We start from the raw sequence: 65,440 nt of genomic DNA, 5'->3' as shown, positions 1-65,440 counted from the left end.
GGACAGTGGTGCTAAGAGGAGAGATCTGATCCCTGCTTTTAGCATACTTTCCATCTGTGTGAGTATTTCCAGCAAGTTGGAGTAGAGCCAGGGCAGAGGTGAAACAAATCATGTAATGAAAAATGTAATGGAGAACTGCTGGGTATAGCTTCTACTGATGCTGTAGTTTGGCTCAGGCAGAGCACTGCCTCTAGGAACTAATACCTGCAAACTTGCACATTCATACTTAATTTGATATGAAAATTTCTGGACATCCTGGTGCCTTCCTGAGATTTAGGGTAGGAATAATGGTGATTCCTTAGCTGAGAGACTGAACAGAAATCAATGTTGATACTTACAGGTGGTTAATAAATGTCACAAAGTAATAAAATCAAGTAATCAAGCTCTTTCATTAAAAGTGTGTTTGTTTGACTTTGGTATGGAAAATGAAGTTAAAATTTATGAATGAGTCAAGAAATGCAGTCTTACATGTGTATATATTAGCTGTATTCATACCAACAGGGAAAACTGTGGGTTAGCCCAAGCAGTTATAGAACGTGTTTCATTGTCTCTGGTCAGCAATTCTCACCAGTCTTAATTTTCTTTAACCTTTGCAATCCTCATGGAAATTTGGTGCTCTTCTGAGCTGTGTGTTTGTGTGGGATTGAAACAGTGCAGAAGTGCAAAATTTAGGAATACCTATTATATATCTTGTCTTGTGGTAAAGCTGAGTCCTTAAAATGGAAATGTTTGTGAATTGAGCCCAGGCCCCCACCTCAGAGCTAAATGATTATTCACCTAAAGGAGTGAAGTCTTGAATAAGGACTATGCATCGCATACAGTCCCCTTAAGCAGTGTCTTGATGACTAAAATGAAGCATAAAATGTACATTGGCCTTAGGAAGCAACATAATTACTGCTGTAATTCAAATGAGTCACCACAGTCTTCCAAGCAATTAAGTGGGTACACATTGGTGAAGATGAAAGCTTTGTCTACTCTGGAATGTGAATGTAATAAGAGGAGGGGAAAAAACAGAGCAATACTAAAAGACATTTTGAAAGAAAAAAAAAAAAAAAAATTTGATCAATTTGGTGGATTTTGCATGCCAAAGCACCGATCATTAAATAATTTAATACATGATATATGTCTCTGGTCTGCAGGCAGTCTGGAACATGGTATAAAAGCCTATACGACGCAAGACTCTTCCATCCACTTCTCTTGCTTTATTCGCCCAGGTGAACAGGTAAGTCTGAATCTACCCAGTGTCTTTTTAAATGCTAAAATGTTACTTTGATGACTGCTTTTTTTTTTTTTTTTTTTTTTTTTTTTTTTTTGGTTATTCTTAGTTCTTATAAATATTGCTAGCTTTTTTCCCTTTGGGAAGGAAAATTCGAAAAGCTTACTTCTATCAAAAAGAAAGGCTTTATTTACTTGTGAAGCAGTGTGTAACGTGACAGGACTTAGAGGATGCTGTCAATACTGTCTCTCAGAACAAGCTGCTGCATGCTCCATTTTAGAGACCTATGCTAAAGGAGTAACTAGTCAATGAAATTGGCTGGAAATAACAGATCTTCTTAAGTCTCATCTTAAGAAACTAGGACTGTCAAAAAAAAAAAAAAAAAAATGTGCTGCGCTCCAGGTTCTATCCCCAACTCCTTATTTTCACAGGCAGAAGAGCAGGTATCCCAGCACACTCAAATACATTGAATTCAAATCAAGGCAGAAACCTCTGATGCAGAAAATAATCCTTCTTTGCACTCCAATTTTGTCTGTTTTGGTCATATGACACTTGAAAACAAAGGGTGTTTGTCAAACACTTTTCTATAGTTCTGCAAATGCTGCTTGCTGGGCTATTAGTGACTAAGTTGTAGCATTAAGGCACTAAACCCAATTCTGTGTCAATGTTCAGCTCAGGGCCACTTTCCATGTATGATGACAGCTCCAGCTTTTCTTCATCTCCTGGTACAGTCACATTTGTACCTTATTCAGAGAGACAGTACAAGGGACACTACCAAAGAATGGGAAATGCTTTTGCTCCTAAGGGTTAGGGTAAATGTTACCATGACTCGCACCAAAGTTCAGAGGCCAGCTGCGGAGAGGAGACATCCTCCAGCAGCTTTATAAAACTAAGAGAAACCTTTATGACATTTTCAGACTGCCTTCTGTGGATTTTGATCTAATATGTGATTACTTCTCTCACCACCTTCTCTAGGCACTTTCACATGTTATCCTCTTACCTGATTATTATGAATTTAATGCAACTTTTATATCGCATTTACTTTCTTCCTTGGATTTCAGCCTACCATCTGTCCCGCAGCCATGTCTTGCTACGACCTGTGTCCTCCCACCCCCTGTGGCCCAACCCCGCTGGCAAATAGCTGCAACGAGCCCTGCGTCAGGCAGTGCCAGGAATCAACATACGTGATCCAGCCCTCTCCCGTGGTGGTGACCCTGCCCGGCCCCATCCTCAGCTCCTTCCCCCAGAACACCGCCGTGGGATCCTCAGCATCCGCAGACGTGGGCAGCACCCTCAGCTCCGAGGGTGTGCCCATCTCCTCCGGCAACTCCTCAGGATTTGGGAGCTTTGGCTATTCAGGCAGTGGGTACAGCCGGCCCTACCGTCGCTACAACACCTACCGCAGTGACTTTACTGAGCCGTGCTAAAGCGTGAGGAGCAAGCAGGAAGATGACCAGGAATGCTGAAGCACGACCCGACGCAGGACTGAGCTCATGGCCATGGATTTCAGAAGTGATGTTAGACACCCACAACTCCACCTGAAGTTAATGGAGCTGTGGGAGCCTGTCATCTCCTAAAATCAGGCCTTTGCTTGTCTTATTCTTTGAATACTTCATACTTCTGATGAATTTTTTTTTTCTATTGCTGTAGATGGGACTTTATTGTCTCAGTTCACAGCAGCACTGAGAAAAGAAATCCAAGTTGAAAAGACATATTAGCTGTTGTCTTACTGAATCCTAGAAATATATAATTATACTTTGTACTTTTTTATTCCACTTTTTGCTCTCATTAAAGTTATGCTGCATCACAATTCAAGTGTCATTGTGTTTGTTTGAAAAACTTTTATCAGCTCACTTTTTGTAACATTTCTTACTGTTCCTCTGTTTTATTAATTGAAAGCTATTTTTTCACGCTGACTAGAAATAAGGATTTCGGTTGATGACCTCTATGCCAAGTAATCTTTTTACAGCCAGGAACCTTTGGGAACATTGTATATACAAAGTAGATATTTTTTAACAAAGTAGAGGCTTTTTTGTGAAAATAAATTAGATACACTGTAGCAAAGGAGATCCTAGATACAGAGTAGACACTTTGTCTACAAGTACTATAGATTTGCCACTTTTCCTTCCCCAACTCTGCCTTTCAGCAGCCGGGTAAAACCATACGCTTAAACCGCTTGTTACGAAATTCCTCTTGTTCATCAGAAAGCATTTCTGATGGCCATGGTCTGAGCAAAGTGGGACCCCAAAGAGAAAAGACCATAGGGATTTTGAGGGGAATGCTCTAAGAGGACACCTGTGCCCCTGTAAATTATATTGAGTATTTTTTGTAATTAATGCCGATCTGAGGCTACTTAAATGTAGATTTGTAACTCATGTTGTAGCCAAGTTCCTGGTGCCTCTGTGTGGGTCTTCACGAGCTGGTGCTGAAGTAGTTGGGTTTGACAGAGGTACTTGTGTACACTGACCGGTTGCAGGCAACTGTGGAGTTAAATGACAGGCTGGATTTTTACCCCATGGAAAAGTCTGTAATTTCAAAGTTTATTTTGAGTATGAAACCCCTTCTCTTCTTAACCTGGGATGGAAAGGCTTTATATGAATGCGTGTTAGTCCTGGGTCTCCAGCTTCGAATGAGTAGGCTGTAATCTTTTATTTCCTCAGTAAATAATGGAAGTAAATGTAAAATCAGGGTCTTGGCATGTAATTGCAATAAAATGCATGTGAGTGATATCTCATGTAATCCTTGGCAGAAAGAAAAGATTCCTTGTGAGAAGGGTTTATACCAATGATTATAGGCAATCTCTTGCTCTGAGGTGATGGATTAGAAGTACACATTCATTGGTCCTGGTGGCACCAAGACATTGTTCTGCAAGGAAGGTGGATCTGACACAGTAAGGCCATGGGTACAGAACTAGTATTTGTACACTTGCAATTTGAAATATAATTAAAATCTGCATTTGAAAAATTATTCAAAGACATTTGAAAAGCAACTAAAGCCCACCCATTTTGGGTGTGGTGTTTTGCAAAGGTTCTGGAGAGTAAATAACTTCCTCCCTTCAGCACAAATTAATTTTTGTTGTTTTTTTCTTGTACAGTTCCCCATCGAATTATAGCAGAACAACCACACTATACCTGGCTTTTTGCAGAAATACTCCACAGATCTGTATGTAGTAGTTACACTTTTTTTTTTTTTTTTTTTTTCCCCAAAAGGGAAACTTTAACATAAATTATTTAAGATTATTAGACCATAGTAAGATGAAAAAACAGACCTCAACCTTTAATCATTTTAAAGTTCTTCATAACAGTATTTGAACAGCATTAACTATTAAAATAGCTATGTTCAGGTATGAACTTTGAGGACTACATATCTACCTATATTTGAACACCTTTGCCTTCAGGGGAGCTACTTAAGCAGCAGAAACTGAAGTTGTGAAGCAAGAGTTGCAGGCACTGCCTACATTGAAAGGCAGCTGCCTGGGCCAAACAACAAATTACAGAAAATTATGAGTGGTGGGTTGCAACAGAAAGAGCAATGCCATGCAGAGGCATCCAGCTTGACTGAACTAAACGACCTTAAGCTATAGCTACACCTTCTGTTTTAAGCAATAAACCATAAATTGCTAATACCATGAGGCTTTAGCAGAGTTCACTCTTAGTGGCCTGGAACCAGGTGCCGTAGATCATTGTGTGAACTTAAGCCGGCCATGGAGCATACGCAAGCTGTTGCTAATGGTGTCAATAAGCATCTATATTAGTACAATTAGCTAAGAACGAGGGCTGAGATAAAAGCAAGAACTCTCAGAGCTGTTGTGAATGGTAAGAGAAGGGAATAGCACAGGAGAGTTCTGAGTTGCAATAATTTTCATGGATTTGTTCAACTGCTCAAAGCCTCTGAGGCATCCATTTCTTTACAATGAGCTAATTAATTACGATTCAAAATTTATTGCAGATGGCACTCTTCTTGCCAGGGAAACTCCCATTTTCTCTGCATCTGTTTCTCCATGCACAGATTCTGGGGTCACTTTTGTGTCTGGAGCCATTATGTGAGGATTACTGTGAGTAAGCTTCCAGTTCCATTTTGATTAAGAATTTTTTTTTTTTTTTCCAGGCATTTAGTCACTCACAGGTGTCTCAGGAGGATGTTCTCACATTACGCAAGAAGTTTTAATTAGAATCTGAATATGTAGGCTTGTCCTTGATTATACAGAAAAAGCTGTGAACTTCTGCTTCGCTCACTTTAATTCATCTCAAAGATCAGGCAATTAAGTCATTCTGACTGCACAATAAAGTGGCTGGAGTTAGAACAATAATGATTGTAATTATTTTCAAGGAAGTCTATAGATATCTCTGAAAAAGTTGTTAGATATATTTTTTTTTTAAACTCATAGTTTGATTTTTAAATTAGTTTGTGTTTTCCAAGCAGAGCTCGGATGAAGGAAGAATAAAAAACAAAACAAAACAAAACAAATCTATGGATACTGTTATGCAAATTAATTCCTCAAATAGTTTCTAGATGCCAGCTGTTGGAGAGGATGTGTTCTGAAAAAGCCTGTTAATTCCTTAGAATATAGAGAATTACTGAGGAATGGACAGGGTTGGTGAAGTTTATTTGAGAATCTCCTTGAAATATGAGATGGCTTAAACCAAACCTTGAGCTATTTTTAAATTAAAAATAAAATAGCTGTAATTCCTGCAGCCAGGAACAATGACACAAATTTTAGAACCAATGACTGACCTACACTTCTAAATCTTAATAATGTATTATTACAGAAGGGATATGTGAATTCAAATATGGGTCACATATCTTAAATTTGCACATAATATGATACTTTGCATGCCTAGAACTTTAATAATAGCTTCTGATAAACTTTTAAGTTCTCAGGAACCTATGACCAAGCCAAACAAGTTTCTGTTCCCAGGGGATCTTCACAAAGTCCCTCATAATTTAGAGATGATTTACATGCCTCAGTAGTTAAAGTGCTAGGAGAGCAAAAACCTGACTACTAATCTCTGTGTCTAGGATTGCTTATGTATTTTATCCCTTTACCTTTATCCCTTTATCCTGCAACTCCCCACCCCCGCTATAGAAGAGGTTGAATTTCATTGTGCAATCCAAAGGCTGCTGTAAAGTGACAGAAAAAATGACTGCAAGTGAAGAAATTATTAACACTTTATATACTTTTGACACTTCTCCAATGGGCTACCATGGGTCTACAACGCATCTGTGCCAGACACTGCAGGGACAGCTGGAGAAATGAATGCTGCAATAACAAAGGGAGAATTCTTGTATGTGACTTCTGCCTCCACAGCTGAGTTTTGCAAAGCCTTATCTTTTGCAGAAGTCTTCCTTGAGAACAAACATCACCAAGCAATGCAGCATATTTATGCATGTGGAAGTTAACCTAAAAACAGTTGCTGCTCTTTTGAGGTCTGAGATAAGAATAAAAGTGGATCTGTGGATTCTTTAGATAAAGGACTCCTAAGAGATCAGACCCTGGAATAGAGACAGCCTTCCACAGGAGTGCTATCATTTGATATTTTGTTGTTAGACTAGAATTCTAATATTCTTTTTTGTTTCTTCTTCCATGTCAAAGAAGCAGTCTATTATATGTTATTCTAGCTGTAACTCAGCCTTTGTATGCAGCCATAACACTGTTCAGTTATTCCTGACTTTCACAGGGTTCTTTGTTGTCATTCCCTCTTAACAGTATTTGTGCTTCTTCTCTCATTTGGGGGCTGGAGTTGGGTAAAAATTGTGTGTGTATTCCTGATCATTTTCTAAAAAAAAAAAAAATAAAATAAAATATCAGTGTCCTGTCTTTTTTCCTTAAAAGCAGCTTGAATCTCCAAACTATAAGTGCTCATGGGTAACTTCCAAAAGCTGAAATTCCTAATGATTTCCAACAGTATTTACCTTGCAGAGAAGGGTTCGAGGGACTCCATTATGTAAATTATGCTAATCTCCTTTAATGACACCAAGCAGATCCAAAAGCGTTTTGAAGGCAGAATAAATTCTTCTGAATTAATCATTCTAGTGTTCCCAGAAATTAACTTAGCTCAGAATATTTTAAGATGAAAGAAACTTGTGGTCAGATATGCATGCCACAAGATAAGGAAGTGAAGCAGTAATAAACACAAATACTGAGGAAAAAAAACATGTAATCAGTAGTGGCTCATAAATAACTTCATGCACAAAGAATGTCCCAAGTTGTTGGGCAACCTGGGACTCAGTATAAAAACCTGAGCAACTCAAGGCTCTTCCATCCATTTCTCTTACCTTCTTTGCCTTGGTGAATAAGGTAAGTCTGAACCCATTTATTCTCTCCTTATATGTTGACCTGTTACCTTGATGATTTTGTAGCTTTTCCTCACTAATGTTTGTAGTACATTCAGCTTTTTTTTCTCTGAGAGAAGAAGAGGTTTTCATATGAATGAGGGATGCTTTCTGTTGATAGTCAGTTATAAAAATCATTGAATGGGAAGTTTTCAGGTCCTACAGCTGAATGTAAAATATCTGTAGTGAATTCTTGGGTCTCTTCAGTGTAGTGTGTTGGTCAATGAAAAATTCAGCTATGGCCAGAAGATCAGAAGAACATGGGGAAATCAGCCAGTACTGGCACTCCTGGGTCACCAGATCTCCACATAGAAAGCAATTGTGAGTCTATGCCTGCCTTTGAAACTCAATTCATAGTTCTTCTGCAGGCAAGGAGTAACCTTTAACCAGTTGCTTCTCCAACTTCGAAACAACTGTGGGCAGATTTGCGCTGTACCTTCTGAGATCTGATGCTGCTTTTAATATTAACAGCAATACACAAAAATAGAAGTGTTCCTGAATTCAGCTGCCTGTCCATCCACTTCTTACTGAACAAATTTGAGTGCTTAAGCTTCCATTTTCCCCTTTCCAAAACTGGGAAAAGGGACCTCCAAGAGGGAACACAGATGAGAGGACACCACAGAAATGAAATGGGAAAAGTTATTTGCTGTATTAAGTAGGATGCTTGCCAACATTGGCTGCTTAACCAAAAAGGAGGCCTTGGATCAGGAATAACAAGCTGAGTCTTACCCATCCCAGCAGAGCACCTTCATCTGAAGGTTACAAAGGCTACAGAATCAACCTCCATTTCTCTAGGACACACAGACTTTTCCTGTGTGCAGCCATAGCTGTGAGGGGAAGTGTTGAAAGTGTCTTTTCCCAAGGGTAGTGTTATAACCATGTGGTTAGGGCACTCTGCAATGTGAACAAGGAGGTTTTCAGCACTAGCATGTACCCTGGTTCCTGGGTGAGTCAACTAACCATGGAGGCTTCAGGGTAAGTTACCAACTGAGGTACACCAGTGCTACCTTCCCTGTCAGTCTCCTTAAAGAAAATGCAAGCTCAACCCTGTTGTCAAAGTACTTCCTCTGGATCTGGTGAAAAATGTCATCTTTCTCCCCATGTATTCTCTTGGTAGTTTGTTATAAACTCCCCCTTTCAGAGAATTTCAGCTGTACAAATAAAGTTTTATTTAATTTTTTGTACTGTATTTCTTTTTTTTTTTTTTTGTGTTTCAGGTTTACCTCCACCTCACAGCTATGTCTTGCTACGACCTGTGTCCTCCCACCCCCTGTGGCCCAACCCCGCTTGCCAACAGCTGCAACGAGCCCTGTGTCAGGCAGTGCCAGGACTCGACAGTGGTGATCCAGCCCTCTCCCGTGGTGGTGACCCTGCCCGGCCCCATCCTCAGCTCCTTCCCCCAGAACACCGCTGTAGGATCTTCAGCATCCGCAGCCGTCGGGAGTGCTCTCAGTGCTGGAGGGGTCCCCATCTCCTCTGGCAGCTCCTTGGGATTTGGGAGCTTTGGCTATCCAGGTCTGGGCAGTGGATACAGCCGGCCCTACCGTCGCTACAACACCTACCGCAGTGGCTTCTATGGGCCGTGCTAAAGCGTGAGGAGCAAGCAGGAAGATGACCAGGAATGCTGAAGCACGACCTGATGCAGGACTGAGCTCATGGCCATGGTTTTCAGAAGTGATGTTAGACACCCACAACTCCACCTGAAGTTAATGGAGCTGTGGGAGTCTGTCATCTCTAAAATCAGGCCTTTGCTTGTCTTACTTTTGTTATGCTTTACTTTATATTTCTGATCAAATGTCTTGTTCTCTTATGCTTTTTTGTATTTGACAATGTCTAGGTAAAATATGTAATTATTAGAAATTGTTCTGCATGACTGAATTAGTACAGTCCACTTAATGAAGAAGGAAGATCTCATTTTGCTGAGTGTGTCACTGAGAGAGGGATGAGTGGGTACTGTCCTTAGTGGACCATGGAAACGTGTTCCTTACACTTTACATTGCTTCCTTCCATTCCTCAGCCTTATTAAATTTGTGCTGCATCAAACTTCGAGTCTGTCTGTACTTCTTTCTTCTCCCAGCCCCCTTTCCAGCTTGTCTGTGGTGAAACTGGTCCCTTTACAAGTCATTAGTTCCAGAAAAAACTGTGCAAATAACTTCATGACAGTTGCTAAAGGAGAATGGGTCAAATTTCAGTGGTGGAAAAAGTTTATCTTTGTCTTTACATGGTAAATCAAGCCTGTGAGGATTCCTCAAAGGCTACAAAGAGGTGATGTTCACCTGCAATAGGTGTCTCCCCTGTTGTCGCATAAGCATGAAATCTTGAAGTAAGGAAGCTGCTTCTGTTTATCCTTTAAAGATCTTTTAGTTATTGTACCATGGAGATGAAAAAAGGCCCCTTTGACTGTTTTAATATTGCTATTTTATGAGAAAATATTTGTTTTGAGATGGACATCTTTGAAGAGGGATTAGAATAGGTCAATAGGCTGATTTAAGAAGGGGAATTAGCTCCCCTTCAATGAGAAGTGGAATAGCCTAATTTCAGGGAAAAGCTCACCGAGGGGAATGCTGCTTCTTCTTATCCTTCCATAGGTGAATAGACAAGAGAATCTACATGGAAAAGGGGACAGGGAGATGAGGCAGGAAAATCTACAGGGGTATGAAGGAACAGTAGAAATTATTGGGATAAACCTTTTTTCTGAAGTGCTGCCTCCACTCATCTGTTCTCAGTTTACTGCACAAATAGGATATATGTGCTATTACCTGGGAGAAGGTTGTGGCTTTCTTTACCCTATCTGTGACATGTAGGAAGACCCCTTTAAATGAAGGGAGTGATGATGCTTTTCCTGAGCATATCTGAGCTTGATCAGGGCAGAGGTGGGGGGAGAGAGAGGCAGCAAGCTGGTGCAGCCCAGAGCTTTCTGATGGGTGCAGCACCCCTTGGCAGCTGAGATCAGGCCTTGGTGAGTCTCAGAGGGGAGGAAGGGAAGGCTATGTGATGTTTTTGCAATTGGCCTTTGAAATTTGCGGGCCTGGGAAGGATGTCTGGGAGAAAGAGATGAAAAGACTTTAAGTTCTAACTCTTTCTTAGTGTGTCCTTGTAAACTGACTCCTATCTGTTGTGTCTAGTAGATCTGAACTTTATTGGGCATTGCTTTGTTCTAGCTCGATCACCTGTGTTGTAACAAAGGCAGTGGTTAGAGACTGGGAGCTTTGGTCCCTAAAGGAAGAAGGTTTGAAAAGCTCTCTCTGAAGGCTCTGGATGATTCAATGTCCTGTCATCCTATATGACTCACAACCTGATATCTGTGAAATTTCTTGCTTGGAGTCTTTGTCTGTGTCTGTACAGACTGATGTTGAACTGTAATTAAAACCAGGGAAAAATGTTGACAAAGTTATGTTGACTATACTCATTAGTAGGGCTAAATTAAAGGAGGTACATCAGTTCCATGAAAGAATTAATAATTTTAAGGAGTAGGTTTTCTTAATAAACAACAGAAGGCTGGGAATGAGAAGTTAGCAGTTTGATATTATAATACAGCAGAAGGCTGGTCTGAATTAAATGTGTAATATATTTTTGCCATCTCAACTGGAGCTATTGCTTGATCAAAGAGGATGCATTCCAAAGAAGTCATCATTCATTTGCAGTTGTTGCAAAATAGCTTTCTCTTATGGAGGTCAACCTGTGTATCTAACACAGCAGAGAAGTGATGATTTCATAGTATTGATATGGCTGGAAAGTTATGGCTGGAAAGTTATGGCTGAGGATCTGCAGTGAAGGTGTCTTTAACATATTCAGGTGAACAAACAATGACATTTCTCATGACAAAGTATATTTTTCCTACTCTTGCAATCCCCTCCTGCAATTCTCTTTTAAGCTTTCTTCTAACCAACTGTACCAAATCTCTGCAGAGGTAGCCCCTGTGTATGTACACACTCCAGTTGGGGTCTTTCCTTCAAGTATTCAGAAACTGTAGCAGAAAGGTCTGGTATACATCTCGTGTCTTCAAAACAAAAAGCAAAAACAATCCTCAGGCATCATTTTCCCCCTTAATTCCTGTCCCAAACTGCTGTCTGTGGGTTAAAACTTATCATAGCCACAAGTATAGCACAGTCCCAAAGTAAAAGCTTTCTTTGTTTGGTTTTGTAATTAATCAGAAAGTGTTTTATTCACTGCTGCAGAATATGAGCTAGATTATCATGGTACAGAGAACATTTTATAGGCAAGACAAGTTCAGGAGTTGCCTTTCAAGTTGTTATTGTGTTTGCTTTGGAAATGTCATACCATGTTACACTGGGGTCTACATAATCATGCAGCATGTGAGCAATAATGCATAGTACTAGACAATGAAACAGCAGCATACAAAACACTGCATGATAGCGTACACATGCTCTGATCAAAAGAAATGTCTGTACCTTCTCTTTCTTGAATTATAAACTTGCATCTGTTAGTATCTATCACTGAATAGCTGAAACAAGTTGGTGCCATAGAAAAAAGAATAATGTGAGCTGTATTTGTGAGGTAAGTATTTGCTGCTGCTGTCAGTTAAAATATATTTCAATACCAGATTTTGTAAAGCTGAAACCAGAAATGTATTGCCTGCTGTGCATACAGGGATAAGGGATGAGGCAGGAAAGCTCTGACGAGCAAGAGCTTTTATAGCTTTCTCAGGCAGCCTGGAGGATCTGAGACATTCTTGCACATTTACTAACTAGTTCATGTGTAATTTATTAATTTATTTTTTGCATATGGCTGGGTTCCCACTAGTGAAATTGTTTTGTTTACTCTTTATGTTTATTGCCTGGACTTATCCTGGCATTGGATGAAAACCACAATCCATGGTGACTCTTTCATCTTTTTGGTTTGCATACACTGGCTCCATTATGCCGACTCCACCTTCCCAAAATGTGGATGAGTCAAAATTCGATTTGGTTAGGAAATTTGTCTGCTCTTTAGCATTTCGGTCACACTGGCCCATGGGATTACCACCTGCTGTCACATCAAGGGCTTCTAATTTAAGTCCTGAGTGTGCATTTTCATCCCTGATAAGTGACTGTGAGATTTAGGATCACTACTCTCTGTAATATTCCAAAGAACAATACCCCAAAGCTTTCAGATCCTGGGATGAGAAGATTGAGCCAGCCAGGCTAATTTGACATATGGCCACCTTCAGGAGAGGACTTGTGATTCTTCATCAGCATTGTACCTTTTGATGAGTTTGTTTTCAAAATGACATGCTTCTCTTATGGTCAATTTATAGTTATTGCGATAAAGGAATATGTTTTTTAACATTTTGATACACAGTAATATGTCTGTGTGCATGCATTGGTAAGAGCATTGAGGAAAGACTGGTAAATCTCAAGGGCTAGAAGAGCTTCAGTCAATAATGTCACTAATGGGGTTCATCAATTCGAGCAACTGATAAATGGAATGTAGGTTTTAATATGTGAATTTGTGCAAATACTTATTTGTATTTTAAGTAAAAAATGGAAGGACTCCAGCTGGTGACACCATATAATGTGAGGAAGTTTGTGAAATTCATTAGTAATCCTGGTCACAAGTTTTAAATGCTGATCACGTTCAGTGTTGCATACCTTCACATTTTCTGATAATGCACTATTTGCGTGTCTGAGCTGTTGAAGAAAATATGTTGTGAACATTGAAGAATTTTGTTCTTAAGAAGTGTACAGTCAGCATTTATTTCCCAGGAGATCTTCATGAAGATACTCACAGTTCAGAGAGAATTTGCATGTCTCTAGCTAAGTGATTTAAACATTAAGAAAGGAGAGATTAGAATACTGATCCCTGCCCTGAAGTCTGCTTATGCATTTTATGCAATTACTTTTTAATCTAGAAATTGTCTTTGAAAAAGAAATTGAATTGTTGTGCATTGCAATGTTCTTTAAGACCATGAAAATGAAGACAACATTATTTGCTTTCAAAAGAGGAAAAAAAGAACAAGAATATTATAAACTTCGGAAAGTAGCTACCATTAATTTGGAGTATAATTTTGTATAATAGTGCAAGACACAGTAAGGGAAACTAATAATTTAATGGCAAATGTAAAACTCTTTGGCGTCTTTAATGATCCCATAGCTAAGCTTGTGCAAGACTTTGAGTGTCAGTGTCTCTGACTAGCCTAAAATTCACATGCATCCTCAATCTGACCTGAATTGTTTTCCTGCAGTTTGATGTAAGAAGAAAGCTAGAACTGCAGACTCCTTAGATTAAGGACTTTGACAGTTCCCAAATTGAAGAGTTGTGTCTCAAATTCCTTCATGGAAGTGTAGTAGTTTAATATTAAATGAATAGATCAGACTGCTGATACTCTTTAATCCTGTCTCCTGAGTCAAGAAAGTAAAATAGTATGTTCTCTCAAATAATCTATTTCCTGATAAGTACCTTTGAGACTGGTAAAGTGTAATCAGCTCTGCTAAGTGCTTTCTGTAATAATTTTATTTTCTGAATTGGTGCAGCTGTCTGGTTGTTTGAGAGGAATTCAGCAAACCTACTGTTCAATTCAGTTAGAAATAGTAACTTCTGGCCTTTTCAGAGTGAGAAGTGTCAAAAATTTATGCTTTTCATGAAGACAGAAGGGGGATTTCACTGGGGAGTTCACATCGTCTTTCCTAATATATGTCTTAATCTCTGTCAAATGACGTAAATTGCATATATTGCCCTTAGGATGCAAAATAATTTCTTTAGTAACCCAGATGAATCAGTTAAGCTGACCAGGAATTAACTGGGCTCATAAGATTTTAAGTTAAAAGAAACCTCTATAGTGGAATGCATACATTATGGTGAGGAAATTAAATCAAGGTAATAAATACAAACAGTGGGGAAAAAATAAATCATCAGCTGGGAATATTTTGCATACAAGAAGTCTTTAGCAATTGGCTGGTAAATAGCTACACTCACAAAGTATGTCTCAGGTCCTCAGGCACTCTAGGACACAGTATAAAAGCCAGCACAGTGAGAGTTGCTGCCATCCACTTCTGCTTTATTCTCCTTGGTGAAAAGGGTAAGTCTGAATCTGCTTGCTATCTTTCAATGTCCTGAATTTTGTTGCCTTCTTCGTATTTTATTTTTACACTGTCTTGTCTACAGCAGTCTAAGCTTCATACTCTTTATCAGTGTGTGAAGGGGACTTGCAATTAGCTCTTTCTCTAAAAAAGGGTAGTTGTTCTTTGAAGGGTGACAATTGCTGGACACAGGACTTCAGACTAATTTTTTCATTTGTGTCACCGGATCATTCAGTTCCAAGATGTTTAAATTTCTGCATGTGAATTGCTCAGCAACTAGAAGTGGATGTGGAGAATCTGGACAGAGATTTTGGCTTTCTTGGATCTTTTCCTGTACATAAATAAATAAGTGGGCTCAAGTTTTCAAAACATGATGAACATTATCAAAAGTATATCATTTCTTGCACCAGGTACCATGAAAATAATCCTCTGCTCCTAAGAACTTTGGGACCAGAAATATTTGAACCATCTCCTAAAATGCTCTGAATACTTTGGCACTAGGTCTCCATTTCAGCACCTCAGTAACCTGTAACTGAAATATCAGTAGTAAAGCTTCTGCCTGTTCTATTTGCTTACTGAATGATTTTGGACACTGTCAACTGCTATTTCACCCCCCTTCAGAAAAAGACAAAGTTGCTTTCTCTGTAAGGCTGACGTAAGAGGAAATTAGCGCACAGAAAAAGGGATGATTAAATAAGTAGGCAGAATATTTGTTCTTTTGCTGTTTGAGACAAGCCCATCTGTGGGGAGGATAAATGCACCCTTCCAAAGGTGAGTGTCACATTATCATATTATGCTCAGCATCTTCTACTTGCCGAGGAATTTTTTTCTTCTTCCCTCTGTTGTGGGGGTGAAGTTTCTCCTAGCTGTATCATACAGAAGATCATAAGGCTTGTCCCACCTATCGCACTCCTGGAGGAGTGTTGTGGGAAATGAGCTATCAAAGAGCTCATCAACCAATGACCAGGTAGAGCTACTCCTTGAGCTGTCTTCTGTAGCATAAAAGAGTTTGGGTTTCACTGAACTCTCCTTTCAACCTAAGCCTAACACATTATTCCATTCTCCACACAATCTCTAGTTGGTTTCTTGCACTCTCCATTATCTTATTAGCTTAAGAACATGAGTATAATTACAACTCCTTTCTTGTATTTACTTCCTTCTCTGCGTTTCAGACTTAGTTCCATCTCGCAGTCATGTCTTGCTACGACCTGTGTCCTCCCACCACCTGTGGCCCAACCCCGCTTGCCAACAGCTGCAACGAGCCCTGTGTCAGGCAGTGCCAGGATTCCACATACGTGATCCAGCCCTCTCCCGTGGTGGTGACCCTGCCTGGACCCATCCTCAGCTCCTTCCCACAAAATACCACAGTGGGATCCTCAGCATCCGCAGCTGTAGGGGATGCTCTCAATGCTGGGGGGGTCCCTATCTCTTCTGGAAGCTCCTTGGGACTTGGGAGTCTTGGATATTCAGGTCTGGGTGGCCTTTATGGGAGGTCCTACCGTCGTTACAACCGGTGTGGGCCATGATAGAGCCTTGGGGAAGAACCACAAAAGAACAACTAGAAGCCTAAAAGCGTGATCCGGATGCAGGACTGAATTCATGACCATGGCCATATGCTTGCTGACCACCCTCAGCTTTTCCCTAAGCTAATGGGACTGCAGGAGCTTGGCATTTCTGATTTAATGCCTTTCTCTGTTATCAATGAGGTGAAAAATGTAACTTGTATTGTTGCATGTAGGAGCTGGGTGTCCAGCTGTAAAGCATTGCCTTCGAAATGGATGATTAGTTTTATCCATGTTCATCTCTACTGCTTTGTTACGCTGTACATTTTTTAAAATTCTACTTTTTGCTCATTAAATTTATGGTGCATCATAATATGTGTCTTGCAATGTTCTTCCTCTCTTTCTCTTTGGAGCCTTCTCTGGGGGAAATTTGCCTGTGCATAAATTGTCAGTACCAGACAGAACTTCGTTTAAATCACACCATACCAATTAATAAGGAGGTAATCATAGATAAATGTAAGCAATGAGTAATACCCTTTTTTTTGATAGGATGTATTTCCCCTTAGACTTCTTTACGTGCAATATGAAATAGTAATTCCTGGCTAACAATCCATGGCATGAAAGAGGATGGGAAAGCTAATGTTGTCTTACAGGCAATATATAATTTCATTGCTTGGTATTCCAATACCTTGAAGCTCAATAAAATCCCTGCAATCTCTGGTATTATTTTCATATTCACTTTTTAGATTTTGAAGAAGATTTTGCCATTAACAAAGAATGGCAGTAAATACCAGGAAGAAAATTTTTAAATCAAATTAAAGAAAATTTATGTATGATTCTTCCTTTGTTGCCTTGTTAGTTTAGGAATACTGCAATTATGTCTTAATTGGTTGCTAAATTATATGGTGATTGGGGGGCCTTTGGTGTGTCACCAGAAATCCTCACAGCAATAACAATTACCCTGCCTGTTCTGAACCTTGGGGAAGATAATGACTGTGAAATTGCTAAATAAACATTTATTAACACAATGTTGTTGATGCCTGAAGGATCCCAATTAAACTTTCATTCCACATTTTAAAGAGAGATTGAGCAGGACAGATTCTTTGATAACTTAACTAAGAACACCGGGGAGCTTTGCTCCAAGAGGAGACTAAAGGGCAAATGAAAACCAGAGAGGCTCTTGTGCAACACCACGGGGTTTTAAATGCGAAAGAGAAGCAGAGGCAGCCAGTTCCAGAAGAATGAAGGCAATACAAGGGGAAATGCGTGTTGGAGGTGTCCCACTCAGGTACCAGTGCCCTGCTCAGGACCCAGGGGCCAGCTGAGGTGATGGAGGGATGCAGGGGATGCCGAGGCCGAGCCACGAAGCCAGGGCACGTGGTGGCACAGGGTAGCAGGCTGCTGGGCATGCAAGGCCTCCTCCTGTCCCCTTGCCAGGGCAGCTGATGCGTGCTGCTGGTCCCCAGGGTTCTTGCTCCATGTCTTCATGCCGTGGTCCTTGTTTCAGGGCTGTTGCTGGTTCTGGGCACCATCCTGGGGGGTTTAGAAAGCCCCGCAGCTCCCGCGGTGGGACCTGCCCCACCTCCAGGTGCCAGGGAGGTAGTAGCCCGTGCCACAGGAGGAGAAGCCAGAGCTGTAGGATCTCCCACAATTGCCAAAGCCACTGGAGCCGCCTTGGCCCCCATAGCCCAGGGAGCCCCCGTAGCCCATGTCAGCTCCATAACCTAGGGCACGGCCATACGCGAGTGAGCCCCCAGAGCCTCCAGAGCCTCTCAAGCCCAGGGAGCCCCCGTAGCCCAGGGAGCCCCCGTAGCCCCCAGAACCAAAGGAGCTCCCATAGCCCCGGAAACCCCTATAACCAGAGGAGTCCCCCAAGCCCAGGGAGCTCCCATAGCCCCCCACACCAAAGGAGCCCCCAGAACTCTGCAACCTCCCATAGCCCAAGGAGCCCCCATAGCCCCCCAAGCCAAAGGAGCCCCCTGAGCCCTGGGAGCTTCGGGAACTGAAGGAACTCCCCAGCCAGGCTGGGCCTGATGATCCCACAACGCTCTCCTGAGGAAAAGAGCTGAGTATGGGGCCCGGGATTGTCACCACAGCCGGCGGGGGGAAGATCACTGCTCTGGAGTCAGGGCATTGCTGCACACACGGCTCATTGTAGCTCTCGGCAATCGGCTGAGGGCAGGTCACCTCGCGGGGTCTGCAGGACTCGCTGTAGCAGGACATCCTTCTTGTGATGGCTGCGAGTCTGCAATGCACGCCAGTAAGGAGCTTTAAGGTAAATGAACAAATACCAAAGCTTGTCTGGGAGGAGATGAACCAAGTTTGTTAAGCAATAACTCTGTTTCTGAAATATCAGAAGTTAACAGGGAAACATATAAATTTATCCATGTTAATAAATAAAACTCATTGTTGTATCAGCTCTCAACCTTTATCCTTTCTTTCATCTCTTCTTGATCACCTTTGTAAATACTTTGACGTGAAACAGAAATTCAGTACTGGATAATTTAGAAAGATCTGTCAGTAGTAGTTTGGATTAAGAAGAAAGGCTCTGACTATATGTATTAATTCAGACTTTGAGGTGTAAATCACCCCAGGTATTTCTATAGCTTGGAGATCTACTTCCTGTCCTCATGCAGTGACCCCTAATGCTGCATCTGGACAAAGACACATTTTCAGAAGGAGACAAAGCATATAAGTCTGTAAAAACACAAGCAGGGGTCATCTCGATGATAAGCAATGTTAAGGTCAATGCTAATAGTAGTAGGAAGAATGGGTGAAATCACACTTACCTTGTTCACTGTGGAGATTGAGACGGTGGAAGTGGATATGAGGACTGCGGGTGATACGAGCTTTTATATGCTTATTTAAGCCACCCTTTGTGCCTTTGGTCATAATTTGTTACAAAACAAATGCAATAGTGGGAGCTTTAATTTTGCCACCTCAGCACTGACCCTCCCAAATGTTAGTGTGGGTGTGATACAACTGCTGATGGCAATCAGTTATCTGTGACTGTCATTTTAGGGAATTTGGGCAATTTGCAGATGAAGGGTTGCCATATAATCATTGACTAAAAACCAGAACAAGAGTTGTGTGTCACATTAGTCCAATTTAAATGTTCAACGTAATACTTCCATTGTGTGGAGCCCTTTTTGGTGCCATATGCATGAATGAGGTCAAACATGAACTAGAAGTTTGGCTTTGAGAGGACATGAGTTCTCCTTACAGTTGGCCAGGGATCTATAAGTGTTGCTATACAGCAGAGCAAAGAGCTGTCATGATGCAGGCTTGATCCTGATGGGATATCGATATTGCTAATAGCAGCATGAAAGCAGTAAACCCTGGTGAAGTTTTTAGCTTGTGCTCTAAGCATTTCATTTTTCCTATAACTAACCCAGGCAGAGTGATCAGTGTCTGATGTACTGCATCTGTGAAATGATATAGGGGAATGATACAGTCCCATCATCACTAAAAATATTAACTACAACCTAAGTGGAGTTAGCATCGGTCCACTGAACCCTTTCCCAACATCCTTCACTCAAGTCTTCTGAGACAGTTCAGGTGACACTAGATTAACAAAGGAATTACTGAACCAGGTGACACCTCCAAAGAGGCAGAAAAGGCCTTATTGATATAGCCAGAACTGTTGACAGGATCTCTGTATAAAGCTAATACCAACCATTTCAAAATTTAATTTGAAATCTCTACTTCTATAAGCTCACTTAAAATACATTGAAAAACAACGCTGATTTTCTTTCCCCACTGCCAAAGTACTGACCACTTAAGAAAAAATGGGATATTAATAAAATAGTATTTAAAAAGATATATTTTAATGGGATAAGTCTATGGCATCATGCAGTTATTTGCAGATCTGTTGTTTTCTAATTTTATAATATTACAAAATATAGGCTATAAACTACCTCTAAATTGTAAGATAGGTGTGCCTTTGAAGTGTCATCAGGATTTGCTGATAATAATAAGAGGCACCTGGAAGATAATGACTTTAAGCTGCTTCACAAATACTCGTTAATACTTAGTGCTTGCAATTTCTGTTATTATCATATTAAATGAAGAAGGGCAGGATTTAGAAGCTCCCTTGTTATGAAACATCGTAATTTGAAAATATGTCAACCAATGTCACTCCTTTTGATTCCTTAACCAGACTGTGATTTATAACTACAATGCCTGCAATGATTTGATTTTCATTCATGATATCAAGTTCTTTATTATACTAAGTATTAATATGTTTGGGGAGATTAGGACATGTCTATGCTATGGACTATAGATAGTAGCTTCATCTCCATTTATGAACCAGTATTTTGCCCATATATCTGAAATGTCTATTGCCTTTATTCTGGTGGGGGTGGGGGGAAGAGTCCCATTACAAATTATCTGAATTTTTAGGCTTAACTGGATATCTGTCCATGTTCTGATAAATAAGGGGTCTCAAATTAATGTCCTAAAATCTCTACTCTTACACTCTCCAAATCACTTGCTCTCTCCTCTAACCTCTCTCATACATGAAGCTGTACCTAATGATACAGAGCACTTCGTTCATGCATATCTAAATTGATGCTCTTGCACAAGATTTGTGTGCTGATAGATGAGTGTTTATGTATATCAGTGGTACAACACATCAAATATGACTTTTTAGTGGGTGTTTGTAAAGTGTCTTATCATTCCTAGGAGGATCTGTAGTATCTCTGAATTGTCACTGCCTCAATGACATCCCAAAGACAGCAGTAAAAATGAGAATGCAATCCACTTTATAATTCATGAGTAATTAATGATATTTGATCCGCAAATACTGATGTTAAAAACCCCAAACCCCATGTTTCTAAATGAGATGTAGATATCTGAAATTCTCCCTCTTCCTATTAACTCTCTCCCTCTTTTTATCCAGTTTGCATGTATTTTCATAGTATTCACTTAAATGGCACTATTCTTAAAAGACAGATAAATTTAATTCATCCTTTTTCATCTACCCTAAGAATAGCAGATGTCCCAATATTGGTGCTGGCTATTAGACGTCTGAAAGATCTCTTCATTCACCACACCAATGCCCACAGGTTGGTATTGACATTGTATCACACCTGTTTTTGAAGGTGGGGAGTGGCAGTGCCAAGCAAGCAAAACTAAATCCCTCAGTGTTAACAGTGTTTTGTTATTATGTAGGGCCTGAGGCACCCAAGGGTGTTTCATATCTGTAAGCAGTTTGAGAAAGGTATAAAAGCTGTCTCCACTCCAAGCCTCTCTATCTGTGTCTCCTGGCCTATTCTCCTTGGTGAACAAGGTAAATCCAATTTGGCTCAATCTACAGCCTTCTCAAGCTTTTTTCTGTTGATGCTAAATTCTACATGATGCTATGGAATGGTGGGTTAGAGAACTCTGAGTGTCAGAAGGTGCTATCCTTAGAACAAAATGGGAAGTTTTACTATGCCACTTTTAATAATGATTTCCTAGGGATTTTAGTTCTACTCCAGGATCTACATGCATTATAAAATTTAAAAATACCAGAATGATCATAGTATCTACCACCTTGTGGTAGTATTTGCCCCATATGGGTAAATATTTCTGTTTGGAAGTTGACTGCTACTGGGGAAGCAATATGAATCTATAAAAAAAGCTGGTTTTATCTGAAACTTCTTTTCTTAACTTGCTCTGAATACATTATCAAACTTCAGACTGTTTCAGCTGGTCTCAATAAAATAGACTTATCATGCTACAAGCAAGAGCAGTAGGATCCACCAAGCAAGAGGGTGGGCTTCACCATAAATGACACTAGATGTCTGCATCTATGCATGACTTCTAGGGCATCTTGACAGCAAACAGAATCTAGTACGTGATTTATGTGACCAGCTATAGATATATTTTGCAAAGTAATAAACTCTTGGCTGTCACAATTTCCACTGACTTTGAGCAAGCAAAGGCATCTAGATTCAGGTGAAAATTTCTGCATACAAAACCTGCTTACTGGCGTGCATTGCAGACTTGCAGCCATCACAAGAAGGATGTCCTGCTACAGCGAGTCCTGCAGACCCCGCGAGGTGACCTGCCCTCAGCCGATTGCCGAGAGCTACAATGAGCCGTGTGTGCAGCAATGCCCTGACTCCAGAGCAGTGATCTTCCCCCCGCCGGCTGTGGTGACAATCCCGGGCCCCATACTCAGCTCTTTTCCTCAGGAGAGCGTTGTGGGATCATCAGGCCCAGCCTGGCTGGGGAGTTCCTTCAGTTCCCGAAGCTCCCAGGGCTCAGGGGGCTCCTTTGGCTTGGGGGGCTATGGGGGCTCCTTGGGCTATGGGAGGTTGCAGAGTTCTGGGGGCTCCTTTGGTGTGGGGGGCTATGGGAGCTCCCTGGGCTTGGGGGACTCCTCTGGTTATAGGGGTTTCCGGGGCTATGGGAGCTCCTTTGGTTCTGGGGGCTACGGGGGCTCCCTGGGCTACGGGGGCTCCCTGGGCTTGAGAGGCTCTGGAGGCTCTGGGGGCTCACTCGCGTATGGCCGTGCCCTAGGTTATGGAGCTGACATGGGCTACGGGGGCTCCCTGGGCTATGGGGGCCAAGGCGGCTCCAGTGGCTTTGGCAATTGTGGGAGATCCTACAGCTCTGGCTTCTCCTCCTGTGGCACGGGCTACTACCTCCCTGGCACCTGGAGGTGGGGCAGGTCCCACCGCGGGAGCTGCGGGGCTTTCTAAACCCCCCAGGATGGTGCCCAGAACCAGCAACAGCCCTGAAACAAGGACCACGGCATGAAGACATGGAGCAAGAACCCTGGGGACCAGCAGCACGCATCAGCTGCCCTGGCAAGGGGACAGGAGGAGGCTTTGCATGCCCAGCAGCCTGCTACCCTGTGCCACCACGTGCCCTGGCTTCGTGGCTCGGCCTCGGCATCCCCTGCATCCCTCCATCACCTCAGCTGGCCCCTGGGTCCTGAGCAGGGCACTGGTACCTGAGTGGGACACCTCCAACACGCGTTTCCCCTTGTATTGCCTTCATTCTTCTGGAACTGGCTGCTCTGCTTCTCTTTCACATTAAAACCCCGTGGTGTTGCACAAGAGCCTCTCTGGTTTTCATTTGTCCTTTAGTCTCCTCTTGGAGAAATATTCACTCTTTTGCAGGGAAGAAGAGCCTGTACTCTCTCAACAATGTAAGTGTCATGACAAAAAATGAACTTTGTTTCAGCCCCTCATGCAGTTCTTAAGTGTGTCTGGGTTTTTTTTGTTGTTGTTTTTTTTTTTTTTTCTTTTTTTGCAGGACTTCATTCAATACTCTGCAGAAGCCATTATTTTGAAACACATTTCATGCACAGATTTGTTTTCTGTTTAATTCTACAACTAAATTAAAAAACTTAGAATACCTTATTAGAGGAAAATGAAAATTTATCAGTGATGAGGAGGAGTTCTTTTCCTGAGCAGGAAATACTTCATGGTATTTGAAATTCATTCATAGCACTCACTGACATGTTTTGTACGTTTTCATTTGAAGGGGTGGTTTCCTGAGCCGTCGTTCATAGACCACTTGATGGTATTTAGAGTGTGAATTCAGCAATGAATTCAGATGAGATCACAGAATGTTTTCCTTGGCACAAGAGCTCAATTAAATGTTGAGGAAAATGTGGGGTTTTTTCTTAGCTCTGAATGTTCTTCTTACCATAAACTAACAGTAGGCAAGGGTATAGGGGGACAGTCCCATGAAAGATAAGAGTGGGATACCTTTGGTGTTTATGAACTGCTTTTGTCTGTGGTGATAGGGATGGAAATATGATACCAAATGCTGAACTTCAAAATCGATAAGACTGTTAACAAAGCTACAAATAAAAAGTGTGGGGAAGGCAGAAATCTGATTGTATTATGCAAAAGAATGTTAATAAAAATTAAAGTTAGAAAACAAAATTGACAGAATTTAAAATCCAAACATAAATTATTCCATGACTAATATCATCAAACAACGTAAAATGAGAAGCAAGATAGGAGGAATGTAGATCATTAATCCAAAGAAAAAGGAGATTAGCACTTTATGTAGATTAACCACGGATGATCCTGTAACATTTAGCATGTCACAGACTTGTTAAAGAGGAACCTGTTGTACTGGTGTGAGGAGTATGGGCTGCAGTACATCCTGGTGAGCATGGAGAAGGTTGAAAAACCATAACAAGAGGGGCCTTGGGGTCCGAGAGACAGCTGAAGGGACTCCACAATCCAAGGTACCACACAGAACCAAAGGAGCAGTGGGAAATGGTGGAGCTAGTTTAGATGCCTGAGATATGAAACCAGACAAAAGAGCACTGCCAGCAACTGTCATGCTCTCTGCCCTCTGCCATTTTCCCCAGGTTCTGCAAGCCACACCAAAAGGTTTTCCTTACCCTGCCTGCTACCTCCATCCTCCCTCTCCCAAAACCAACTCCACACCAGGCACGACACACCAGACACGTGACCACAGCACCAACCCAACCTGTGACAAGGAGGGAGGGAGACACGACTTGGATGCAGGAAAGTTTTATTGTTCCCAAGAGGGGCAGGAGAGACTCTCAGAGACACGGTGGGCAAGAGTCCAGATCGTCTGGTTGCCATGTGCTGGGGGAGGCAGAGGGATTTTTCCTACAGCATGGCTTGTCGCTCCGGATGCCCCCTTGGTGCAGCACTGCAGATCCCCAGGGCTTGGCCGTGCAGCCCGGCAGAGCCTTTCGGGTGGAGGTGGTGCCCCGTGCGAGAGCCGGGAGGAGAAGGGAGGGGAGGAGAGCAGAGGGCAGGAGAAGAGGGCAGGGAAGGGGCGAGGGTGTGCGGCACTGGCAGCTGCCCAGGCCCTGGCTGGGGCTGGGGCTGCTCAGCAGCGCTGAGTGCCTCGTGCCCGCCGGCTCAGCCCTGCACGGGGGGTGGTGTTGGCGTTTGGGCTGGGGCCAGCGCCTGGGGCTGGGCTGGGTCTAGCAGGGCCCACAGGTGTCCCAGAGCTTCTTGCTGTAGCGGGGCAGCGCGCAAGGGCTGCAGGCGGGAGAAGCGTAGGCTCTGCCAAAGGTGCAGAGGCCCCCCGAGCCCAGCGTGGCCCCAGCGCCGTAGAGGCCCCCCAGCCCCAGGGAGCCCCCAAAGGCGGGTGCTCCGGAGGAGCCCACCACGGCTTGCTGGGGGAAGGAGCTGAGGATGGGGCCGGGGAAGGTGACCACGACGGGGGGCGGCTGGATGAAGGCCGACGAGTCGGGGCACTGCCGGGCGCACAGCTCGTTGCAGCTCTCGGCGATGGGCTGGGGGACGGCGACGCCGGTTTTCGGTGGGCACAGGTCGTAGCAAGACATCTTTGTGTGGGATCGGACGGTGCTCTGCAGAGATTGCAAGAGAAGAGCAGAGGGAAATGGTTGAGGTGGAGAAGGTGGCACAGGGAGCCACGAGGAGAAGCGCTCACAGCCTTACCCTGTTTCCCGAGGAGTAGGTGGCCAGAGCAGTGGATGGGAGAGCGTGGCAGAGGCAGAGCTTTTATACCATCCCCGCCATTGCTCAGCACCCCCTGGGCCAATCTGAAGGCGCGGCACTCCCTCCTGCCGATGACAACGGGGCTGTCCTGCTCCTGCCGCTCCCTGAGTCAGCATCCCCTCGCCAGAGCAGCTCACGCCGCCTCAGAGGCTTTCCTGCCCTTTGTGCTTCAGGGGCTGAACGGCAGCAGGTATCTGACAGGCAGGGGCTGCTGCAGAAGGTCCTTCAGACCTGACAGCCAGCTCCCAGCACGCCCACGGCAGCCCCTGCCCAGCACCGGCCCCCAGCAATGGGGCTCCCGGGACACCTGAGAGGGGCTGGAGCGTTTGGGTCACGCCTGGCACGAGCGTGGTCCGCGTGGGCCCGCGTGGGGATCTGTGATCCTCACACCATGCGCCTCAGGGACGGGCATGAGGGATCTCTCTTCCCGGAGATGGGCAGAGGCCGATGGCCAACGCCTGCAGGCAGATGGAGGCCGGCTCCCCTGGGCTGGCGAGTGATGCATCGTGCTGAGCAGGCAGTGCCACAGAGAAGCACCTTTGATTTGCCATTTCGTAACCTCGCACCTCTGTAGATTAGAGCCACACAGCGCACGTCATGCGGTCACTGGTATGCGGGAGGCCTTTGCGAGGCCGCCTTCTTGGCCAGCACCACCACCCTGGTCTTCCCTGTGGCTCAGCCAAGGAGCCGTGGGGCCGCCCCGAGACCAGGCCCTTGGGGAAGAGCTATGGCACGCAGGGCGCTGGCAGTCAGCCTGTGTCACGCTGCGTGCCCTCTTACACCCCGAGATAATGAAAAGACGCCGCGGCTCGTTTGGCCCATGAGGTGGCAGCTGGCAAGTGTCCGAGCAGGGGAATTGCCGGGGCTGATAGAGCGGGTTGGGGCTGGTGAGGAAACGGCGTCAGCACAACATCCCCGCGCCACGCAAGGATGAAGCAGGGGCTTGGCTGCCACGAGCCACGTGCCCCCAGCTTGGCCAGCTCCTCCCCACCCTCCCTGGCCCGGCATAAAAGCGCTGCCCTCCGTGAGCTCTGGCATCCACCGCTCCTGCCTCGCTCTGCTCAGGAAAAGGGTAGGTGGGTGCCTGTGGGCCTGGGCCTCCCCTGGCAGGGGCCGGCTCAGGGCCCCCGTGGCCAGGAGAGCTCTGAGGGCAGCCGGCGTGCTGGCAGCTGGCTTGGACGGGCAGGGCGGGCTGAGTCGCCGCGGGAGGAGGAAGGAGCCCCGTGGCCGGGACACGCAGAGCCAGGCCCTGCACAGGCTCTCGGGCAGGCTTTCTGTGTCCTCGGGGTGCAGAGAGCAGGGCGCTGAGTGGGGCTGTCTGAGTAAAGGATTAGCAGTGGGCAGTGAGGGCAAAGCAGTGGCTGTGGCCTCTCCAGCTGACTGGCACCGAGCAACTGGGCAACAGGGAACCGTGAGATCTCTTCCTCACTCCTATTCTCTTTCCTTGGCACCGTGTGTTTCAGGCTCAGCTCTCTCACACAAAGATGTCTTGCTACGACCTGTGCCCACCGAAAACCGGCGTCGCCGTCCCCCAGCCCATCGCCGAGAGCTGCAACGAGCTGTGCGCCCGGCAGTGCCCCGACTCGTCGGCCTTCATCCAGCCGCCCCCCGTCGTGGTCACCTTCCCCGGCCCCATCCTCAGCTCCTTCCCCCAGCAAGCCGTGGTGGGCTCCTCCGGAGCACCCGCCTTTGGGGGCTCCCTGGGGCTGGGGGGCCTCTACGGCGCCGGGGCCACGCTGGGCTCGGGGGGCCTCTGCACCTTTGGCAGAGCCTACGCTTCTCCCGCCTGCAGCCCTTGCGCGCTGCCCCGCTACAGCAAGAAGCTCTGGGACACCTGTGGGCCCTGCTAGACCCAGACCCACAGACCCCACAGCCCCTGGGACCCCTCAGCCTCACGCCTCCTCTCCTATCTACGTTCCTTCTCCTCGCTCCCTTTTCCGTATCTCCTCCTTGCTCCTGCCCATGCCCAGATGCACGACTCCACCATCATTCCACCGGGCACTTGCTGGGACCTCCAACAGCCACCGCCTGCAAGAAGCCTGAAGGAACAGCTCTCTTGAAGCCCGCAGGGACAACCTGCCTGCCTCTGCCTTAGGTGTCTTGCTCCACTGGGAGTTTTTCTGCTCCTTCAATAAAACCATCCTGCATCCCACACCTGCCTCTCTGTTTTCCTTTTAAGCAGCAGCCTGGGCTGCAGGGCTCCCTGGCCCCGCACGTGGCCCCGTCAGCGGCGCCAGGGACATGCCCCAGCCCCAGCAGAGCCGGGCTGAGTTGCCTTTGGGGAGAGCCCACAGCCCGGGCAGCTCTGGCCACCCACGGTCCCGCAGCGCAGCTCCAAGGGCCCTGCCTGAACGTCGGCAGCTCCTTTGTCTGCAGGACCTGAAGCCCTGAGGTGTTTGCAGAGCTCCAGCCTCTCTGGACACAAGCGCGTTGTAACAGGGCCTGGGAGCCCTCCACGGTCAATGCCTGCCATATCTACAATCCCTTTCTGCCTCCACCTGCCTTTTGAAGCCAAAAAGAAGCAGCAATCGGGAGGTTTCCCCTTACTCTTCCTTATCCCCCTCCCTTTTTTATTCTTCTTCACTTTTCCAATCTACCTTACTCCCCGCCTTCTTCTCCTTCCCGTTCCGTTTCCACTTCTTGTCCCTCTTCCGCTCCGCCTTCCCATTCTTCATTCCCTTCCCCTTGTCGTCTAGATTCTTCTTCATTTGCTTCCTCATCCTCTTCCCCTTTTTGTCAGCTTTTCCTCTTCGCTTTCCATTCCCCTGCTCTATCCTCTTCCAATTTTTCCCTCATCTTTCCTTTCTCCTTCACTTTCCCTTAGCCCTTCCCTTAATCCTTTGCCATCCCCTTTAATTTCTCCTTTCCCTCTTCTTGCTGACGCTCTCCCACCCAGCAAAGACACACACCCGCAGTTCTCACCTGTTGCCTGCCGCAGACTCACAATCACAGAGAGCACCTCCTGATAATTGTGGCGGGAGCCTTTGCAGGGCATCTTGCCATGCTGCAACCTCAAGCAGAGAGACCCAGAGCCGGCTGTCCAGCACTCTGTCCGGACTGCTTTTGCACGTCTTCCACGACAGACACTCTGCATGCTCCTGAGGCAGCCTGTTCCAGTGCACGGTCACCCTCGCGGTCAAGAAAGGTCTTTTAGGATGCTGAGGTGGAGCCTCGTCTGCTTCAGCTCACAGCCACTCTCTTTTGCGCGGGCACTGGACACCTCTGACAAGAGCCTGGCTCCACCTTCTTGATCCCTTCCCTTCAGATGTGTGTGCACGTTGATGACACTCGCCGAAGGATGCTCAGGACCAAGATGAAAACTGCCATCGCTCACAGGACCATGTGTCGACGACCATTCTGCAGGTGGGGGATTAAACACTGCCTCTTGTCCAGCCTCCTCTGTGCAGGTGCCCGCAGATGCTGCCGTGCTTCTGCGGAGCAGCGGGACCCGGCGGAGCTGGTGCCGCTCCTGGGCTCAGGAGACCAGGCAAAGGAGCACTGCCAGCGCCTGTCCTGCTCCCTGCCCTCTGCCCTTTCCACAGATCCTGCAGGCCCCACCAAATTGCTCTCTCTCCCCTTCCTTCTGCCTCCATCCTCCCTTGCCAAAAACGGACCCCTCTCACCTCACCTAAGCATCTCTGGAACACCATTTCCCCTCCCACAGCTGTCAGGCACCCGACCCCTAGCACCAACCCAACCTGTGACAAGGAGGGAGGGAGACACGACTTGGATGCAGGAAAGTTTTATTGTTCCCAAGAGGGGCAGGAGAGACTCTCAGAGACACGGTGGGCAAGAGCCAGATCGTCTGGTTGCCATGTGCTGGGGGAGGCAGAGGGATCTTTCCTACAGCATGGCTTGTCGCTCCGGATGCCCCCTTGGTGCAGCACTGCAGATGCCCCAGGGCTTGGCCGTGCAGCCTGGCAGAGCCTTTCGGGTGGAGGTGGTGCCCCGTGCGAGAGCCGGGAGGAGAAGGGAGGGGAGGAGAGCAGAGGGCAGGAGAAGAGGGCAGGGAAGGGGCGAGGGTGTGCGGCACTGGCAGCTGCCCAGGCCCTGGCTGGGGCTGGGGCTGCTCAGCAGCGCTGAGTGCCTCGTGCCCGCCGGCTCAGCCCTGCACGGGGGGTGGTGTTGGCGTTTGGGCTGGGGCCAGCGCCTGGGGCTGGGCTGGGTCTAGCAGGGCCCACAGGTGTCCCAGAGCTTCTTGCTGTAGCGGGGCAGCGCGCAAGGGCTGCAGGCGGGAGAAGCGTAGGCTCTGCCAAAGGTGCAGAGGCCCCCCGAGCCCAGCGTGGCCCCGGCGCCGTAGAGGCCCCCCAGCCCCAGGGAGCCCCCAAAGGCGGGTGCTCCGGAGGAGCCCACCACGGCTTGCTGGGGGAAGGAGCTGAGGATGGGGCCGGGGAAGGTGACCACGACGGGGGGCGGCTGGATGAAGGCCGACGAGTCGGGGCACTGCCGGGCGCACAGCTCGTTGCAGCTCTCGGCGATGGGCTGGGGGACGGCGACGCCGGTTTTCGGTGGGCACAGGTCGTAGCAAGACATCTTTGTGTGGGATCGGACGGTGCTCTGCAGAGATTGCAAGAGAAGAGCAGAGGGAAATGGTTGAGGTGGAGAAGGTGGCACAGGGAGCCACGAGGAGAAGCGCTCACAGCCTTACCCTGTTTCCCGAGGAGTAGGTGGCCACAGCAGTGGATGGGAGAGCGTGGCAGAGGCAGAGCTTTTATACCATCCCCGCCATTGCTCAGCACCCCCTGGGCCAATCTGAAGGCGCGGCACTCCCTCCTGCCGATGACAACGGGGCTGTCCTGCTCCTGCCGCTCCCTGAGTCAGCATCCCCTCGCCAGAGCAGCTCACGCCGCCTCAGAGGCTTTCCTGCCCTTTGTGCTTCAGGGGACTCAACGGCAGCAGGTATCTGACAGGCAGGGGCTGCTGCAGAAGGTCCTTCAGACCTGACAGCCAGCTCCCAGCACGCCACGGCAGCCCCTGCCCAGCACCGGCCCCCAGCAATGGGGCTCCCGGGACACCTGAGAGGGGCTGGAGCGTTTGGGTCACGCCTGGCACGAGCGTGGTCCGCGTGGGCCCGCGTGGGGATCTGTGATCCTCACACCATGCGCCTCAGGGACGGGCATGAGGGATCTCTCTTCCCGGAGATGGGCAGAGGCCGATGGCCAACGCCTGCAGGCAGATGGAGGCCGGCTCCCCTGGGCTGGCGAGTGATGCATCGTGCTGAGCAGGCAGTGCCACAGAGAAGCACCTTTGATTTGCCATTTCGTAACCTCGCACCTCTGTAGATTAGAGCCACACAGCGCACGTCATGCGGTCACTGGTATGCGGGAGGCCTTTGCGAGGCCGCCTTCTTGGCCAGCACCACCACCCTGGTCTTCCCTGTGGCTCAGCCAAGGAGCCGTGGGGCCGCCCCGAGACCAGGCCCTTGGGGAAGAGCTATGGCACGCAGGGCGCTGGCAGTCAGCCTGTGTCACGCTGCGTGCCCTCTTACACCCCGAGATAATGAAAAGACGCCGCGGCTCGTTTGGCCCATGAGGTGGCAGCTGGCAAGTGTCCGAGCAGGGGAATTGCCGGGGCTGATAGAGCGGGTTGGGGCTGGTGAGGAAACGGCGTCAGCACAACATCCCCGCGCCACGCAAGGATGAAGCAGGGGCTTGGCTGCCACGAGCCACGTGCCCCCAGCTTGGCCAGCTCCTCCCCACCCTCCCTGGCCCGGCATAAAAGCGCTGCCCTCCGTGAGCTCTGGCATCCACCGCTCCTGCCTCGCTCTGCTCAGGAAAAGGGTAGGTGGGTGCCTGTGGGCCTGGGCCTCCCCTGGCAGGGGCCGGCTCAGGGCCCCCGTGGCCAGGAGAGCTCTGAGGGCAGCCGGCGTGCTGGCAGCTGGCTTGGACGGGCAGGGCGGGCTGAGTCGCCGCGGGAGGAGGAAGGAGCCCCGTGGCCGGGACACGCAGAGCCAGGCCCTGCACAGGCTCTCGGGGAGGCTTTGTGTGTCCTCGGGATGCAGAGAGCAGGGCGCTGAGTGGGGCTGTCTGAGTAAAGGATTAGCAGTGGGCAGTGAGGGCAAAGCAGTGGCTGTGGCCTCTCCAGCTGACTGGCACCGAGCAACTGGGCAACAGGGAACCGTGAGATCTCTTCCTCACTCCTATTCTCTTTCCTTGGCACCGTGTGTTTCAGGCTCAGCTCTCTCACACAAAGATGTCTTGCTACGACCTGTGCCCACCGAAAACCGGCGTCGCCGTCCCCCAGCCCATCGCCGAGAGCTGCAACGAGCTGTGCGCCCGGCAGTGCCCCGACTCGTCGGCCTTCATCCAGCCGCCCCCCGTCGTGGTCACCTTCCCCGGCCCCATCCTCAGCTCCTTCCCCCAGCAAGCCGTGGTGGGCTCCTCCGGAGCACCCGCCTTTGGGGGCTCCCTGGGGCTGGGGGGCCTCTACGGCGCCGGGGCCACGCTGGGCTCGGGGGGCCTCTGCACCTTTGGCAGAGCCTACGCTTCTCCCGCCTGCAGCCCTTGCGCGCTGCCCCGCTACAGCAAGAAGCTCTGGGACACCTGTGGGCCCTGCTAGATCCAGCACCAGAACCTTCTTATATGTCAGGATTGGAGAAATTTAGAATCTAGTTTTCTCAAATATTGTAATTATTTTTTTTTTTTCTGGAAAGACTTCATTTTGCTCTTCGTAATCTTTTATTTTCACAAAGTTTCTTAGGTCTCTAATATATTTCTTTGTACATTTTCATATCTTATATTTTCTTTTTCTCTCAATATTTGTCTTTATTCATTTTGTCATGGGCTTCATTAAAAATATTGTATTTATTTAGCTGTTATTTACTTTTAATCTTTAGAACTCTAATACTCAAATTTTGTATTTTCATATTTTAATTTCTTGTTATTTCTATTGTCTTCCTATATTTTGTTTTATATTCTCTGATTTTTTCATCTTGTTTTTCTCAATAAATCTTTTATGCATCAAATTTTTGCTGGTTTTAAATCTTTTTTTTACTCTGAACATTGTTGACTATTCCCCTGACTGTATACACATTCATTATGTAGATGATGTTTTGATTCTCTTCCATAGTGCATATTCTTCCTTTCCTTCCAGTGATGTGGTATATTCACACTCGTTATATATTTCTGCTATAGATTGTTATGAGCAGTTCTTTTCATTCATGGCCAATTTAGTATATATTTATTGGAGAGAGCAACATATTTGAAGATTCAAAATAGCTTTTCCATCCTGTAGGTATTTTCTTTCTTTTAAGGTTTTTCTTTAACTTCAGAAGTTATGTCTTGCAACTTGGTCCTTATGTATTTTTCTTGTCTCTTATGCTTAGATAATCAGCATATGATTAGCAATAGATTTTCAAGTAGATTTTCAAAGAGTTTTCTCTGGTTGATGGTGGTACTATTAGGGTATAAAACATTCATTTTCATTAACTTCTATGAAAATACACTTTAAATTCTTTCCTATGTTAAATTTTGTCACACTTCCTCAGTTCTAAAATGTACTTTGAGTCACTAGGTCTCCAGACCAGTGAAATACTCCTGTCTCTCATTTAAAATGCAGAAATTATGATTAGCCTTGAAAATATCACCTTTCAATTCTCTTAATCTCCTGTCTGTAACATCCAGCTTTTCAGGTTCACCCTTTCTGATTGCTTGAAGTTCTAGAGAGACGCTGGAAAGAAGAGGAAGTTTTTATCGCAGTCTACCAGGCTCCAGCTGAAGAGACCTAGAGACACTGTGAAAGGAGCAGCCTATCTTGGATGTCACAAAAGGGAAAGCAGGGCTGGGACAGAGCTGGCTAGCCCTGGCAGCTACGAACCACAGTCTGATTAGGGGAGTGATATGACTGACCGTGTCTCCCTCTTTAGACTGATGCTATTACTTACCATTGGGACACAGAACACATTAACAACAAAACAGTGTGCATAAATCACTAGTCAGTGTTTCTAAAGTACTTTGATACCCTTTATTCCTGAGTTGCTTGAGAAAATTTGTGGTAAGCACTTTTTTTTTCCCATGGGAACCCCCAAAAGACATTTTATAATTCAGAGAGCATTTAAAGAACAATATTATTAAATACAAAGTAATGCTACCAAGTGAAGAGAGGAGATAGAGGACTTTGATGTAAAGAAGGTTCGTTGCCCTGAGACAGAGTAATGAGGCACAACTTGCTTTAACTTGCAGCTTTTGTGGTAAAATGTAAATCTAGGCAAGGAACTCAGCCCCAAGCTGGGAGATGTGGATTGCAGGAATTCACTTTCTATGCCTGGAGACTGTTTTTTTGTCTTCCTCTGCAATAAAGGCAGGGGTGCAGTTTTTGTTGGGAAAACAGTCACTTGAGCCAACTGTTGTTTCCGCTTACCTCCCCAGCCACAACTCCTCCCAAATTGCAACAATACAAGTCAGGAAAAGAAAAAAGAAAAGAAAAGAAAAGAAAAGAAAGAAAGAAAAGAAAAGAAAAGAAAAGAAAGAAAAGAAAGAAAAGAAAAGAAAAGAAAAGAAAAGAAAAGAAAAGAAAAGAAAAGAAAAGAAAAGAAAAGAAAAGAAAAGAAAAGAAAAGAAAAGAAAAGAAAGAAAAGAAAAGAAAAGAAAAGAAAAGAAAAGAAAAGAAAAGAAAAGAAAAGAAAAGAAAAGAAAAGAAAAGAAAAGAAAAGAAAAGAAAAGAAAAGAAAAGAAAAGAAAAGAAAAGAAAAAGAAAAGAAAAGAAAAGAAAAGAAAAGAAAAGAAAAGAAAAGAAAAGAAAAGAAAAGAAAAGAAAAGAAAAGAAAAGAAAAGAAAAGAAAAGAAAAGAAAAGAAAAGAAAAGAAAAGAAAAGAAAAGAAAAGAAAAGAAAAGAAAAGAAAAGAAAAGAAAAGAAAAGAAAAGAAAAGAAAAGAAAAGAAAAGAAAAGAAAAGAAAAGAAAAGAAAAGAAAAGAAAAGAAAAGAAAAGAAAAGAAAAGAAAAGAAAAGAAAAGAAAAGAAAAGAAAAGAAAAGAAAAGAAAAGAAAAGAAAAGAAAAGAAAAGAAAAGAAAAGAAAAGAAAAGAAAAGAAAAGAAAAGAAAAGAAAAGAAAAGAAAAGAAAAGAAAAGAAAAGAAAAGAAAAGAAAAGAAAAGAAAAGAAAAGAAAAGAAAAGAAAAGAAAAGAAACCACAATTTCTTTATTAGAAAATGAAAATATCACTATGAAATTATATCACAACAAGAAATATTCATGTTAGGCATTGCAGGAATTAATACCAGGTGTTTCAGCTCTGGGGATCTTCTCAGGGATGACAATGAGAATGGTCTGTAAAATGCCTTGGACATGGGTAAAAACCTAAAAGTTAGAATAAAAGATACTCACTGCTCTTTGAAAAAGCAAAGCAAAAGTGTAAATAATCACAAAAGTATGTAGAATTTTTTTCTGGATAGTATAGTTTGAAATAATGACATATTTTCACCTGATGTACAGCAAATGTGACATCCTATACTACCAGAGGATTTGATCAAGAATACAGAAAAGATTTTTTTTTAATGAAGAAAAGAACATTAATATTGACCCATGACTTCTAATGGCAAAAATCATGATCTAATTAAAATAATATCATGCACCACCTTGTTTCCTGTACATTAAAGTAAATGTGATTGTGTAACAGTGAAGCGTCTAAATCACTCACTCATTTTCATACATCAACACAACAACAAACATTAGTTGGGTTGAACACCAACTAATGAATGTTTGTGAAATCATTACAAAGTACATTTTTCACAAGAAGCCTCAGAACATAGTTGATAAGAGCTAACACCCACAGCATCTAACAAAAAACCTTTATCTGCTTCTTTGATTTCTCCTCAAAATTGTAAGTATTTTGGTGGATCATGGGCAGGGACTTCATACATTCCTGGATGGTGATTTCTTTGACTTTCTAGTGCAAATCAATGTCAGCAGAACCATGGGACCCTTTAAAGCTGAATTTCATTTCCCACATAAACTCATTTAGTGAAACAAAATGATTTATAGCTAGGATTGAGTTTCCACTCAAAAGACTGTTCTTCTCAATGGCGAGCTGTTGGGGAATTGTCATGTGTACTATACTGACTTCATCTGATATTAATGACCACTTTAAATTCATCTTAAGTCAATAAGGTCTATTTAAGTTAAGGGTGGAAAAGACAAATTCCTGGTTAGTCCTAGGATAAGTTGCAGTCTCTTACCAATTAATTTACTAGATAAAATTAAAGGGCTGTTAAGAAAAAATGTACATGTCAGCCAAAGATGAATCTTACAAAATCTCTGAACAGACAAGCTTGTCACAACTTTGTAAAGGAAGGAGTAACATGTGGAGTCAGCTTAATGCACATGGTAATTCCAGTGAGGTCACTATAATGATACCAGGAATTATGCTAGTCAATTAAGATGCAAGATCAAAAAAATCATGATGGTGTAACATGGACATTGCATGGTGTGAGAATTCAAATAAAATCATAACCATGATAAACAGAAAACTTTCATCACTCAAAGCTGCTAAACAATTTCTGTTAGGCAGCCAAATGCAACCCCCAGCACCAAGTGAGTTTCAAACCCCATAGGAGTGCTGAGAAACTCTAAATAAGCTCCAGTCCCTGCGTTCATCTAAACACTTCTTTTGGCTTATCTGCCTTGCAGAGTGTAGCGAGTATCATTTTTTATTTCTTTCTATTAACTTAATCAGAATTTATGTCAGAGTAGTTGCAGATGATTTCTATAGGTATGCTTAGATTTTGAGCAGCATTACATTGTTTCTGTCTGTAACTCTTTAGTGAAAGCACAGGTAAATACAGTATTTGGGAGACTGGGTGTGAGTGCAGAAATTCTGAGAAGATGATGTGAGTGTTTTAAGCTAATTAGAAACATAAATATTACAAATGAAAATACAGTCAATTCACATAAGTATTCTGGTACAGAATTTAAGATAAATGTGTAAGATGTCCACATTTTCAGCTATGTTCAGTGTCAGTCTGGAAGATATAAACAGAGTCCCCTATTTCAAAAAAGGCTACAACTAACTTGGGTTTCTTTCGCAATATTGGGAATATATGTGGTAGATGAGACAGGTTCTTACAACGTCCTTAAGAGTGTGCGTCTGAAAGAACAGTAAGACACATCAATGGGAGAAGATAAATAGGGTCTGATTATTACTCAGACGGTATTAACACAATCAGAAATTTTGAATACAAGTATTAAGCTATTGTTTTTCAAGTTGATCAAGGATCCATATAAAACAAACACCATAGCACAGAAAGGAAAGAAATATTCAACTCACTAAAACAGCATTTGAAAAATAACACATGAAAACTGAATTCCGTCAGTCTATCCACCCCCATCAGTTCCAAAATGATACTAATCCATGCAATTATGTCTTGCTACGACCTGTGCCCACCGAAAAATAGTGCTCCTTTGCCTGGTCTCCTGAGCCCAGGAGTGGCACCAGCTCCGCCGGGTCCCGCTGCTCCGCAGAAGCACGGCAGCATCTGTGGGCACCTGCACAGAGGAGGCTGGACAAGAGGCAGTGTTTAATCCCCCACCTGCAGAATGGTAGTCGACACATGGTCCTGTGAGAGATGGCAGTATTCATCTTGGTCCTGAGCATCCTTCGGCGAGTGTCATCAACGTGCACACACATCTGAAGGGAAGGGATCAAGAAGGTGGAGCCAGGCTCTTGTCAGAGGTGTCCAGTGCCCGCGCAAAAGAGAGTGGCTGTGAGCTGAAGCAGACGAGGCTCCACCTCAGCATCCTAAAAGACCTTTCTTGACCGCGAGGGTGACCGTGCACTGGAACAGGCTGCCTCAGGAGCATGCAGAGTGTCTGTCGTGGAAGACGTGCAAAAGCAGTCCGGACAGAGTGCTGGAGAGCCGGCTCTGGGTCTCTCTGCTTGAGGTTGCAGCATGACAAGATGCCCTGCAAAGGCTCCCGCCACAATTATCAGGAGGTGCTCTCTGTGATTGTGAGTCTGCGGCAGGCAACAGGCGAGAACTGCGGGTGTGTGTCTTTGCTGGGTGGGAGAGCGTCAGCAAGAAGGGGGAAAGGAGAAATTAAAGGGGATGGCAAAGGATTAAGGGAAGGGCTAAGGGAAAGTGAAGGAGAAAGGAAAGATGAGGGAAAAATTGGAAGAGGATAGAGCAGGGGAATGGAAAGCGAAGAGGAAAAGCTGACAATAAGGGGAAGAGGATGAGGAAGCAAATGAAGAAGAATCTAGACGATAAGGGGAAGGGAATGAAGAATGGGAAGGCGGAGCGGAAGAGGGACAAGAAGTGGAAACGGAACGGGAAGGAGCCGAAGGCGGGGAGTAAGGTAGATTGGAAAAGTGAAGAAGAATAAAAAAGGGAGGGGGATAAGGAAGAGAAAGGGGAAACCTCCCGATTGCTGCTTCTTTTTGGCTTCAAAAGGCAGGTGGAGGCAGAAAGGGATAGTAGATATGGCAGGCATTGACCGTGGAGGGCTCCCAGGCCCTGTTACAACGCGCTTGTGTCCAGAGAGGCTGGAGCTCTGCAAACACCTCAGGGCTTCAGGTCCTGCAGACAAAGGAGCTGCCGACGTTCAGGCAGGGCCCTTGGAGCTGCGCTGCGGGACCGTGGGTGGCCAGAGCTGCCCGGGCTGTGGGCTCTCCCCAAAGGCAACTCAGCCCGGCTCTGCTGGGGCTGGGGCATGTCCCTGGCACCGCTGACGGGGCCACATGCGGGGCCAGGGAGCCCTGCAGCCCAGACTGCTGCTTAAAAGGAAAACAGAGAGGCAGGTGTGGGATGCAGGATGGTTTTATTGAAGGAGCAGAAAAACTCCCAGTGGAGCAAGACACCTAAGGCAGAGGCAGGCAGGTTGTCCCTGCGGGCTTCAAGAGAGCTGTTCCTTCAGGCTTCTTGCAGGCGGTGGCTGTTGGAGATCCCAGCAAGTGCCCGGTGGAATGATGGTGGAGTCGTGCATCTGGGCATGGGCAGGAGCAAGGAGGAGATACGGAAAAGGGAGCGAGGAGAAGGAACGTAGATAGGAGAGGAGGCGTGAGGCTGAGGGGTCCCAGGGGCTGTGGGGTCTGTGGGTCTGGGTCTAGCAGGGCCCACAGGTGTCCCAGAGCTTCTTGCTGTAGCGGGGCAGCGCGCAAGGGCTGCAGGCGGGAGAAGCGTAGGCTCTGCCAAAGGTGCAGAGGCCCCCCGAGCCCAGCGTGGCCCCGGCGCCGTAGAGGCCCCTCAGCCCCAGGGAGCCCCCAAAGGCGGGTGCTCCGGAGGAGCCCACCACGGCTTGCTGGGGGAAGGAGCTGAGGATGGGGCCGGGGAAGGTGACCACGACGGGGGGCGGCTGGATGAAGGCCGACGAGTCGGGGCACTGCCGGGCGCACAGCTCGTTGCAGCTCTCGGCGATGGGCTGGGGGACGGCGACGCCGGTTTTCGGTGGGCACAGGTCGTAGCAAGACATCTTTGTGTGAGAGAGCTGAGCCTGAAACACACGGTGCCAAGGAAAGAGAATAGGAGTGAGGAAGAGATCTCACGGTTCCCTGTTGCCCAGTTGCTCGGTGCCAGTCAGCTGGAGAGGCCACAGCCACTGCTTTGCCCTCACTGCCCACTGCTAATCCTTTACTCAGACAGCCCCACTCAGCGCCCTGCTCTCTGCATCCCTGAGGACACACAAAGCCTCCCCGAGAGCCTGTGCAGGGCCTGGCTCTGCGTGTCCCGGCCACGGGGCTCCTTCCTCCTCCCGCGGCGACTCAGCCTGCCCTGCCCGTCCAAGCCAGCTGCCAGCACGCCGGCTGCCCTCAGAGCTCTCCTGGCCACGGGGGCCCTGAGCCAGCCCCTGCCAGGGGAGGCCCACGCCCACAGGCACCCACCTACCCTTTTCCTGAGCAGAGCGAGGCAGGAGCGGTGGATGCCAGAGCTCACGGAGGGCAGCGCTTTTATGCCGGGCCAGGGAGGGTGGGGAGGAGCTGGCCAAGCTGGGGGCACGTGGCTCATGGCGGCCAAGCCCCTGCTTCATCCTTGCGTGGCGCGGGGATGTTGTGCTGACGCTGTTTCCTCACCAGCCCCAACCCGCTCTATCAGCCCCAGCAATTCCCCTGCTCGGACACTTGCCAGCTGCCACCTCATGGGCCAAACGAGCCGCGGCGTCTTTTCATTATCTCGGGGTGTAAGAGGGCACGCAGCGTGACACAGGCTGACTGCCAGCGCCCTGCGTGCCATAGCTCTTCCCCAAGGGCCTGGTCTCGGGGCAGCCCCACGGCTCCTTGGCTGAGCCACAGGGAAGACCAGGGTGGTGGTGCTGGCCAAGAAGGCGGCCTCGCAAAGGCCTCCCGCATACCAGTGACCGCATGACTTGCGCTGTGTGGCTCTAATCTACAGAGGTGCGAGGTTACGAAATGGCAAATCAAAGGTGCTTCTCTGTGGCACTGCCTGCTCAGCACGATGCATCACTCGCCAGCCCAGGGGAGCCGGCCTCCATCTGCCTGCAGGCGTTGGCCATCGGCCTCTGCCCATCTCCGGGAAGAGAGATCCCTCATGCCCGTCCCTGAGGCGCATGGTGTGAGGATCACAGATCCCCACGCGGGCCCACGCGGACCACGCTCGTGCCAGGCATGACCCAAATGCTCCAGCCCCTCTCAGGTGTCCCGGGAGCCCCATTGCTGGGGGCTGGTGCTGGGCAGGGGCTGCCGTGGGCGTGCTGGGAGCTGGCTGTCAGGTCTGAAGGACCTTCTGCAGCAGTCCCTGCCTGTCAGATACCTGCTGCCGTTCAGCCCCTGAAGCACAAAGGGCAGGAAAGCCTCTGAGGCGGCGTGAGCTGCTCTGGCGAGGGGATGCTGACTCAGGGAGCGGCAGGAGCAGGACAGCCCCGTTGTCATCGGCAGGAGGGAGTGCCGCGCCTTCAGATTGGCCCAGGGGGTGCTGAGCAATGGCGGGGATGGTATAAAAGCTCTGCCTCTGCCACGCTCTCCCATCCACTGCTCTGGCCACCTTCTCCTCGGGAAACAGGGTAAGGCTGTGAGCGCTTCTCCTCGTGGCTCCCTGTGCCACCTTCTCCACCTCAACCATTTCCCTCTGCTCTTCTCTTGCAATCTCTGCAGAGCACCGTCCGATCCCACACAAAGATGTCTTGCTACGACCTGTGCCCACCGAAAACCGGCGTCGCCGTCCCCCAGCCCATCGCCGAGAGCTGCAACGAGCTGTGCGCCCGGCAGTGCCCCGACTCGTCGGCCTTCATCCAGCCGCCCCCCGTCGTGGTCACCTTCCCCGGCCCCATCCTCAGCTCCTTCCCCCAGCAAGCCGTGGTGGGCTCCTCCGGAGCACCCGCCTTTGGGGGCTCCCTGGGGCTGGGGGGCCTCTACGGCGCTGGGGCCACGCTGGGCTCGGGGGGCCTCTGCACCTTTGGCAGAGCCTACGCTTCTCCCGCCTGCAGCCCTTGCGCGCTGCCCCGCTACAGCAAGAAGCTCTGGGACACCTGTGGGCCCTGCTAGACCCAGCCCAGACCCACAGGCCACTGGACCCCAGCCCAAACGCCAACACCACCCCCCGTGCAGGGCTGAGCCGGCGGGCACGAGGCACTCAGCGCTGCTGAGCAGCCCCAGCCCCAGCCAGGGCCTGGGCAGCTGCCAGTGCCGCACACCCTCGCCCCTTCCCTGCCCTCTTCTCCTGCCCTCTGCTCTCCTCCCCTCCCTTCTCCTCCCGGCTCTCGCACGGGGCACCACCTCCACCCGAAATGCTCTGCCGGGCTGCACGGCCAAGCCCTAGGGGATCTGCAGTGCCGCACCAAGGGGGCATCCGGAGCGACAAGCCATGCTGTAGGAAAGATCCCTCTGCCTCCCCCAGCACATGGCAACCAGACGATCTGGCTCTTGCCCACCGTGTCTCTGAGAGTCTCTCCTGCCCCTCTTGGGAACAATAAAACTTTCCTGCATCCAAGTCGTGTCTCCCTCCCTCCTTGTCACAGGTTGGGTTGGTGCTAGGGGTCGGGTGCCTGACAGCTGTGGGAGGGGAAATGGTGTTCCAGAGATGCTTAGGTGAGGTGAGAGGGGTCCGTTTTTGGCAAGGGAGGATGGAGGCAGAAGGAAGGGGAGAGAGAGCAATTTGGTGGGGCCTGCAGGATCTGTGGAAAGGGCAGAGGGCAGGGAGCAGGACAGGCGCTGGCAGTGCTCCTTTGCCTGGTCTCCTGAGCCCAGGAGCGGCACCAGCTCCGCCGGGTCCCGCTGCTCCGCAGAAGCACGGCAGCATCTGCGGGCACCTGCACAGAGGAGGCTGGACAAGAGGCAGTGTTTAATCCCCCACCTGCAGAATGGTCGTCGACACATGGTCCTGTGAGCGATGGCAGTTTTCATCTTGGTCCTGAGCATCCTTCGGCGAGTGTCATCAACGTGCACACACATCTGAAGGGAAGGGATCAAGAAGGTGGAGCCAGGCTCTTGTCAGAGGTGTCCAGTGCCCGCGCAAAAGAGAGTGGCTGTGAGCTGAAGCAGACGAGGCTCCACCTCAGCATCCTAAAAGACCTTTCTTGACCGCGAGGGTGACCGTGCACTGGAACAGGCTGCCTCAGGAGCATGCAGAGTGTCTGTCGTGGAAGACGTGCAAAAGCAGTCCGGACAGAGTGCTGGACAGCCGGCTCTGGGTCTCTCTGCTTGAGGTTGCAGCATGGCAAGATGCCCTGCAAAGGCTCCCGCCACAATTATCAGGAGGTGCTCTCTGTGATTGTGAGTCTGCGGCAGGCAACAGGTGAGAACTGCGGGTGTGTGTCTTTGCTGGGTGGGAGAGCGTCAGCAAGAAGAGGGAAAGGAGAAATTAAAGGGGATGGCAAAGGATTAAGGGAAGGGCTAAGGGAAAGTGAAGGAGAAAGGAAAGATGAGGGAAAAATTGGAAGAGGATAGAGCAGGGGAATGGAAAGCGAAGAGGAAAAGCTGACAAAAAGGGGAAGAGGATGAGGAAGCAAATGAAGAAGAATCTAGACGACAAGGGGAAGGGAATGAAGAATGGGAAGGCGGAGCGGAAGAGGGACAAGAATTGGAAACGGAACGGGAAGGAGAAGAAGGCGGGGAGTAAGGTAGATTGGAAAAGTGAAGAAGAATAAAAAAGGGAGGGGGATAAGGAAGAGTAAGGGGAAACCTCCCGATTGCTGCTTCTTTTTGGCTTCAAAAGGCAGGTGGAGGCAGAAAGGGATTGTAGATATGGCAGGCATTGACCGTGAAGGGCTCCCAGGCCCTGTTACAACGCGCTTGTGTCCAGAGAGGCTGGAGCTCTGCAAACACCTCAGGGCTTCAGGTCCTGCAGACAAAGGAGCTGCCGACGTTCAGGCAGGGCCCTTGGAGCTGCGCTGCGGGACCGTGGGTGGCCAGAGCTGCCCAGGGCTGTGGGCTCTCCCCAAAGGCAACTCAGCCCGGCTCTGCTGGGGCTGGGGCATGTCCCTGGCGCCGCTGACAGGGGCCACGTGCGGGGCCAGGGAGCCCTGCAGCCCAGGCTGCTGCTTAAAAGGAAAACAGAGAGGCAGGTGTGGGATGCAGGATGGTTTTATTGAAGGAGCAGAAAAACTCCCAGTGGAGCAAGACACCTAAGGCAGAGGCAGGCAGGTTGTCCCTGCGGGCTTCAAGAGAGCTGTTCCTTCAGGCTTCTTGCAGGCGGTGGCTGTTGGAGGTCCCAGCAAGTGCCCGGTGGAATGATGGTGGAGTCATGCATCTGGGCATGGGCAGGAGCAAGGAGGAGATACGGAAAAGGGAGCGAGGAGAAGGAACGTAGATAGGAGAGGAGGCGTGAGGCTGAGGGGTCCCAGGGGCTGTGGGGTCTGTGGGTCTGGGTCTAGCAGGGCCCACAGGTGTCCCAGAGCTTCTTGCTGTAGCGGGGCAGCGCGCAAGGGCTGCAGGCGGGAGAAGCGTAGGCTCTGCCAAAGGTGCAGAGGCCCCCCGAGCCCAGCGTGGCCCCGGCGCCGTAGAGGCCCCCCAGCCCCAGGGAGCCCCCAAAGGCGGGTGCTCCGGAGGAGCCCACCACGGCTTGCTGGGGGAAGGAGCTGAGGATGGGGCCGGGGAAGGTGACCACGACGGGGGGCGGCTGGATGAAGGCCGACGAGTCGGGGCACTGCCGGGCGCACAGCTCGTTGCAGCTCTCGGCGATGGGCTGGGGGACGGCGACGCCGGTTTTCGGTGGGCACAGGTCGTAGCAAGACATCTTTGTGTGGGATCGGACGGTGCTCTGCAGAGATTGCACGAGAAGAGCAGAGGGAAATGGTTGAGGTGGAGAAGGTGGCACAGGGAGCCACGAGGAGAAGCGCTCACAGCCTTACCCTGTTTCCCGAGGAGAAGGTGGCCACAGCAGTGGATGGGAGAGCGTGGCAGAGGCAGAGCTTTTATACCATCCCCGCCATTGCTCAGCACCCCCTGGGCCAATCTGAAGGCGCGGCACTCCCTCCTGCCGATGACAACGGGGCTGTCCTGCTCCTGCCGCTCCCTGAGTCAGCATCCCCTCGCCAGAGCAGCTCACGCCGCCTCAGAGGCTTTCCTGCCCTTTGTGCTTCAGGGGCTCAACGGCAGCAGGTATCTGACAGGCAGGGGCTGCTGCAGAAGGTCCTTCAGACCTGACAGCCAGCTCCCAGCACGCCCACGGCAGCCCCTGCCCAGCACCGGCCCCCAGCAATGGGGCTCCCGGGACACCTGAGAGGGGCTGGAGCGTTTGGGTCACGCCTGGCACGAGCGTGGTCCTCATGGGCCCGCGTGGGGATCTGTGATCCTCACACCATGCGCCTCAGGGACGGGCATGAGGGATCTCTCTTCCCGGAGATGGGCAGAGGCCGATGGCCAACGCCTGCAGGCAGATGGAGGCCGGCTCCCCTGGGCTGGCGAGTGATGCATCGTGCTGAGCAGGCAGTGCCACAGAGAAGCACCTTTGATTTGCCATTTCGTAACCTCACACCTCTGTAGATTAGAGCCACACAGTGCACGTCATGCGGTCACTGGTATGCGGGAGGCCTTTGCGAGGCCGCCTTCTTGGCCAGCACCACCACCCTGGTCTTCCCTGTGGCTCAGCCAAGGAGCCGTGGGGCCGCCCCGAGACCAGGCCCTTGGGGAAGAGCTATGGCACGCAGGGTGCTGGCAGTCAGCCTGTGTCACGCTGCGTGCCCTCTTACACCCAGAGATAATGAAAAGACGCTGCGGCTCGTTTGGCCCATGAGGTGGCAGCTGGCAAGTGACCGAGCAGGGGAATTGCCGGGGCTGATAGAGCGGGTTGGGGCTGGTGAGGAAACGGCGTCAGCACAACATCCCCGCGCCACGCAAGGATGAAGCAGGGGCTTGGCCGCCACGAGCCACGTGCCCCCAGCTTGGCCAGCTCCTCCCCATCCTCCCTGGCCCGGCATAAAAGCGCTGCCCTCCGTGAGCTCTGGCATCCACCGCTCCTGCCTCGCTCTGCTCAGGAAAAGGGTAGGTGGGTGCCTGTGGGCCTGGGCCTCCCCTGGCAGGGGCCGGCTCAGGGCCCCCGTGGCCAGGAGAGCTCTGAGGGCAGCCGGCGTGCTGGCAGCTGGCTTGGATGGGCAGGGCGGGCTGAGTCGCCGCGGGAGGAGGAAGGAGCCCCGTGGCCGGGACACGCAGAGCCAGGCTCTGTACAGGCTCTCGGGGAGGCTTTGTGTGTCCTCGGGGTGCAGAGAGCAGGGCGCTGAGTGGGGCTGTCTGAGTAAAGGATTAGCAGTGGGCAGTGAGGGCAAAGCAGTGGCTGTGGCCTCTCCAGCTGACTGGCACCGAGGAACTGCGCAACAGGGAACTGTGATATCTCTTCCTCACTCCTATTCTCTTTCCTTGGCACCGTGTGTTTCAGGCTCAGCTCTCTCACACAAAGATGTCTTGCTACGACCTGTGCCCACCGAAAACCGGCGTCGCCGTCCCCCAGCCCATCGCCGAGAGCTGCAACGAGCTGTGCGCCCGGCAGTGCCCCGACTCGTCGGCCTTCATCCAGCCGCCCCCCGTCGTGGTCACCTTCCCCGGCCCCATCCTCAGCTCCTTCCCCCAGCAAGCCGTGGTGGGCTCCTCCGGAGCACCCACCTTTGGGGGCTCCCTGGGGCTGGGGGGCCTCTACGGCGCCGGGGCCACGCTGGGCTCGGGGGGCCTCTGCACCTTTGGCAGAGCCTACGCTTCTCCCGCCTGCAGCCCCTGCGCGCTGCCCCGCTACAGCAAGAAGCTCTGGGACACCTGTGGGCCCTGCTAGACCCAGCCCAGCCCCAGGCGCTGGCCCCAGCCCAAACGCCAACACCACCCCCCGTGCAGGGCTGAGCCGGCGGGCACGAGGCACTCAGCGCTGCTGAGCAGCCCCAGCCCCAGCCAGGGCCTGGGCAGCTGCCAGTGCCGCACACTCTCGCCCCTTCCCTGCCCTCTTCTCCTGCCCTCTGCTCTCCTCCCCTCCCTTCTCCTCCCGGCTCTCGCACGGGGCACCACCTCCACCCGAAAGGCTCTGCCAGGCTGCAGGGCTCAGTCCTGGAGATCTACATTTCCACAGGAAGTTGGAATTAGGAGCAAGAAACCATGCTCTGGAGAAGATACCTCTGCCTCTCCCAAAATATGGCAACCAGATGCTCTGGGTCTGTCCATCTCCCTTTTTTGCCACTCTGCGTGCAATAAATTTTTCTGCATGAAAATCATATCTCCCTCTCGCGTTGTATAAAATTCAGTACCCAGCTGCTGTTTGCAAGCGTATGCTGGTCTCTTCATATTTTACCTGTGGATATTATACATCTTTTCATTCCTAGATCGAAGCAGTTATTTCTGGCTTCTATTCCAGGTCCACATTAATGGTGCTTACATAGGGAAAATCTTCTTTTCCCTAACTAGGGAGAGGAATGATTCAATTACAGAAATGTAGCAAAGAATTGTCAGCAGGTGGTTGGACTGCAGATGCCTCTTCATGAAATATATGCATACTTGGATATAAATATGTATACAGATATATATTCAGGCCATAGTATTTGTGTATTAGAGGGTAATGTCTTAGCTACTATTGATGGTCTTCTGGAAGAAGGCATGATGCTTCCTTCTTGCACTCCAAATTTCATACTTCTACAAAACTGCTATTGTATCTTATTCAGGACATTTTAAACTCTCTTGTGGTCAAAAGCAAACAGAGATCCTCTTTTTCTTAGTTTTACTCAACATGACCATTCCCGCAACATTATTTTACCCCTTATTGTGATACATTTGAGATTAATTAAAATCAGTGTCATTCATGGTTCTTGGATTCATCATGTCTTTTGGAGTAGTAGTGACATGTTTGCTGTCAAATGGAAATTGGATGTGGTTTTCTCCTTGTTTTTACAGGTTCTGCTTATATTACCACAACTGTCCCGTATTCTGTATTTACAATGGATTCACTCAAGATCATGCTACCTCCCTATACTTTACCATTCCCTATTTGGGGATACTCAAAGAATTTTCACTCTTCTGTCACTTCTTTCAGATTATAGGCTGTGTTACACCAGATCTTTTCTCTGTAGTCAGCAGGTGCATGGCTTTGCACTGTATTACTGAAGATTATACCGTTACTGTTACTCCCATCAGTTAAGCCATCTTGTTTTTCCAGTCTTAAAGTATGATTACCTCCTGTTTAATGCCATTCAGCTTTATGTTATCAGAACATAAAACAGAATGCTCCCAAATTATGTGCCAATGCCATTAAAGAAAACAAATAATTAGAGGTTTTCTGAGACAGATCCTTGAGTAACTGATGTAGTAAAGTCCCTTCATTCCTATAGCTTCCATATAACATTAGACAGTAACAGAAAGGGTATCTCTGTGTACTATTTTGTAATCAGACATGAGATCACCCTGAACAAGCATCCAGCCCAGATAGCAGCTATGTAATCATGTTAGCTGAGTGCTAATAGCTCTCACCAATCTTGTTATCTTGGGCTAGGCACTTGCTGTCTGACACAATACACATCTAATTGGGTGCCAGCTGCTACCTGCCTGACACTGCCTTGTTCAGAGAATCTGTGGAAAAGTTGGCAGTCAGAGCTCAGGTGTTCAGCTGTGATCGTGTAGGATTTACACTGAAATACCTCTTAGAGGCTGTGCATTCAAACAAGGAGCCTGGTGTTGAGCAGAAGAGAAACAGGGAGGAAACCAGGCATCCATGTTTTGAAAAGCTGTCCCAGGAACTGCCCTAGGCTGAACAAGCTGGGAGGGAAGAGAGCTTTGCTCAGCACAAAAGAGGTACCTGAGCTAAGCAAGTGCAGGGCTGGTGTGGCACAAGCCAGGAAGTTGGTTGCCAAGCTCCTGGGAATTCATGGCAGCAGTGTCCTTGCCTCAAATCATGTGAGGATGGAGAGCAGCAGCAGAGAGAATGCTGTCTCCTTGTACCCAAAAGGCAGGAGCCTTTCTTCTCTACCTCACCTGCCCAGGCTCTTCACACATCCCAGCCACTCTTGCAGCAGGGCCTGGGCTCTCACTTGGGTCCTGCAAGCTCCAGTCCCTCCCCAGACCCTCTTTACACCTTTCCCAAAAAGCCCAGGGCCACGAGGTCAGGCAGTGTTCGGACAGGGAGGATAAGGCAGGCAGAGAAAAGAGAACATATCGGTGAGGGACTTTTTCTGATCAAAATATTCACAATAAGTATTTGTTAATTAGTAAAAATAAAATAGTATTTTCTTAAACTAAAAACAAGATTTGTGAGTACCATAGATTAATTTTCATTTCAACTTGCAACTACTGAGTAGTAGTACATCACACAGTCATCTGACATAGTTACATTTGGGCAGGGAACACTGAAATTACCTATTAAAATCAGACTTACTAGTCCATTACACTGACAGAGGGTTGAGATCAACAAATCGTACATTCATATACGGAGCTTCTCTTTGAAAGCGTCTCACTGAAATAATAGGTAAATCCTCTGTAATGCATTAGTTCATATTCTTTTTACTTCACTCAGCTGACTTAGACTCACACAGAACTTCCCTGAGGCAACTGTTATCATAGCAGTGATTAACAAAAAAAGAAGAGGTATTGCTTGATCTTTACTCATCAGATGCCTATCTTAAAAATGGCTTCCACTGTTTACCTTCCTCCTATTGTTTCTCTTCAGAGTATGATTTGACAGAACTTCAGGCCACATTTTTTTTATTTTGTCTTTGAACACAGTTTGATGATTAATACATCATATAGAAAGATGCAAAATTAAAAGGAATCACAGCACTAAATTAACTAGTGGGGGAAAAAAAAAAAATGGACTAACTACTGGAAGTCTGACAACTAAAATAATTCATCTAGGGGAGATAATTTGAGCTCAGTAGCAATGAAAGACTGGGCAGTTAAGTTTCTTCACAGCAGGATCGTGTGTGGCCAGAGCTGCCCAGGCTGAGGGCTCTCCACAAAGGCAGCTCAGCCTGGCTCTGCTGGGGCTGGGAGACAGCCCTGGCCTGGCTGGAGGGACTACAGAACCCTGCAGCCCAGGCTGCTCCTTGAAATGAAAAACAGGGAAGCAGATGTGGGATGCAAGATTTTTTTTATTGCAAGAGCAGAAAAACTCCCGCTTGAGGAAGACACCTAAGGCAGGGGCAGGCATATTGTGCCTGCGCGCTTCAAGAGAGCTGTTCCGTCAGGCTTCTCCCAGGCAGTGGTGGTTTCAGAGAGAAGCATGTGTTTTCTGGGATGATGGTGGAGTTATACATTTGGCCACTGACAGAGGCAAGAAAGAGGAGATGAAACAAATGAAGAAGGAAATGAGAAGTGTAATTTATGGAGCTGTTCTGACTCCACTGTATTAAGTGGAAGTCTTGGACGATCTGCCCCTTACTCAGAAGCTCAGATGAGGATCAAGATTGTATCGTTCATTTGCCAGTCATTCTTTGGTCAAGGGATATTTCTGTGGGATTTAGCAGGGCCCACAGTTGCCATGGCTGTACCTGTAGAAGTATGGGCTGCAAGAGCCAGAACCATAGGATCTACCATAGCCATACAGACCCCTGTAACCCAGAGAGGAACCCCCATATCCATACAGACCCCCAAAGCCCAGGGAGCCATAGCCCCCATAGCCATACAAGCCCCCGTAGCCAAGGGAGCCGGAGCCCCTATAGCCCAGGGAGCCGTAACCCCCATAGCCCCCAAGGACGGGTGCTCCAGAGGATCCCACAACAGATTCCTGAGGGAAGGAGCTGAGGATGGGGCCGGGGAAGGTGACGACGACTGGGGGCGGCTGGATCACAGTCGTGGAGTCGGGGCACTGACGGACACACGGCTCATTCCCGCTGTCAGCAAGGGGCTGGGGACGGGTGATGCCACCAACAGCAGTGGAGCACAGGTCGTAGCAAGCCATCTGGCAGGGATGGTGATCAATCTACAAGAGTGAATTTTACCAAGTACAAGACATTATTTACATACATAAATGTGCTATGGAGTTTGCTGTCTTTCCTCAGACAAGAGTGTTTTGAAGTACACCAATTTACCTATGTCTATTAGAAGTTAAAATTGAAGCAGAGCAGCAAAGTTATTTTCTCAGATGCTTTGGTGAGTCAGTGGATCAGCAGGGACTGGGATTCCAAGAATGGAGTGTGTTGTTAAGCATGATTTCATGACTAACTCTTCATTCCCACTGATCTCCTTTGTGCTGAGCCTTGTCAGAACAGGGATTATAAATCATTGTCTATTCAGATTTGCTCAGTAACTTGTTTGATGAGAACATTACAAGGGAATTGCAATGATTATGGCCCACAATTTCCAAACACTGAATCAGGGCATTGAGATATTTATGACTAGCTTAACACCACAGTGTTTTCACTCTGGGCTCTGAACAATTTTAGAAGTCTCACCCCAAATGACTTGCCCCCATTAACATGAAAAACCTAACACTTCACCAGTCAGCTCCTTAAATTCCCTCCATGACCCCTCTTTCTCTTAATTAAATAGATTTCTTACAGAGCATTTTCAACATCTCTCAATTCCTCTCTGTCCTACTCTAAGCCAGTGGCTGATCTCTGGTAAAATTCATGCCCATTTATCTTGAATTAATGTAAAAGCACTTTGAGTTATCTGTAATAGAATAAACTGGAGATAATGGAAGGTTTGCCTCTAAGTTCAGCATTTCCCTATAAACCATGAAGATTTAAACGTTTTCAAATAATTTTCAGTTACCCATATGAATAGAGAAGAGGAACGCAAGTTGAACTAGTCACATCATTTCTTCAGCTGCTAGAAGTAACTTAATAAGGAATGTAATTTTCTGCCACATCAGGAAACTTTGCTTTGAAATCAAAATACAGAGAACAGCTGAATGCAGAGAACAGCTGTCCATAACATTTTTAATAATTTTTGTAGGCTTTATCTTTTCACCTAAATTTTATACATTACTTCTAATTGGAAGAGACCATCCTAGATTAAACTGTATAGCAAAGAGCTACTCCAATAGTTGTAAAAAGCAGATTCAGACTTACCCAATTTGCTGTGAACAAGTGAAGAGAAGAGATTGGAAGAACCCTGAGCAGAGAGAGCTTTTATACAGTTCAGACTGCCTGAGGGATGAGAAGCTGGTTTCATGAACATGAATCTAATTAGTTGACACAGCACATTTTTTGTATTGATAGCTCTGCAAAGTGATGAAATTTTTTCGTTGTTTTTGTTTATTACTTGATTTCAATTATCATGTAACATAATACACACATTACATCACACAAGATTCTTTCATCTAAAGGAGTGATGGGTGAAATTAATGCATCTTTCATCCTAAAACATGATTCATGAAGTTAATATCAGTTTTCTATTCTCTTTGGAGTTGCACCATGTAGTAAGCTGCTTATACCTAGATATTCTTCTTCTGATGTCTTATATGACAGTGATGATCAGACATTTATCAGAAATAACCAGCTGTGAGGTGTTTCTTTCTAAGTTTTCTATGTAAGTTTTCTCTCTTCTTAAAGATAAAATACAGTCTGTTGTTAAATCCTCAGGAAGGCTGGCAATATTTTTTGTGTTTAGGTTTATTTCTGACATGTGATACAATTCATATTGGAATCCATGGAGGATTCTCAGTACTCTCTAAGTTAAATTAAGCTGTGAGCATTCCCAAACAGCCAAAACAGTCTAAGGTTTTGTCTGACCCTCAAACTACAGCTTAAATCTCAATTTAGTTCTGAGAGATATTTATATTTTTAATGCTCAGGATTGAAAGCTCAAAATAATTGAAGTGTACATTGAATTAATATATAAATTTGTGATTTACTGAGATGGATGGGTGTTTCTGCAGAAGGTACACAGAAGAAACCCCAAATTTAACTGTATTAGAAAAAGAGCCTTTGCTTTCTGAAAGGAAGAAGAGAATTGTGAAGTAAGATTTTAACAGAGTAAGCCACGGTCTAATAGCATTATCAACTCAATGGATACATCCCAGAATATGAAATTCTTACTGGTGTCCTATTTGTTCACCTTCTACGTTTTATCTCTGCCCTTCTTCTGGCCTGTCTGCAGCTTCATTGAACAGGCTTATTCTGAGACCTCCTGCTTAAATCAAAGACCATTCATAGGTGTTAAATGATTTCTGCAGCAATTATTCCACTTGCATATCCAACAGATAAAAGCAACCTTTTAGACATGAAAATATGTAAAATGTCATCAAAGTGACATAAAGTGGACTGATTGCCAGTGAATATCTGGAATAAGCAGTCAGGGTTACTCAAAACTTTCAGCTCAGTTTGATTCACAAAGTTGAGATGGTTTATTTTCCTGAAGTTTACTTTAATTTCTAATTTGCTCCTCTGGAGTCCTTGATCCTGGTCTACAACTGACCTTGTAGCTAACCCTATCATTGATGGCATCTTTCAATGGAGAGCAATTATGAGGTGAGAATCTACTGGGAAAGGCAAATGCTGGCTTTTGCTGAGGTTTCTTTCTTTGTTTATGCCATTATTACAATACTATGTCATTATCATAATCATCAACTTGATTATATTCAAACTACATATTATCTCTATATTATGAGGTTTTCCACATCGGTAGATGCATATGGAGATTTCCTGAGCTGTAATACTGAAAGAAAAGCCATCTCAGAGTTTTACAAGAACATTCCAAGGGATTTTCAAATACTTTGTGAACACCCATTACTAGCTTGTACATACTCTGTCATAATTAGATGAAAAGTATGCCTGGATGCATACACCCCAATATTATGAGGGATTATCACATTAAAATAGGTAAAATAAGGTCACTTGGGTTTTTCCCGTAATCAGTTCGTGGTTTATAACACTTTTCGGATCTTCCCTTGACTTTAAAAATAAAATCTACCTTATTTTTCATTAAAATGCACATTAGTCCAGAAATAGAAATCTGTTTAACTGAACTATTAACCAAAAAAAAAAAACCCAGGGTACAATGGGGTCTGTCTTCATTGTGTCAGGGCTAGAATCCCTTTCAGTAATCATATCTTACTGCCCGATTTACTTGCTTCTTAGTCCTATGTCCCTAGGTATATCTCTCCAACACATAACAGTAGGAAAAAACATGATAAATTATAAAGGAAAGCAAATCTTTATGAAAGAACTCAGCAAAATCAATTTCCATAGACTTGTGACTTCCAGCTGAAACATTTCTCTGTTCCCAGTACTGAAAGACAACTAGTAAAGAACCGTCCAAAAGCCATTAAAAGATGCTCCTGATTGTTGTGTTTGCCTTGTGTTGAGTATCTGGAGGTAGAAGTGCTAAGCCTGCAGAAAGAAAGCTTTTACCCTTGTTATTTGTCTCCAGCCTACATTTGTCATCCTAAAAGAAATTCCATTTTATCTGTTGTTTACACTAAAAGACCTGTAACTGGACAAAAGAAATTACTATCTTCCTGTCATCCTAATTATGCAAGACTATTAAACAATTTAATTCATCTTACTTCCTCCCCTAATGCTAAATAGAGCAATGGAATAATAAAAAATAATTCCACATATAAAGCCTGGAGATAATGGAGAGGTCTGTGGTGGAGTGTTCATGTCACGCTATACGTGGGTTTGAAGCGCCTGCAATGCACAACCAATAAGCAAAAACAATTTCAGCACTTTGAGGAACTACGTGTCCTACAATTTGGGGTTGGTACCTAATTATGAACTCACCCATAGGTTGCCGAATGTCCTCCAGGCAACTGACGGAACTGTATAAAAGCTCTCTGCATTAAGTCTTTCTATCCACTTCTCTCACCTTACTCGCCTTTGTGAATTGGGTAAGTCAGATTTCTCTCAGACTTCACTAAACTTAACTTGCTGTCAAGAACTCTAGATTTTAACTTAAGACCAAGTCCTCTTCAGTTACTGTCAGGCTGTCAGTGATCTGTAGATTATTTGCTGCTGGAAATAATGTTTGGTTTCTCATTTGTTACCAGGCCCTGTAAAGATAGGCTCCAGAAGAAGGATATATCAAGCAGTTTTGAATCCCAAACTTGTAACATTTTAGCTCTTCAAAGAATTCCTTGACTATTTTAGGAGACGAAGAATAGTTTGTATACATGGCTGTATATGGCTGCATTTATCAGAATTCCACTGAGTTTATAAGAGGAAAGATCAAACTTATTAAGTAGAAACCATCAACTAATAGTAATGTAACATCAAAATTAGCTCATCTGGAAGTATCAAAGATACAATTGAAAAGTACATTAATTTTTCAAACTAAAGTCAAAACTAACCTCCAGATTATAGTGCTAGGAAGAATATTAATAGGAAATATGTTTACTTTCCAGATTTATTATTGATAACCTGTTGGACTGCATCATCACAACCTAATTTTTCATATTTCTTTAACGTGAACATAAATAACAATGTTTTACAGACAGACTTCCATCCCTGCGAGATGGCTTGCTACGACCTGTGCTCCACTGCTGTTGGTGGCATCACCCGTCCCCAGCCCCTCGCTGACAGCGGGAATGAGCCGTGTGTCCGTCAGTGCCCCGACTCCACGACTGTGATCCAGCCGCCCCCAGTCGTCGTCACCTTCCCCGGCCCCATCCTCAGCTCCTTCCCTCAGGAATCTGTTGTGGGATCCTCTGGAGCACCCGTCCTTGGGGGCTATGGGGGTTACGGCTCCCTGGGCTATAGGGGCTCCGGCTCCCTTGGCTACGGGGGCTTGTATGGCTATGGGGGCTATGGCTCCCTGGGCTTTGGGGGTCTGTATGGCTATGGGGGATCCTCCCTGGGCTATGGGGGTCTGTATGGATATGGGGGTTCCTCCTTGGGTTACAGAGGTCTCTATGGCTATGGTAGACCCTACAGCTATGGCTATTGCAGCCCTTACTCTTATCGGTACAGCAGGTACAGCCGTGGCAGCTGCGGGCCCTGCTAAATCCTACAGAAATATCCCAAGTGAGGTATAACTGATAAATGAGATGTGATTGTTCCACAGCTAAAGAGGTCTGGACCTCCACTGCAGTGTTCCAAGACCACAGAGCTGTACTACTTCAGCCCCTTCTGAACTTCTCTTCTTCGCTTCTACTTTCAGTTTATGCCTTAATCTTTCGCCTGTCACATTTCCGTATTGCCTGGGCTAAACTTGTAACAAAGTTGTTCAAAACAATTCCTGTTTGTTCAAATTAACAGTTAAGACTCAGGAAGGAGGAAAAAAAAAAAAAAAAAAAAAAAAAATCAATCATATGCGAATGTATCCCTGACTGGAGAACAGTTTCATACTTCTTGGAGACTTGGAAAATGTATTCCTTTCTCACTACCATTAAAAACTTATTGCATCAAAGTTGCCATGTTCTGGTGTTCTTTTCTCATGTTTTTACCCTTGTTATTTGCCTTAGGAAAAGTCTAAACTGTGCAGCTGTCAGTAACAGTCTAAACTATGTAGGTGAATCTTCTGCCCCCAAAATCAGGGATTTCAAATGTATAAAAGCGGTGCAAAGCCATCAGCACAGAATGAACTACTGTCTTCCCTTCCCATCTTTCATACAAAGACTCCTGACAGTTTTGAAGATTTTGGCTTCATGGTTGTACATCCACTGGTTACAGATTAATAGTGGTAGAGAAATTAAAGAGTAGCTTACTAGTTTTAAACTCTTTCCTAAAAAGATTAGACTTCAGTAAGAATTTCTTCCAAGTCAGTCTCTGATTTGTCTCTTTGAATTTCAGGTTCTTACTCAAATAGTTAAACTCTGTCCTCAGTATTAGTCTCTGCAGCAAGTTAAATTAATTTTCTGTCAAATCCTTAAAGAAATAAAGTTTTCTAGGTCATACAATAGAACTTTTAAATCTGAAGTGTGGGTAATGGTCTGTATAATCTTAAAATTTAAGGTGTTGTATGTTTTTTGACATAAAAACAGCTACTCCATGCAGCTACCTAAAGGACTAATTCATCTATGTCAGCAAGAACAGCTGGAGCATATACAACAGACTTACAGTGCCCAGAAAGCCTTAAAGGTAGGGAATGTCATAACCCCATATACATATCCTAAACATTGTCACATTATTCCAATTCCTTCTGCATGGGAAGTCCTCAGAACAGTAACCTCCATTTTCAGCAGCTCTTCAGCCTCTCCTGTGATATTCCTGATCTAAAACGCCTACTAGTTAGTCTACCCACCTCTGAAGAGCTCCTTTCTTTGTCACTGCTCCTCCAAACCTCTCCTTCTCAGCAGCTCCATGTCAACACCCTTCACCACTCTCTCCCCACCTCCCTAAATCCCTTCTGACTCAGGAGGATCACTCCCACCTGAGGGCCTCATCTGCCACCCTTTTCCCCATAATCTGCTTTGAATCCAGCCTCAGCTGAGCCACTGGCTCTGCTCCTGCTGTGATCAGCAAAGACATTCAAGTGGCTCATTAAGGAATGGACATTTAGCATGGTTTATTTCTAAACATAATGTTATTATTGTAACCGTGGCCAGCTGGGGAGGGAGCATTCCTGCTCCCATATATGTCCACTGAGTGCAATAATGGAGGACTGACTTCACTGATAGCTGGGCTATTTCAGCTGTATTTTTGAAGCCTGAGCCTCATCCTACGTAAGAATGTGAGTTTTCCCCATTTACAGAGAGGATAGGTGTATATCCATAGCAGAAGAAATTAAAACTAGAAGTTGATTTGTTTGATGCAGAGTAGAATCACTTTAATGAGCAATAAACATTCCAAGAAAAACATTGCAGAATATCAGGAATATGCAGAGTGCAGGCAATTCTTTGCATAATTATTCTTCTTCAGTTGGACAGTGAAGTGACTTTTAATAAGAATATTAATGAATTGTTTTATCCCGCCCGTTATACACATAGATGGAAAAAAAAGCCCAAAAGACAATGAGTAGAGGGTGAAGAAATTACGGACATGCTGTGTAATCCCAGATCCACTGCAGTGGGGTGACAGTGATCAGGAGTTCACAACATCTCCTTGGGGACCACTGCAGGGGATCAAGGTTGTATCTCTCAGTTCCTGGTTATTCCTTACGCAGGGGATATTTCCACAGGGTTTAGCAGGGCCCGCAGCTGCCACGTCCATACCTGTTGTACCAGTAGGAGTAAGGGCTGCAATAGCCATAGCCATAGGGTCTACCATAGCCATACAGACCCCCATAGCCCAGGGAGGATCCCCCATAGCCATACAGACCCCCGTAACCAAGAGAGCCTCCATAGCCATACCGACCCCCAAAGCCCAGGGAGCCATAGCCCCCATAGCCATACAGACCCCCATAGCCCAGGGAGCCGTAACCCCCATAGCCCCCAAGGACGGGTGCTCCAGAGGATCCCACAACAGATTCCTGAGGGAAGGAGCTGAGGATGGGGCCAGGGAAGGTGACGACGACTGGGGGCGGCTGAATCACAGTCGTGGAGTCGGGGCACTGACGGACACACGGCTCATTCCCGCTGTCAGCGAGGGGCTGGGGACGGGTGATGCCACCAACAGCAGTGGAGCACAGGTCGTAGCAAGCCATCTCGCAGGGATGGGAAGGTAAGCTGCAACACACACCGATGAGTGAACTAAATAGAAGACAAATACTTTGAAATTCAACAGTTTACATTATACATTAAAATAATGAGTCAAGTACAGGATTTTGAGTAAATACGTTGATTTCCCACTTTGCAGTCATAATCCTCTATTTTCAAAATGCAGATTTTTGAAAGTTCTCTAGAAGATGTCTACAGATGTAAAAGCACATGGGAAATGTTATGCCTAACTCTGAAAGTGTTGTCCCTCACAAATATCCTGCAAAGAACTTACATCTATCTCTACACGTTAAACAGAAAACTAAGAAGCAAAAGCAGAGAGACCAAAGTGACTTTGTCCAAGGTCATTTGATGAGTCAGTAGGAAAACTTGGATTTGGGTTCAGCAGGTTTACATGAGATGTAGTTTATACATAACTTAATTACAGTAGCTTCTTCTTCCCACTCATTCCAATTTTGCTGAGAGTTGTAGGAACAACAGATTATAGGATTGTCAGTGCCCAGATTGCTCAGAAAGCCATATGACAAGAAAATAAAGGACTGATGGCAGCATTATTATCCCAGTTCCCACCCATGCAGACAGTGTATGGATACAACCTGGACAATTTCAATATAAATAACATTTTAGTCCCTAATGTCTTTCAAAAAAGTCATTTCAAATTATCATTCCCAGGACAAACCAGGACTTCTTGGTAAGCCCAAGACCTGAACCTATATTTTCCCCTCTAAACTTAATTATTTTCTCCAATGATGATTTTACTTTTCTCTGTTCACCATGTCCTGCAAGTCCTTAGCAGGGTTCTTAGGAAGAATATGAAAGCAAGAAAGTAAAGGACAGCCAGAAGATTCACTGTACTGGGGCACCACTCACAACCTTCTCAGATGTATCGCTTGTTCATCTCAGGTTGCATGAACAACTGCAGCAGTGATGCCCTTATTAAACATTGAATGTCATATGCAAACTCTGGAATAGGTTAAATGCATTAAGGTAAGAATCATAGAATATCTTAAGTTGGAAGAGACCCATAAAGACCATCGAGTCCAACTCCCTGCTCCTCACAGGACTATCTAAAACTAAACCAGATGACTAAGAGCATCATCCAGTATCTTCAGGGTCCCATGGTTTCTGACACTAAGAACTCCACAGGGTCCCACGCACCAAATAGGTGTTATCTGCCACCCCAGCACCAGCATTAGTATCTCTGTCACAAGGCAATGCAGACACACTCAACAATATCGATGGTGGACATCAAATGAAGTTGAAATCAACAATAGAAAGATACACTGATAGCAACAGAGAAGAATCAGACTTACCCAAGTCACTAAGAAGTCAAGGGAAGTGTTTGGAAGAGCAATGAGAGAGAAGAGCTTTTATACCAGAGCAGCTGGAGGTACAAGATCAACAGCAGATACCTGCCCCAATTTCAAACATGTGTAACCTGTCGAGGTCATGAAATTGTTGTATTAGTTATTGGAGTTTACAAGTCCTGTCAGATTTGTTTGTAACAAGGACCTAAACATTACTTCAGATTATAGAGAATTATTTCATTTTGTGATGACTTGGGGAAAATTAATACCTGGCATTATTCCAGTCACTTCCTTGAAATTACAACAGAAATTATTAAACCACCTCCTCTTGTATTAATTTAACACCTGGAGAGTGTCTCATTGGTTTATCAGGATTACAAACTGCTGTCATGGACAGGATTTTTGTTTAAGTACATATAATTCACATTACAACCTGTCAGGACAGAAGTTAAAGACTGTCAATGTGGCTTGCAGGAAGGTTGGGGTTAGTTTCTGCATGTTTATCTTCCCCACCTACAGCTGGGGGACACAGCACCCTTGGGAGTCAATGATGTTTTACAGTAGTATTTGACAATGACTGTAATAGCCACAATTCAGCTCAGAAGAGCAGCAGCAACTCCAGGGACCTGCAGTGTGTGCTTCAGCCTCTAAACAGGGCTTATGTGGAAATTAAATTTAACCTTGAGCAGAAAAAAATGGAGAAAACCTTTATTTTGGAGTGCTAGGAATTCTTTTTGTGCAGATATGAGCTGAATCAGTTTCTCTATCAATCAGTCACTTGAAGAGTTGTACTCTTTTACAAAAATGTGTGAGGCTAAGTCTGCAGAACTTCACATAGGAGATGGAGAGGAAGCCTTTATCTTCCTAAGGCTTATTTTTATTTTTTGAGGTGAACAAGGAATGAGTTTCTGAAGTTAACTAAAGCTACAAAAAGATTGGAGATCCCAAAGAGATTTTTTCCAGGTATTGTTGGTTTGATGTTGTCAGTACAAAGATGGTAGTTGAGAATATTTAATAGGCCTGAGGAAATCTACACTTTTTCAATACAAATGGATCTTCTGGTGCAAATATTTAAATATAACATAAGTGCTTTGAATCATTGACTTTGATTCGCAGGAATTCATGACCTCCTGTAATACACTGTTCTTGCTGCAAGCCATAAGTCCAGAACAGGACTGAGCTGGCAGTTTCTGTGAACAAGGAACAATTATGAACTTGGAATGCACCATGCAAAACAAAGCCTGGTTCTTCCCTTGTTTACAGATGTGTTATTATCATACTGCAGACTCTATGCCATAGATTACCTCTAAATTTTGAGGTTGGTTTCTCAGCCTTTGAGGTGGCTAGAAGTTTTTTTGGACAATAATATTTTCAAGCTTCCAGGGAACAAGTCTTTTCAAATGCCGCAAACTATCCACTAATGGTTTGAGAATGCCTTCTTACAATTAGATTAAAGGCATGTACCTGGATTTATGTGCCTAGCAATTATGGAATGACATCACATTAAAATATGTAAGTCAAGGTATCTGTGTCCTTGGTATAATCAGATCATGGCTGAATACTGTGGATTTATGCATCTTCATGTTTTTTCAGCAGAGAAGCATGGAATTAAATAGAAATTTTTAAATAAAATACAGCATTTCATAAGATATACAATCAGGATATCTTTATCATTTTTAGTTGCACATCAGACTGCAGAAATGGGGGATTTATCATTTTCAGTTGCACATCAGACTGCAGAAATGGGGGATTTAATTATTTTCTTCAGATGTTGTAATTCTGTCAATGATCAGCCTTTATCCGTGTAAATGATTTCTCTGTATAACATGACGTATCTCCAGATAGCTTTAGCAAGTTGACACCAGTCATATTTCATCTGATTTAATCTCAGTAATCTTCAATATTGCCTGATCTAAAGATGGACCTAAAAATGTATCCCTGAAGGCTTTATATCAGGAGACATAAAATTGGGAAGTATGGGTCACAAATGCTTCACAAAGAAAGTGTTTTGTAATCTCGAGAAGAGAAAGGGTGTGTATTAGTCTGCCTCTAGACTCCAACCTGGGTTGAAATAGAGTGAGAGGCCTGTTAGAAAAATCTGAGCAGTTTAAAAAGGTGTTTATCTCTGCCTTCTTCTTAAAATGGTCAAAAGGACTTGCCAGTGTTTGAGAAAAGGTGAGGGAGAGTAATTCACAGATGAATACACAACAAAGAAAGCAAGAGCTATTTCCCCAAGTCCTTTGTTCATCAAATGAGGCCAACATTGTGTTCAAGAACAAAAGTCAAACAATAGAAAACCATTTAAGGCCTACAGGTTGTTTTCTGTGGCTTCCTTTGGGTCCAGAGTTGGTCTTACATTAAGTAGCTCAGAGTCCAAAATATAAAGATAGAAATGACGATCCCCCAAAGTTTCTCTAATGAACTCCATTTTATCTGCAGATATCTTACAGCCTGGATTTAATGGAAAGATGTGTGCACATCAGATGACCACAGCCATGCAGTGAGCAGCTGGGATTTGCCATTAATAATGGAGATGTTAAGGAAGAGCATTAGTATAATTCTTGTTGTAACGCCAAGGATGTGAATGGAATGATAACAGGAATGAATATGACACGTAACCTTTTGAGATGAAAGAGGCTTCTGTGATGAAATGCACCTATCATATTTCACGAGACTTCGAACTAACAAATAAACAAATAGTCAGCAAAACTTTGAGGACCTACGTGTCATATTAGTTTTGGGTTTGCCCCAATTATGCATATGCACAAATTGCACCTTAGGTGATCCCCATGATCTAGAGAACTGTATAAAAGCTCTCCCAACTCGGGGCTCTTCATTCCACCTTGCTTGCTTTATTCATCTCCACGAAAAAGGTAAGTACCATTCTGTGTGATCTCTTTCCTAAAATTCAAGTAACTCTTTTCTGCCAGTTTTAATTAAGGTTGGAATAATCCATAAATTTTCTAAGATTCATAATAATGTCAGATTATTTTGCCATGAATTTATTTTTCTTATTTAGTGTTAGACACCCATGTATTCGGGTTTAAAATGGTAATGCTAGGTTTTTCAAAAATTATTGTTTCCTGTTAAGACAAATTTGAGCTTCAAAGCAGCTTCCAAAACATCAACAGAAGGCTAGTCTGATCACTAGGAAAATTTAAGGATTTTGTGTGTAAGTTTTTGCTATATGTTTATGTATATGTATGCATTTGTTGAGGGGACAAGCTTGACTAGAAAGAACATAGTATTGTCTAAGAAGTATTGGAAAACAGAGATGAAACTAGCAAATCCTAACCTATCTTTTACATTGTCCTTGCTCTGAGAAGGGAGTTGGGCTAGATGACCTTCAGAAGTATCTCCTAATCTGATATTTTACTGGTTGTAGTGGGGATAAAAGTTGTTCACAGTTGGTATTCCTAGTCCTTCCACTGGCTTTTTTTTAGATTGGATCAGGTCTTCTGGTGAAAATCTTTCTGAAGATCTCAGATCCCAACACACTTATCTGTAGTAGAAACCTAGCCCTAGTTATCTGAGTGTACCAGTTTCCCATCTGGGAAATCACACAAATAATCTTTCTGCCCACCCTGAGACTATCAAGCTACTTTGCAAGCACTTCAGGGCAGGGAATGCCTTTTAAAATCCATGTTTATAGCAGGTTCAGCATACCAGCAGCACAATTTTAACCATTGCTTCTGGAAGCACGTTACAAGTCAATATGCCAGAGTTGTTCTTCCAGCTACCCACTACTTTACCACATGAGCTTTGCTGGTTGTCAAGTTTTGCTAGCATCAAACAAACATGAAATGACCTTTCAGGCACAGACATTGTAAGAGGGGCCGCAAAGTATACTGGAAGTAATTTGAAAAGTAAGGTGTTGTGTAATATTTTTGCAGTGTTTGGCAGTGGGATACAACAAGGAACTACTTATTAAAGGGAATCGAGTATAAGAAATTAGGAATAAGACCATTGAAGAGATGACTGCTCAGTGTGAAATCTGGGCAATGCTGATTTAGAAGAGGGATAGATGTCTCATGAAAAATACTGAGGAGAAGGAAGGACATTCAAGACCTGAAAAATGAAGCCACTATTCTAGTCTGTGTGTCTATCACATTATTTTTCCCAGTGAATTTGTGCCTTTTATTTACTCATCGGTGTGTGTTGCAGCTTACCTTCCCATCCCTGCGAGATGGCTTGCTACGACCTGTGCTCCACTGCTGTTGGTGGCATCACCCGTCCCCAGCCCCTCGCTGACAGCGGGAATGAGCCGTGTGTCCGTCAGTGCCCCGACTCCACGACTGTGATCCAGCCGCCCCCAGTCGTCGTCACCTTCCCTGGCCCCATCCTCAGCTCCTTCCCTCAGGAATCTGTTGTGGGATCCTCTGGAGCACCCGTCCTTGGGGGCTATGGGGGTTACGGCTCCCTGGGCTATGGGGGTCTGTATGGCTATGGGGGCTATGGCTCCCTGGGCTTTGGGGGTCGGTATGGCTATGGAGGCTCTCTTGGTTACGGGGGTCTGTATGGCTATGGGAGATCCTCCCTGGGCTATGGGGGTCTGTATGGCTATGGTAGACCCTATGGCTATGGCTATTGCAGCCCTTACTCCTACTGGTACAACAGGTACGGACGTGGCAGCTGCGGGCCCTGCTAAATACAACAGGAAAATCCACTGAATAACGTGCAAGTGAAAAACAAAATGCAGATTCACCAGTGAGCAGATGGGTGACAGCTTTGTGCAAGCACTCACAAATCCTGTTCATTGCAGTGCCTTCTGCATGCTCTACATCTCTCCTTTTTCCCCTTTGAATTCTTTCCTGACATCTTAATGGGTTCAATTCCTTGTTATCTTCTACTTTATCATATTTGTGACTGAATGCAGTGAGACATGTAACAGCAACATTCAAATTGCATTTGACTCTTGACATCTTGGATATATATTCTTAATACTGCAACATATTTTTGTCCTTTTTGTTCTCATTAAAATTCTGTTGCATCATCTAAAATAAGTGTCTTGTGGTTTTGTGCTCTCATCCACTCTGAATTTTCCAGCTTTTCTGGATAAATCTGCCTGTTGTACATCGGGCTGCAATAATATTGTGCAAACCCTGCCCACATAGTGAAAGTCTCCGCGAGGAGCTCTTGTTAGGCCTGTTTCACCACTGAATTGCAACAGCATGGTCACAACATGCTGGCCATAGATGAACAGCTGCTTTCTCTACACATTACTTTACCAGACTCCCCACTTGGGTGTTTGTGAGATAACTCTTTGAACTATGAGTGACTGTTCACACTCTGAAAGTTAAACTCTTGATTATTCCACTGAAGACTTCTAATCCAATGTCATACAAGTAGTTACACTTCCACAGCTCTTAATGTAAGCTTGGTGACTGATATTAAATGAATTTCAGGTTCTGCATTTTTCTAGCACAGACTAGCCTAGATCCATGCTATTAAATTGTCTCACTCTCCAAAATTCTGTCTGTGTGCAGATGACACTTCTTCAAACCCACAATAAGGACCACGTACATAATTTCACAGTATATCTGATTGAGTTCCTGGTTTGGGGACTTCTTTGACTCTGTTTAAGTTATGCATATATTAAATATAAATAGAATTTGTGTAAATATTATATAGGTAGCCTAAAACTGAACAAAAATACTGCACCATACGTGATGTATCCTTTTAAGTTATCAGTAAAGCATGTAACTATCTCCTGATTCAAGCAGATATTTATCTCACAAGATTTCTTTTTGTGCTTCAGCTGCCAAAAGACCTCAGGCTACCTATTTTCCTCCAGTAGGAAGTATGGCTAAGCATGACATAACAATGTTCAGAGAACATCCAACCAGAAACTGAAGGCAGAATATGAAGAGAGAAAGGCAAGAGCTGCTGCGCATGCCCAGCTCCACTCTCCGTAACTGGACAGTGCATAAAGCACACTTCTTGGCACTCATTACCTAAAAAGTCAGCTATAAATCTGCCTTTTATTTGTTTTTATTTAGTTGACTCTGGTAAATTGAATAGATCTTCCAGCAAGACCCACAGCTTCTACGGTGGTATCCAGTATCAAAACAACAGCCAGAAGGGATGTTCTACTTGCTGCCAGGACCTGCAAATCTGTAGGAAAATCTGTTGTGGTAAGGACTACCATAACAAAAGCTCCCATAACAAAAAGAGCCCTTAAGTATAGGTGGTAACAAAGATCCCGCTATGCTGTCCTGAAGGAAGGAACTAAGCGTCTGGGCTGGCAAGGTTATGACAACGGATGGTGGCTGAGCCACTGCCCTCGGGTCACAGTAGTCAGCTCCTTGCAGGTATTGGCACTGGTGCTGGACATGAATTGGCCAACTGGAAACATGACTAAACATAAGCATAACAGCACAAATTCCCCTGGAACAGGAAGAAGAGCTTAGATCTCATGGAAATGGGAAAAGCACAGCAGTCTGGATCCTCTGCAACACTAATCTGGCTTCAGATCCATCCCACCTGACTGTAGCTACCCCACCAAGACCTACTTGCTGCTGTGGATCTAATTCCTCAAATTTGTATAAGTCCTGTAAGAAAAATGTTTTTAAAGCGATGGTTTATCATTGCTTAGTGGAAACACAGGAATATAGGTCACATGTTTCCTCAGACAAATGGTTATTCTTATCCTATATTCTGTCTCATAATAGTCAGTTCCATGTGGTCTGAAGTTTAGGGTAAGACTCCTGATGTTATTGAATGAACTGTCCTCACCTGATTCCTAACACCCTTGGGACCCTTTTTGCCATGAGTGAGTAAGCTTTGCTT

At 46.1% G+C, this 65,440-nt stretch overlaps 15 protein-coding genes across 21 annotated transcripts; 8 read left to right on the top strand and 7 right to left on the bottom strand.

The window, feature by feature from the left end:
- The first annotated feature begins 1,145 nt into the window (after window positions 1-1,145).
- Window positions 1,146-3,026, top strand: LOC116959256 (feather keratin B-4-like). The gene is made up of 2 exons (XM_032983344.2): window positions 1,146-1,222; window positions 2,278-3,026. Exon 2 carries the CDS (start codon window positions 2,299-2,301, stop codon window positions 2,641-2,643), a length of 345 nt encoding a protein of 114 aa, XP_032839235.1. The 5' UTR covers window positions 1,146-1,222; window positions 2,278-2,298; the 3' UTR covers window positions 2,644-3,026.
- A 13,068-nt stretch (window positions 3,027-16,094) lies between these two features.
- Window positions 16,095-18,897, bottom strand: LOC116959263 (claw keratin-like). Of its 2 annotated transcripts, none has more exons than XM_032983351.2 (2): window positions 18,860-18,897; window positions 16,095-18,315 (listed from the first exon to the last, which is right to left on the bottom strand). In XM_032983351.2, exon 2 carries the CDS (start codon window positions 18,291-18,293, stop codon window positions 17,613-17,615), a length of 681 nt encoding a protein of 226 aa, XP_032839242.2. In that variant the 5' UTR covers window positions 18,294-18,315; window positions 18,860-18,897; the 3' UTR covers window positions 16,095-17,612. The 2 variants fall into 2 exon arrangements, with proteins under 2 accessions (XP_032839242.2, XP_032839243.2); XM_032983352.2 differs by having other exon boundaries at window positions 16,095-18,338; window positions 18,860-18,878.
- Window positions 18,898-21,288: 2,391 nt separating this feature from the next.
- Window positions 21,289-23,116, top strand: LOC116959264 (claw keratin-like). The gene is made up of 2 exons (XM_032983353.2): window positions 21,289-21,360; window positions 22,057-23,116. Exon 2 carries the CDS (start codon window positions 22,079-22,081, stop codon window positions 22,757-22,759), a length of 681 nt encoding a protein of 226 aa, XP_032839244.2. The 5' UTR covers window positions 21,289-21,360; window positions 22,057-22,078; the 3' UTR covers window positions 22,760-23,116.
- Window positions 23,117-24,543: 1,427 nt separating this feature from the next.
- LOC122152566 (scale keratin-like) lies at window positions 24,544-25,519 on the bottom strand. Its single transcript, XM_042785179.1, has 2 exons — window positions 25,466-25,519; window positions 24,544-25,374 (listed from the first exon to the last, which is right to left on the bottom strand). Exon 2 carries the CDS (start codon window positions 25,348-25,350, stop codon window positions 24,985-24,987), a length of 366 nt encoding a protein of 121 aa, XP_042641113.1. The 5' UTR covers window positions 25,351-25,374; window positions 25,466-25,519; the 3' UTR covers window positions 24,544-24,984.
- Window positions 25,520-26,491: 972 nt separating this feature from the next.
- LOC122152563 (scale keratin-like) lies at window positions 26,492-27,677 on the top strand. Of its 2 annotated transcripts, none has more exons than XM_042785174.1 (2): window positions 26,492-26,597; window positions 26,989-27,677. In XM_042785174.1, the coding sequence occupies exon 2, from the start codon at window positions 27,010-27,012 to the stop codon at window positions 27,373-27,375; it is 366 nt and encodes a 121-aa protein (XP_042641108.1). In that variant the 5' UTR covers window positions 26,492-26,597; window positions 26,989-27,009; the 3' UTR covers window positions 27,376-27,677. The 2 variants fall into 2 exon arrangements, with proteins under 2 accessions (XP_042641108.1, XP_042641109.1); XM_042785175.1 differs by having other exon boundaries at window positions 26,583-26,601.
- A 1,574-nt stretch (window positions 27,678-29,251) lies between these two features.
- On the bottom strand, window positions 29,252-30,213 carry LOC122152565 (scale keratin-like). Its single transcript, XM_042785178.1, has 2 exons — window positions 30,174-30,213; window positions 29,252-30,082 (listed from the first exon to the last, which is right to left on the bottom strand). Exon 2 carries the CDS (start codon window positions 30,056-30,058, stop codon window positions 29,693-29,695), a length of 366 nt encoding a protein of 121 aa, XP_042641112.1. The 5' UTR covers window positions 30,059-30,082; window positions 30,174-30,213; the 3' UTR covers window positions 29,252-29,692.
- A 986-nt stretch (window positions 30,214-31,199) lies between these two features.
- On the top strand, window positions 31,200-46,095 carry LOC122152377 (scale keratin-like). 2 transcript variants are annotated; one of them, XM_042785171.1, is made up of 3 exons: window positions 31,200-31,305; window positions 31,697-32,083; window positions 45,666-46,095. In XM_042785171.1, the coding sequence occupies exon 2, from the start codon at window positions 31,718-31,720 to the stop codon at window positions 32,081-32,083; it is 366 nt and encodes a 121-aa protein (XP_042641105.1). In that variant the 5' UTR covers window positions 31,200-31,305; window positions 31,697-31,717; the 3' UTR covers window positions 45,666-46,095. The 2 variants fall into 2 exon arrangements, with proteins under 2 accessions (XP_042641105.1, XP_042641106.1); XM_042785172.1 differs by having other exon boundaries at window positions 31,290-31,309.
- LOC122152561 (scale keratin-like) lies at window positions 38,258-39,473 on the bottom strand. 2 transcript variants are annotated; one of them, XM_042785169.1, is made up of 2 exons: window positions 39,339-39,473; window positions 38,258-38,946 (listed from the first exon to the last, which is right to left on the bottom strand). In XM_042785169.1, the coding sequence occupies exons 1-2, from the start codon at window positions 39,456-39,458 to the stop codon at window positions 38,560-38,562; spliced, it is 507 nt and encodes a 168-aa protein (XP_042641103.1). In that variant the 5' UTR covers window positions 39,459-39,473; the 3' UTR covers window positions 38,258-38,559. The 2 variants fall into 2 exon arrangements, with proteins under 2 accessions (XP_042641103.1, XP_042641104.1); XM_042785170.1 differs by having other exon boundaries at window positions 39,335-39,361.
- On the top strand, window positions 40,417-41,396 carry LOC104367819 (scale keratin-like). Its single transcript, XM_032983341.2, has 2 exons — window positions 40,417-40,470; window positions 40,562-41,396. The coding sequence occupies exon 2, from the start codon at window positions 40,586-40,588 to the stop codon at window positions 40,949-40,951; it is 366 nt and encodes a 121-aa protein (XP_032839232.2). The 5' UTR covers window positions 40,417-40,470; window positions 40,562-40,585; the 3' UTR covers window positions 40,952-41,396.
- LOC122152562 (scale keratin-like) lies at window positions 42,973-43,845 on the bottom strand. The gene is made up of 2 exons (XM_042785173.1): window positions 43,756-43,845; window positions 42,973-43,664 (listed from the first exon to the last, which is right to left on the bottom strand). Exon 2 carries the CDS (start codon window positions 43,638-43,640, stop codon window positions 43,275-43,277), a length of 366 nt encoding a protein of 121 aa, XP_042641107.1. The 5' UTR covers window positions 43,641-43,664; window positions 43,756-43,845; the 3' UTR covers window positions 42,973-43,274.
- LOC122152564 (scale keratin-like) lies at window positions 44,817-46,095 on the top strand. Of its 2 annotated transcripts, none has more exons than XM_042785176.1 (2): window positions 44,817-44,887; window positions 45,279-46,095. In XM_042785176.1, the coding sequence occupies exon 2, from the start codon at window positions 45,300-45,302 to the stop codon at window positions 45,663-45,665; it is 366 nt and encodes a 121-aa protein (XP_042641110.1). In that variant the 5' UTR covers window positions 44,817-44,887; window positions 45,279-45,299; the 3' UTR covers window positions 45,666-46,095. The 2 variants fall into 2 exon arrangements, with proteins under 2 accessions (XP_042641110.1, XP_042641111.1); XM_042785177.1 differs by having other exon boundaries at window positions 44,855-44,891.
- Window positions 46,096-48,936: 2,841 nt separating this feature from the next.
- Window positions 48,937-50,913, bottom strand: LOC116963994 (scale keratin-like). Its single transcript, XM_033002152.1, has 2 exons — window positions 50,878-50,913; window positions 48,937-49,784 (listed from the first exon to the last, which is right to left on the bottom strand). The coding sequence occupies exon 2, from the start codon at window positions 49,761-49,763 to the stop codon at window positions 49,323-49,325; it is 441 nt and encodes a 146-aa protein (XP_032858043.1). The 5' UTR covers window positions 49,764-49,784; window positions 50,878-50,913; the 3' UTR covers window positions 48,937-49,322.
- Window positions 50,914-53,617: 2,704 nt separating this feature from the next.
- On the top strand, window positions 53,618-55,140 carry LOC104360761 (scale keratin-like). The gene is made up of 2 exons (XM_033002157.2): window positions 53,618-53,639; window positions 54,242-55,140. Exon 2 carries the CDS (start codon window positions 54,263-54,265, stop codon window positions 54,749-54,751), a length of 489 nt encoding a protein of 162 aa, XP_032858048.2. The 5' UTR covers window positions 53,618-53,639; window positions 54,242-54,262; the 3' UTR covers window positions 54,752-55,140.
- Window positions 55,141-56,484: 1,344 nt separating this feature from the next.
- LOC116963996 (scale keratin-like) lies at window positions 56,485-58,678 on the bottom strand. Of its 2 annotated transcripts, none has more exons than XM_033002154.1 (2): window positions 58,658-58,678; window positions 56,485-57,353 (listed from the first exon to the last, which is right to left on the bottom strand). In XM_033002154.1, the coding sequence occupies exon 2, from the start codon at window positions 57,329-57,331 to the stop codon at window positions 56,870-56,872; it is 462 nt and encodes a 153-aa protein (XP_032858045.1). In that variant the 5' UTR covers window positions 57,332-57,353; window positions 58,658-58,678; the 3' UTR covers window positions 56,485-56,869. The 2 variants fall into 2 exon arrangements, with proteins under 2 accessions (XP_032858045.1, XP_032858046.1); XM_033002155.1 differs by having other exon boundaries at window positions 56,485-57,377; window positions 58,658-58,677.
- Window positions 58,679-61,501: 2,823 nt separating this feature from the next.
- On the top strand, window positions 61,502-63,634 carry LOC104360754 (scale keratin). Its single transcript, XM_033002153.2, has 2 exons — window positions 61,502-61,524; window positions 62,816-63,634. Exon 2 carries the CDS (start codon window positions 62,838-62,840, stop codon window positions 63,297-63,299), a length of 462 nt encoding a protein of 153 aa, XP_032858044.1. The 5' UTR covers window positions 61,502-61,524; window positions 62,816-62,837; the 3' UTR covers window positions 63,300-63,634.
- The last annotated feature ends 1,806 nt before the right edge of the window (window positions 63,635-65,440 follow it).

Source organism: Tyto alba, unplaced genomic scaffold (assembly GCF_018691265.1).
Source record: "Tyto alba isolate M040663 unplaced genomic scaffold, T.alba_DEE_v4.0 Super-Scaffold_8, whole genome shotgun sequence".
NCBI classification, from domain to species: Eukaryota; Metazoa; Chordata; class Aves; order Strigiformes; family Tytonidae; genus Tyto; species Tyto alba.
This window is presented reverse-complemented; position numbering and strand designations above follow the sequence as displayed.

Bases quoted from the DNA above. Each gene is read 5' to 3' on its own strand.
- LOC116959256 (XM_032983344.2), top strand. From the start codon at position 2,299: ATGTCTTGCTACGACCTGTGTCCTCCCACCCCCTGTGGCCCAACCCCG.
- LOC116959263 (XM_032983351.2), bottom strand. From the start codon at position 18,293: ATGTCCTGCTACAGCGAGTCCTGCAGACCCCGCGAGGTGACCTGCCCT.
- LOC116959264 (XM_032983353.2), top strand. From the start codon at position 22,079: ATGTCCTGCTACAGCGAGTCCTGCAGACCCCGCGAGGTGACCTGCCCT.
- LOC122152566 (XM_042785179.1), bottom strand. From the start codon at position 25,350: ATGTCTTGCTACGACCTGTGCCCACCGAAAACCGGCGTCGCCGTCCCC.
- LOC122152563 (XM_042785174.1), top strand. From the start codon at position 27,010: ATGTCTTGCTACGACCTGTGCCCACCGAAAACCGGCGTCGCCGTCCCC.
- LOC122152565 (XM_042785178.1), bottom strand. From the start codon at position 30,058: ATGTCTTGCTACGACCTGTGCCCACCGAAAACCGGCGTCGCCGTCCCC.
- LOC122152377 (XM_042785171.1), top strand. From the start codon at position 31,718: ATGTCTTGCTACGACCTGTGCCCACCGAAAACCGGCGTCGCCGTCCCC.
- LOC122152561 (XM_042785169.1), bottom strand. From the start codon at position 39,458: ATGAGCCACGTGCCCCCAGCTTGGCCAGCTCCTCCCCACCCTCCCTGG. The intron at 38,947-39,338 runs GTAGGTGGGTGC...CGTGTGTTTCAG, and splicing joins TCGCTCTGCTCAGGAAAAGG to GCTCAGCTCTCTCACACAAA.
- LOC104367819 (XM_032983341.2), top strand. From the start codon at position 40,586: ATGTCTTGCTACGACCTGTGCCCACCGAAAACCGGCGTCGCCGTCCCC.
- LOC122152562 (XM_042785173.1), bottom strand. From the start codon at position 43,640: ATGTCTTGCTACGACCTGTGCCCACCGAAAACCGGCGTCGCCGTCCCC.
- LOC122152564 (XM_042785176.1), top strand. From the start codon at position 45,300: ATGTCTTGCTACGACCTGTGCCCACCGAAAACCGGCGTCGCCGTCCCC.
- LOC116963994 (XM_033002152.1), bottom strand. From the start codon at position 49,763: ATGGCTTGCTACGACCTGTGCTCCACTGCTGTTGGTGGCATCACCCGT.
- LOC104360761 (XM_033002157.2), top strand. From the start codon at position 54,263: ATGGCTTGCTACGACCTGTGCTCCACTGCTGTTGGTGGCATCACCCGT.
- LOC116963996 (XM_033002154.1), bottom strand. From the start codon at position 57,331: ATGGCTTGCTACGACCTGTGCTCCACTGCTGTTGGTGGCATCACCCGT.
- LOC104360754 (XM_033002153.2), top strand. From the start codon at position 62,838: ATGGCTTGCTACGACCTGTGCTCCACTGCTGTTGGTGGCATCACCCGT.